This window comes from Passer montanus, unplaced genomic scaffold, assembly GCF_014805655.1.
Source record: "Passer montanus isolate IOZ18808 unplaced genomic scaffold, ASM1480565v1 scaffold63, whole genome shotgun sequence".
NCBI classification, from domain to species: Eukaryota; Metazoa; Chordata; class Aves; order Passeriformes; family Passeridae; genus Passer; species Passer montanus.
In genome coordinates this window covers 868,003-939,265 of record NW_024371371.1, presented here as the reverse complement: position 1 = coordinate 939,265, position 71,263 = coordinate 868,003, and the positions used below count along the sequence as shown (strand labels likewise).

Below are 71,263 nucleotides of genomic sequence, written 5' to 3'. Positions count from 1 at the left end.
AGGTTTTTTCTTCCACAAGAAAAATAAAATTTTTTAAAAATCATCTAATTGTTTTTGTCTAGATCGAGGATGAATGTTAGCAGACGAAATAAACCCTAAAATTGAGCATCTGTGGTGTGTGTTGTCCTTGCATTGGCCTTTGATGCAGTTTCAGTGCAATATGTCTTGCCTGTTTATTACAGAGAGATAAAGCTGCCAGTGCAGCTGATGGAGAATATTTGTTTTCTGTTACAGACTCCTGGACAAGAAACATTCAAGCAGAAACTGCAGTCTGTTGGTTCCTATTGTTACATTTGAGCCAACATTACAAAAAACCCTTAAACCTCATGGAACCTGTCATCTTTTAAAAATTACATTTGATACTGTACAGGCTTCTTAGTTTTCTTTTTCAGAGGCACTGCAATGAGGACATTTGCAGGCAATAAATAGAGGTTGTTACACCAAATATTGTGGAATAATTAACATATTTTTTTGTTTGTTTCATGCTCAGAAGTACTTTGTTGTGTGAAAACATTTCTGCAGCTACTGGGCTGAGCCATGTCCTGTTTTGCACAGTGAAAGTGAGTTAGGGGTAAGAGATAAAAGTGCCTCACAGCATCCCAAGTGAGAGCAGCAAGATATTTCTGGAGGTGTAGAGAGTGACAAAGCTGTGATTTTACCAAAGCATCTCCACAGCTCCCTCTTGGAGGGAGGGGCTGTGCAGGGGCTGCTGGAGGACTCAGGTAAGGGATGGTGTGAGAGAAAGCACAGACAGACAACTCTTAAAAAGAGCACCTTCATTACAGCACTGGACAAATGGGGAGTAACCTCCCAAAGGCATGCATAAAAAAAAGTCACAAATCCCTGATCTCTATTTATCAAAAAAAGGTTTTACATATTCAGATGGTTTCCAAGATGATTTCTACAATGCCTATCACACAAACATTAGCTCTCAGTCATATTATAATTAGCTGAATGTTCATTACAGGTGCACAATTGTCCCTTTTAATTGGGTCAGTGGGCTTCTGAGGAGGAAACAAGACTTCTTCCTCATGGCAAACTCCTGACCTGTGTCAAGCTAGCCTGCTAGTCCCAGCCCAAACCTCCTCTCACTTTTAGAAACCAGTGATATTTATGGCTCCTGCACTCCTACATGCTTCGTGTGTCACCTGTCATTCCCAACCTTGTTTCAGTTATCCACTAATTGACATCAGGTGGTGTTGATACCACCTGTTATCAATTAGCTTCCTTGTTAAGCTCCAATCACAGTGTATGAACTTTGCTGACTGCATTTCTAGCTTAACCCCTTGACTTAAGGGAACACCTGAGGTACCAATGGGGCTCAGCTGTAAGGGGAGGGGACAGACAGACAGACACCCTGTTATCAATTAGCTTCCTTGTTAAGCTCCAATCACAGTGTATGAACTTTGCTGACTGCATTTCTAGCTTAACCCCTTGACTTAAGGGAAACACCTGAGGTACCAATGGGGCTCAGCTGTGAGGGGAGGGGACAGACAGCCAGACACACAGCTTGGGTCAGCCCCTTTGGCTGAGCTGGTGCCACTGCCCAGGAGCTCTCGTGTCCTGCTGAGCTGCAGGAGGAATTTCACTGGGCTGAGCCGAGGTGCAGGCACAGCTTGTCCTGCTGGGTGGGAGCCCCCCTGCTCCTGTTGCAAGGCACTTTTTGTCTCCTCCTTGACCTCTCCAAAACCTGCAAAGATGCTCTGCCATAAGAAGTCTGGGCAGGTAAAATGTTTTAATTTGCACCTGGTGTTCCTACACCAGCTTTCAAATGGTTCTTGCTCTCCATCCTAGGAGCCTCCAGGAAAAGGATAGCAGGGAGGAAGAGGGAGATGGAGAGCTAGCAGGGGGAAGGGAGCTTCTGCTATTGCAGAAGGGCAAAGGAGCAGAATGGATGCTTAAGAAGGATTAAAAGAAGCAGAGGCATTACTGAGGGAATAACCTCCAGAGTTTTGGGATTTTTTTCTTGGTTACACTGATTACTTGGTTTCTTTATTTTTGCGTCCAAATGTTCCTGTTTCTGTTCTCTCTGGTGATTTTGCACTCTCCAGCACTGCCTCTGGGGGATGTGCTGCCTCAGGTTAGTTGGAAGTGCCCTCCTTTGCCTCCTGCAAAGGAAGGATTTCTTGTTCCCTAACAATAAACAGCCCCTGGCTGCTCTGCTGCCCCAGGTGACAGCCTGCTCCTCCTGGATGGAAAAGTTGATCCTGACTGTCTCAGAGGAAGTGGTGCTGAGATCTTGTCAGAGGCTGTTTTGTTTCGCTGGCTCACAAACTCACACAGAGCTACTTTAACTCTTTAATAACACGTTTAATAACCCTTGTCTGGAGGACAAGGAAAACCAAAATGAATCTGCTTTAGCTCTGTAATGCCAAAGCTTTCCCACACTGATCTTTGGGTCATGCAGGTTCCCTTTTTGCCTTTCTGAGGATCCATGTGTGGTTCCTTGTAATGCTGGACTTATTTGTTGTCACAGAGCAGAAAGAGGGACGTAGATCCTTGCTTGGTTAAATGTGTATCCAGAGGTGACTGCATGTTTCTGTGGATTTTGCAAAAGTGGAAAGATATTGGGACAGACCCAGGCGTTGCAGTTTGTAACACTTTGTGATGCAGTGCTTCAGTGGCACTTAGAGTAGGGAGGTAAATAAACTTATACACAGATAAAATTATGGTTTTTTGCAGTTGGAAATGTTCATGGCTGATTTGGGCACAGCTCCCCTCTTTGCTGCAGGAGGAAAGCAAGGCATGTTCATACATAAGCTCAAAAGAATATATTGTGAACTTAACAGTAGTTTGAGTTTTACCATAGCTGTTACTTCATAAACTTCAGATAAAGGGGGTGTAGCCAATGAAATATTCACTAATTGAGCTGTATTTAATAGAGCATTGCTGTGTATCTCTTAAGGCAATCAGAGGTTCAAGTGGGGAAAGCTGCTCCAGCAAGGCCCTGTCTGCTTTAATTGATCTGGGAAGTAAGTGGCTTGGAAGAGAAACCCTGCATGTCCAGATTTTGCAAGCCTCTCTGAGCCTAAAATAAGTTTCTGTTTCTTGGTCAGACCACACTGTAGCACAAGCAGGAGCTTTTGTATGTGATACTGCTTGTTAGGGCTTAGAAATTCTTTGTCCAACATGAATTTACTCATTTCTCTCTTTTGGTGATGCTTTTCTCATAAGCTTTTTTACTCCTGGGTGCTTTCATGTCCCTGCCTTACTCTGGCCCACTGCTACTCCTGCTTCACAGAAGGTTTGTCCCCAGAGATGGAGGGCATGCAGTGTCTCAGACAGGATTCTTGTGACCTGTGCACAGGGAGCTGCAGAACTGAGATGCTTTTAAATAAACATCCAGCCAACAACACGAGGGAAAAGTTGAATACCTGTCCCCTAGGAGCTGGGAATGGATGAGGGGCAGCAGTCTTTGCAAATGTTTAATGAACTCGATCATATTTATGTATTTATTTTGTCCTTCCCCACTAATATATTCTATCAGATTGGAATCCAGATGTTTGTGCAATGAATGAGTAATAGTGATAAATAATAAGCATTGAATTCAAGTGGCTTTAACAGACTCTGGTTATTACTGGATTGCATTTAAAAATTCCTTATTGACTTAAACCAAATGTTGTACTCAGTCGTGCTGTAAATGGTAAAGAAATTCCACATGGCCTAATCTGGTTAATTCAGGCTGGATACCTGATCCTCAAATGAATATGTGGTAATCACTCATCAGTTTTCTGGCACAGGCAGTGACAACACATATAAATCACACAGCCTCTGTGAGATGGTAAATAACTTTCCTGTAGAGCCCTTTCCATGGGATTGGATTATTAGTGCCAGACATTGTTTTCTGAGCAAGAGCTCACAGCCTGATTGGTGAATGCTCAGGTGTTTTGTATCCTACAGCAGCCCCCATCAGCACTGTTTGCTATTCATCACCTGTTCTTTTCTTTCCTTCCTATCAAATATTTTAATGCTAAGTGAGAATTTATAAACTGAACCCAATTAGCCACAACTTCCTGTGGGCTTTTAAATTTTACTGGGTTGGTGAGTTATCATTCTTTTTGTGTTACTGGAAATGCTAAAGCCATGCTGCTGCTGGAGTCCATTCATGGAGGCTTTGCTCCCTGACTGGAGAACCTGGCGCTTGGCAAACTGCTGCTGGCAGAGGTGTGCAGCCTTCTGACCCAGGGATCTGCTGCTTGTTGGGTTTTTGCTCGAGTGCCAAGTCATGCAAAGAATTAAGGGTGTGTAGGGTTCTGTTTTGAGGGCAGTCTGGCCTTCTGAAGCAGCTAAAATGACCAAATTCAGCTGGTTTGGAGGTGAAAACAGAGACAGGGGTCCTGCTGGAAGAGAAACATTTTGATAGGAGCAGCCTAGCTGGTGTTATCAAGGGACCCTTCATCACAACTGTTCTGCAGAGCTTTTCTAGCTTAACCCCTTGACTTAAGGGAATTCGTGTGTTTATTCTGAATTCTGTTGTTTTCTCTCCCCTGGCAAAGCTTGTCAAAGGAAAGTTTAAAACTGAAATCATGGCCCTCATGGGCAAGGCCTCATCTTCGTGTTGCCCTCAGAGGAAGACACCCCTAACCCTTTGGAAGTGTGTTTAACCTGAGGACATACCCAGGCTTTCCTTGGCAGTGTCTCAGTAATTTGGGGTCATTTTGCTGTCTGTGTGCCCCTGTCCTGGTGAGTGGTGTGGCTGTGCCAGGCAGAGAAAGGCCTGAGCATGGCTGCCCTCTCCAGGGGGACAGACCCAGGATAAACTGCCAGGACAGCACTGAGACAGGACGAGCCTCAGGGGACAAAACTCTGGCCAAGCTGGGCTTTGTGGTGTGGGTTTTTTTGGGGACAGTAGTGTCCTCCAGCAGGGCTGGCCTGCCAGCAAAGCTCTGGAGATGTGTGCATGCTGTCTGGATTTTTATATCTACATTTAAGGACTTTCCCAAGAAAATCAGACCGTACACCCACAGGGACAGTGTGGGGAGGAACAATTACAGCAATAAATAAAGATTTCTTCTGGCATGCCAACCCAACAGGCTTTACTGTCTCTTCACCAAGTGATCTGCCATTTGTTAGCAACTGCTTGTTAGGGCCTTTCTGCTCTAAGCCTGTTCTTGATTTTGTGTATATTTTACTCATCCTGACAAGAGAAAAGAACTCTATTAGTAGAGGCACTAGCAATTCACAGTGCCTGTAACATCTGTGCCAGGACTAGAATTACAAACTACATCAGCATATTTGGTTGGTTGGTTTCTCTCTGCTTGGGAATTTCATTAGCTGTCTCACATTTTTGGTTGTGAGTTATTTTTTCTCTGTTCTCCCATGGCTTCATTGTGAAAAATATTTGTTTCATCATCCTTCCTCATTCTTTGTAAAGGTGGCCTGCAGGTCTGGGCTGGCCAAAGCCCCCAGGAGCTGGCAATGAGAGGATGTGAGGCAGTTTTCTCCTTGGATGGGAAGGTGGTGTGCTCCTTCCAGCCTCCAGCATTCATTCCTTAGGTAGTCCAGAGCAGCCTTTAGTGAATTAAAAGCACTCAGATGCTCCAAAATTTGTTTTTTACTTGTCTGTGGTGTTTTCCCCTCAAGCCTTCTTCTCCTACTGATGTTCCATTTATTTTTTACCAGCACAGACACCTCATGGGATCACTTTGCCTTTAAGGTGTCTGGTGCTTTCTGCACTTCCACATATTCAGTTACATACTTTCAGTAATTAAGGCACAGTTTTCTGTGAGTGAAATGATGCTGAAATGTCTGGAAAACTGGTAGGTGAGTGTTGGAGAAAATGAGCAAAAAGGGATGAAGACAGACGAGCTGGTAGTCACCAAACTGTGTCACACTTTTTAAGGGCAGGGTGGAACCCAAAGCTCTCCTGCTGGCAGAGATGATGCTCCAGGATAAAATAAATTGAAAGATCACCTTGATTAACTGCCCATCTCTCCTCTCCCTTACTCTATCTCGAGCTCTCTGCCACCTTGATAAGCACAGGCATGTCTGACTCGTCAGGCAGCTTCCATTTAATTGTTGAGCATGAGCCAAATTATTCTTCCTGTCATATTTAAGGCCCTTCATATTGTTAAGTGGTATGTGGAGTAAAAAGAATTGCATAGAAATGTGCTTAAAACACTGACCTAGGAGGTCAGTATGCTTTTTTTTTCATTTGTGTTAGAATTCTTGTTTCCCCTCACTATAGAGCATGAGCCAAATTATTCTTCCTGTCATATTTAAGGCCCTTCATATTGCTAAGTGGTAGTGTGGAGTAAAAAGAATTGCAAAGAAATGTGCTTAAAACACTGCCTAGGAGGTCAGTGTGCTTTTTTTTTTCATTTGTGTTAGAATTCTTGTTTCCCCTTGCTACAGAGATTCATTCTCAAATTTAAAAAATAAAATTAAAAACCACAAAAATACTTTCCTTATCTGGGGTTTTGATACATAATAAATGCTGCAGGTTTTCATTCATGATGTTATTTTGAAGTGTTACAACATTTGTATCCTGGTTCATCAAATGTGCCGTGCTTGTGTCATAAGAACACAGAACACAGGGAGCCCCTGCCTCAGGCCCTGGAACGCAGATCCTGAGGAAGGAGAATTGGTTTTGCCTCCCCCTGGGCTCTGGCATCATCCATGATTTTAATGGGAAGGTCAGATAGGAGCTGCTCAGTGTCAGCATTGAAGGACCTGCAGCCTTGTCTCATTAAGAATGAATAAAAGTTGCCTCTTCTCAGATTTACATTTAATCCCCCCAAAAAGTGAATATTACTAACTTCAAAAGATTTTCCTTAAAATTTCCTCACCTATTTGGGGCATGTAAAAACACAGAATTCCTCCTTAATATTATTGTCATCTCATTTAAATGCCTGGTTACCCTATCAGGCTTTCCTCATCTACAGAGCAGGCACTGAGCCATGATTTTGAGGGGACAATGATTTGATGGCACTGAGGGGGCTCTCAAACTCCATTAGAATGTATGAATCACAAGTCAATTAGTAATTTTTCCTAATATAGTGAAGTTCTATCTTTAATCCTACAATTTCTTGTCAGATTTATTATCTCCTGATGGACTGTTCTGCCTCTTCCCTCAAAACTTTCTCATGTTATGAGGTAAAGTTTTTACAGGTGTACAAAATACTAGTTTCTTTTCTTTGAGTAAAACTTTCCAAGATTATCCTTTATTCTACACAAGATTTGAAACTACAGCTTCAGGAGATTCAACAGAGTTTCCTACTACAGAGTTTCACAGGCAATGAGACCCAGAAAATTATGAGGTCTGATTGGCACTGTAGATAGAGGATATTAGGGTCTCTTCTTCAGCCACAGAGCTGCCCCAAAAATACATTTGGGAGCTTCCACTTGGAAAAACTCCTCCACGCTAAGGGTATGTGCACAGGTTGGGCTCTCTGTGCTGTCAGGAGGATCTGGGGGAGGATGGCCTGGACTTCCTTGGGTGTTGTTGGGAGAGCTGAGCTGAAGTACTGGAAGTCATATCCAATATGACCTTTCTCTATAAGGTCTCTTAAGGCTAAATTATCCAATTGAGAAATGACACTTAAATTATTTTCACTTTTAACCCAATAACCAATGCCTTGTGTCTCACAATGTGAACTTTTTAATCCAATTGCACAAAGCCACCCAAACCCATGGAGAAGAAGGAGCAGCCTCTGCCCTAAAACCTCCATCTTAGCTTTATATATATTGCTTTATTCTCTAACCTTAAACTCTAAATTTTCCACCCTGTGACATTACACACTTCTATTCAAACTCCACACCCACAATCCCAGTTCTGTCATTCCATTTTGGAAGCCTTCTCCAGGGTCCCAGGTCAAATGCAGTGTTCTCTTGTGGGTCTGTGCCTTTCAGCACAGAAAGTCTGAAATTCTCAGCATCCTGGGCTCCCCAAGCAGATGCACTGCTTGGATAGATCCAGGGTTCTGTCTGTGGGGCTGCCCACTGCTTGCTCTGGTAGGATTGGAGGGGGATTTTCATTTCATAGATGGTCTTTCTTTAGAAGGTGGGATGTCTGAGGGAACTGGAGATCAGCTTTGAGTAGCAGCTGCTCTCCACAGAGAAATCTTTCTTCCAAGTCTGCAAACGCCTCATCTGCCTGTCCTGTGTGCACTTCAGAAACACTGACCCTCTAAAACAGCCAAAGCATTTTCTTGGTTTGCATCTCCAGACCCCATAACACTGCTGGGCAAGCTAGGCTTGAGGAATGAGCACAAGTATGGTATAAAAAGTTAATGTTGCCTCTCACTTTGCTGCCAGCAACAATTTGGCAGGAGGTTTTCTCATTTGGGCAGGGGGGAAGAGGGTTGATGGTTTGGTTTGGGGGTTTTTTAGATCCTTAGGTAACAGAGCATTTCCTATACCCTAAGGATGGAAAGCTTATAAGGCTGGTGAAGAATGTGGCTGTTTTGTTTTTTTTACATAATTGAAATCCTGAAATTGAAGGCAACAGGTACACCATAGTTGGACAATTACCCCAAATCCAGCTATCTGTTTTATAAGCATTAATTGGTGTGATTTTACTTAAGTTGGTAGAAATAAACTTGCGGACCAGGTCTTAAAAAATGCATTTGTGTTGCTTTTCTGCAAGGCAGGAGGAGACCTGAGTGACTTCAAGGAAGGTCAATGTTGTTTGTTGGGAAGGGGGTGGGATGTGACAGGGGACAGTTTGAGGGAAACAAGCTGGAATACCATGCAGAACAGGAGGAAGAGTTGAGGAAAGGGAGGAAGGAGAAGATGGGAGCCTTTAATCAAATTACACACCCGTAATTTCAGTGCTATCAATCAATTCTGGAAGCCTTTTCCACAGCCTCAGGTCAAATGCAGTGCTCTCCTGGGGGTCAGAGTCTGTCAGCACACAAAGTCTAAAATTCTCAACATCCAGAACTCCAACAGAGAAGGTCTAGAAACCAAACTGAGAAACTGGGACAGCCCCAGCAGCAAGAATTTTAATTGCAAAACTGTAGAAAAATAGATTGTTTCCACTTTTTTGTTGGAGAATTCAAGCCCATGTGCAGGTAGGGGCTGTTTTCAGTAGTCATGTTCATTCCTGGCTGCTGACTGAAGGTGAGGGGAGCCAGACCTGCGTTGCTTTTGAATTGTAAATTGAGAGATTGGCCATGAAAATTGCTCTACTACACAAACTTTGCACCTACCAGCATGTCCGGCACAGTAACCACTGCATGTTATCCTGCTGCAAGCTACCTGCTTGGTTTGAGTTTTCTATCACAGCACAGCTTCTTGCAAATGAATCCTTCCCCACTCCTTTCAAAGCTTGTGTTTTGTTGCCTCTCAGTCAAAATTATCTGCTCCTTTTAATTACCCCCTGCTCTACTGTTTGAGACTTGGCACAGCATGCAGTATTGAAGGAATTTCCAGTCCAGATTGACTCTCCTGAAAAAAATTCACACAGAAATCGGGGAAATAAGTGAATTTTCTGAAAAGCAGAGTGAGCCTCTCTTGTGGGAGAGAAAGGGAGTCAGGATTTAAGTAAGGATTAGACAGTTCCTGCTTTCAAAAGTGACAGCTGAGTAGGAACTACTCCTTCCACACACAGCGATGAGCAAGTGCTCATGTGCTCTGTGGAATATTTAATGATGGCTCACTGCCTGCTCTGCAGATCAGGTAAGCCATCATGTGGAAGGCATTTGAGAGCATTTCCACCAGCTTCACGTGAGGCTGTTCCTGCTGAAGGCTCACCAATGTCATTCAGGGCTTCTCCCTGCAAGGCTGAGGAAGTGTTAGTGCCTGCTGCTTGTTGCCAGACTTGAAAACATAGAGGCTTGTGTTCAGTCCTCAAAGCATTCTGCTCAATTGCAATGCTTAAAAATGAAAAGAGATGAGAAATTACCATGCTTCTCTGTTCAGAAGTGTGCTGGTGAGAAGGAAAGTGATCTCCTCTGGCTGGAACTCCAAGGGGTAATCTCCTTTCCAGGTCAGGGAATTTCCCACAGGAGCAGTTTGTAGAATGCTGCTCTGAGAGAGCATTGTGGTAAACTGTGTTTTCTGAGGCCAGTGAGACTTGATGCACTTTGCTGCAGGACATCGAATTTTTTTCATTTTTTTCAGGAAACATGCATGTGTTGTGGAAGACCACAGCTGACTTTTATCTTGGGCTCCTCTCAAAGAAAGAAAAAAAAAATCAGCCATGAAGGAGAATTGAAATGAAAAGACTTTTGGGTTGTAGTGAGTATTTCTTGGTTGTGAATTCTGAAGGGGCTTGGAACAGGTGTAAGAACCTTTCCCAGAGTGACATCTCATGGATACAAACACCAGAGTCCTGACAGGACTGCCAGAGGGAATCATGCACAGTTAGCTGCTGGATGTGTGCACGCATGGCTGCCTCCCTGCCCTGCAGCCCCAGAGGCAGCAAAACAGCTCCGCTCTGGGAAAAGGGGGAGGAGGAGGAAGGAAAAGAGTGTTTAAAGGTAGCTGGAGTAAGTGACCTGTCTGGAAGCCTGTCTGCCCATCCGTGAGCTGCTGAGCAGCTGTGACACTGCTCCTGTGATGCCTTTTCAGGGCTACCTAAAAACAGAGACACACAAAATTAAGGGAATAAAAAGCAGGTATATTTATTGAAGGGCCTTCAGGTACATCCAGGGCAGACAAACCCCCCAGAGGCTACACCCAAAAATGGAGCATGGGTCATGGGTTTTCACAATTTGTAAGTTTGGGCCATTTGCATAGTGGGGGTTAATGTTCCAATTACAGCTTCAGGTAATGAAGTCATTTACCCCAAGTCTGCTCCCCCAACTCACTTTTGTTTCCATCTCTGGGTGTCTGAGGCAGTGAGGTGTCCTTGATTGCCAGGCCTGGAGAGGAATTGTTGTGTCTGCCCAAAATGGGAAAGCAGCGGCTCACAGTGTGTATGGAGTTTAGAGTTATACACTAAAGAACTACTGCAGGATTACAAATATAGAAAATAGAAATTCCAAAATTCTAAGGCATCACCTGAAACACTCAGGTGCACAGAGCTATGGGAGCCTGGCCCACCAGGGAGGGATGAGAGAGCAGGTCAGAACTGAGGAGGAGACCCTAAATCCATCTCTATACCTTTGCTGTCTGAAAAACTTGGTCAGTGTGATGAGATGGTTATGGATAGAGCAGAGCACAGAGCCTGAGTGAAGCATTTGGATTTCATGGTCTGCATAGGAAGATAGAGCTCAGCTTTGGGTCAGTTCCATAAAGGGGCCTCAGATCCTGAGCACAGGGCCCTGCAGAATGAGGTGGTGCTCTCTACACCTCTCCTGGAAAAGTTTCTGTCTCTGCACACCACATGGGCATTGTCAGGTCTCACAGACCAGGGTTTAGGAAGGCTTTTTTCCTCCTCACCCATTCATGTCATCCTGAGTTCTGCTCTCCTACCCAGTCTGAGACAAGCATTTATGTTCCCTAGAATTCAGGCTCCTGACCCAAAAGCTGTTTAAATTTTCAGGGATGGTTTCACTCTGTTCAAAACCTGCCTCTCCATAGCTCTGGATGGAACAGGGCAGGTCACAGACATCCCCTCCTAGGCTGGCAAGAGCAGCTCTTTGAGCACCACCCAAGGCAGGGGATGCAGATCTCCAGCACATTCCATATTCCAGGCTAGGTTTGAAAACTTGGCTCTTAGGTTCACTTCTTCTGCCACTGGAGCCAAACCCCATATTGAGGTTGTAGCACTTGCAAGAAATTTGCCCATCTTTGATGGTGGGAAGAGGCTGGAATTATCACATCCTCTCTCTTAGCTGGAGTCTGGGGTTTTCTCTGGTGCCACAATGCCCTGATTTCCCTCAGATGCTGATGCCCACAGGAGCCTGGCCAGACATGTGGCTCTGGCCTTCCTGCACCACATTAAGAGGTAGTAGAGGTGCCAATGTGACAGAGACAAGCCACAACTGCAGCCAGTTTTCTGGGAATTTACTGTGCATCTTTTTTTCTCTACTGGTTTTGGATAGGAATACAAGAAAAGCCATTGCTTGGCTACTGCCTTTGGTATGGAAGCAGTCTGGAGCAGCAGGATTCAATTTTTATTTTTTATTTTGAAGGCTAAAAATTCAGGTTTTTCAAGATCATTTTGTGCCACCATATGGCATGCTTCAACTGCACAGGGAACAGCCTCGTGCTGAGCAACTCTGAGAATCCTGGAATCTGTGGAATTCTCAGCAGGCTGGGGTGTCAGGATAACCAGGGTGGGGTGTTTTGATGTCAGCACAGCTGCTGGTGTGGTACTGCTGGGTGGCTTTGCTGTGACACAGCTCCTTGCAGGATTGCACTTATAATTTGCACCTTCATGGGTGAGGCTGTCACTTGAAATGTGACCGGTTTAGGTTGAAAAACATAAAAACAAGATCACTGCTGAGAGTTGCAGGGATCCCAGAGGGGCAATGATTTTATTGAAGATTTATTGATCTGTGCTCAGATCAGGCTGCACTTCCTCCTGCTGCCTGCCAAGGGAGGGATGGCAGGAGTGGTATCCCTGCAGCTCAGGGAGAGGAGCTGGTATCCCTAGATCTCAGGGAGGAGTGGTATCCCTGCAGCCCAGAGAGGTTTGCCTGGAGTTTCCTGGCCTGGCCCTGCCCTAGCAGAGGGATCGCAGCCCCCAAGGCAGACAGGCTTTGTCTGGAGTGTTTTATGTGAGCACCTTCTGTTGGCTGGGCTGTAAGAGCCAGCCCAGGATGGGAAGGTCCCAGGCAGACCAGGGAGGTGTCCCTGGGCCTGCAGGGTGAGCTCCAGGCTGCCAGGGGGGATCTGGGCTGCGTTTGCTGTGTTGAACTGAACACATTCTGCATTTATTGCACACAGACTGTGGCCTGCATTAAGGACAGGCTTTACACATAATGTTCTGTCTCCAACTCTCAGCAAGCACTGGGGAGTGAAAGTGAGAATTTGTGGCCTCTGGTCAGTGTCAGAGTTGAGCTCTGTGATGAAATCTCTTCCTGTGCATGGCCTCTACACTAAACAGGCCTCCAACAATACCTGGTGACAGGGGGGTTGATGGTATCTTCGCTAGGGCAAAAGGAACTAATTTAGGACAAAAGTGATTTTTCCACTTGTTACCTGATGAGCTGTGAAGTTCTGCTTCAGCCAAGTGGTGTGAAATTATTACCTTGGAACTGCTGATTAGACTGAGCTCTGGTTTTTGCTACAGGCTCTGAGATAACAAAGAAAATGGACACCTGTTCTGGGTCTGCTCTCAGGAGATGCTTGAAAAGCTGATGCCTGGTGGTGTAGCACTCAGCTCCTTGCAGATAAGCAATAGTTATCTCAGTCAAAATTCTTTTTTTATTGCCCTTAAAGCAGGGTCAGGATCCTGGATTTCTGTTCAGTTACTTTGCTTTGCTTTTAAACTGCCCAAATAAATATTACTTCTGCACACTGATGCAGCTGTGTCATAACTTAAGTTTGAAGTTTGTTGCAGTCTCGTGCTTGGTGTCACCATTTCTCACCTCCTCACCTTAATTAACCTCTGAGTTAATTAACTCAGAGGTCAATGACAGCTTGGGAATCTTTCTGCATTTCCCATCAGAGACTTGCTGCAGATCTGGATTGTGATCATACTTTGCTGTACTGTATTCAAATGTGTTTAAATAATAGGTGGGGACTGCTAAGTAAATACTTAGAATGTGGGTATATTGCATGACACCAGAGGAATACACATAAAGGGAGTTTTTCTAGGCTGCTTATTTCCAGTTTCAATGGAAGTATGAGTTGTTAATGCAGTGACTTGGATCAGGCATCAGAAAGTTAATTTGTATTCTCACTAACAACTACAGGATTGCTTGATTTAATTCCTTGCTTTTACTTTAAAGGTAAAGTAAATGCTTCTACATTGCATCTAATTTTATGCACTGTTCAACAGCTGTGAAAAATTAGCTCAGTCCCATCTCTGCCCTTCCACTACAGAGAGGCTTTTTTGTTTGTTTGTTCCCTTTTTCTTTTTAAGTTCACGTTCTCCCACTTTTTTGTACACAGTGATGATGTGGCCTTAGAATCAGCATGTTTGGGAAGCTGGGCTGGCAGAAACAACCCCACAAAAAAAAAAAGTTGCAAATATTTATTCTCATCAGAGCAGCTTGCTGAACCTATTTGCTTTCCAGGTGTGGAATTAATGCAGTGGGTGAAAGAAACAGGGCTGGGATGAGCTCTCCCTGGGACTATACTTGGAGTAGATGCAGCTCAGACTGTACCTGTGTTACTCCATTGAGCAGTTTACTCACAGTGAGATGTTCAGAAGGCATTGATTTATGTTTTACTACTTTGCTAATAACAGTAAAAAGCATTAGTACAGTGCAGGGTTGGTAGTTTTTTGGAGGTTTTTTTGGCTTTAAAATCCAAATTTCACCTTCTAAAGCTGGAATGTCTCTATTTTGTGTTCCTGTTATATAATGAGCTTCTCTTTTGGTTCTGGACACATAAATATGGTCACTTGTTGCTTTTACCTGAATGAAAATGGTGTTCCCTATACTGGTTTTACCTATAGAAAATGCTATAAAATGCTTTTACCTGAATGGAAATGGTGTTCCCCATGTTGGTTTTACCTTTTCCTACACAAACGCTGAGTAGTCCTGAGCTGCTCAGGAGCTCACTCTGGGCTGTTCTGGGCTGGTTCTTTTTCCCCCAGGCACCACAAGGAAGCTGCAGGGTGCTGTGTGGGGTAAGGCCCTGAAGGAATTCCAGAGAACCTCTCCTGCCCCATGAAACTCCATCTCAAGGGCAGGAGGAGATGCACGCTGGTGGATTTTATGGCTGCTGTGGGTGTGCATTATTTTGTGACAAACAGTTGAAAATGTCCTTGGATGTTGATCCAAAAGGCTGTTTGAAGGACAGAGGAGGAGTTTTGTATGGAACTGTCTAGTCAGGGTTCTGGTGCCCCAGTTCATGCCTCCCGGCAGCTGTCTGGGCTGAAACCAAGTGACTACTTCCATGTCTGCTTTTTCTCCAGAATTTAGCCCAAAATGTTGATGTTTTATAGGTTTGAACTGGACTGTGTGTACAGGTCTCAGCCACCATTCAGAAAAAGGCCCAAGTATAATAAATTCAAGATGCTCACAGGGCCATAGTTACAAACAAAATTCAGTTGGTGTGACTGTGGATATATTATTTATTGCTATGCATTATTAATGACCCTGTAACACTCCAGTGACAGCAAATCAGAGCCAAAAGGGAATAAAAAAGGACATAAATAGTTGAAATAAATAATGTATCTGCTTTCAGGTCATGAGTCCATCATTTCAGCAGTACTGGGGGCTTTTTGGTTCGTTTTTCTCTCTTTGTAGTTCAGTACTGCTTGTTTTTATTTGATCACTTACCTTCTGCTACTAGATTAGTTAGAGAAGGCTGTGTGCTGCTTTTGTAATTAGATGATGAATTAATTCTTTCCTTTCCTTCTGGCTGTGTTTTGGATTTCGATTATCGGAGTAGCCTGGCTACTGATTTCAGTAATTCTTCAATTATTTACCTGTGACACACAAGCTGGCAGCATGCAGAGCCCTTTTTTTGGTTTTTTTGAGTGTCTGGCACCTCTGAACTCTTGCTGGACAAAGCTTAGGAGACGGCTTGAGGAACCACTCCCCTCTTCTTGGTGGGCACACCTGGGTGAGCACAGGTGAGCCATGAATTCTGTGCCTTGGAAAGACATTTTGAGTTGCAGATTCCTGCAGCACTCCAGGTTTGACTCCTTGTCCCCTCCCTCGCCACCCTGAGGAGCTGCAGGTCCAAACAGAGGGAGCTTTGGGTCTGAGTCTGAATTGGATGATCATGACATGAAAAGGCTGTGGCTCAGAGTCATCTCCATATTGGGCTCAAACATGAAGAAAGAAAAGGATGTAAAACAAGTATTTCTTCTAAGTCCTGATTTTCTGTGGCTGCTGTAGGGTCGTGACTGGGGTTTTGTTGCGTAAAGCAATTAATTTCTTCCCCCAAGTGTGTGCCATTGCTGGCAGCAGATGAATTTCTCGGACTGGCTCTGGTGCAGGTGCACAGGTCAGTGCTGTGGGTACTGCTCTGAGCAGCTGCTGATTTACAGGAGCAGCTTCTCTCCTGCTCTCTGCTGCACAGACATGAAAGCTTTGCAGCCCTTTGTGAATGAATGAGTGAAAAAAGGAGCTGGACAGCACTGAGGTGGTTGCAAGGCTGGGTCCCTGTAGTAAGAGCTTTTTAATACCTCATTCCTTGATAAAATTCCTGGCCTTTGCTGAAGAGCTTTTAAAATCAACTTCCAGATGTTAAAATATTCAGTTTATGCTTGATGGGGCTGACTGTTGTCAGATCACATTTCTGCTTTTAGAATTCAGTTCTTGCTTTGATCAGCAGCACAGAGTGATCAGGTACATTTATTATTCCGCAGATATGAGCTGGCAAGAGATTTTTCATGCATCAGCTCTGATGGAGGGAAAACAGGCAAGGCAGGAACTATGACAATGAGGGAGAGGATTGCATCTTGCTCCCCAGTGGATTTGTCCAGAAGTAAGCAGAAAGGCTTGGAAACTCAGGCAAAAGTGGAAACTCAGTGCTTCAAAGTGTAGACAGAGCATATCTTCAGCTCTCTGATGGTAACAGGTAATTTTGTGACTCAATCACTGCATACTCTCAGCTCCTCTGCAAACACAGAAGAAGGGGAACACACATTCACAACTCTCTCTGTATATCCAGTGCTCAGCATTTAAAGAAATCAAATGTATTGGTATCAGTGAACAGAATAAAAGTCTGAAAAGCACACATTTGATTTTAAACCTTATGTTAGTTCTTAGGTGTTCATGTTACGCAGGCAGAACGGTTTCGCTGGGTGGGATGTGAGACAAGAGCTTCTCTTGGAAACAGGATTTTCCTGTAAGAAGGTCAGTCTGACTCCTTTCTGCCAGAAGAGGAGGAAGCAGGAAGATGATTCTTGAACTATTCAGGTGTTTCTGAATTACCTTCTACAAGATTTTTTGCCAGCTCTTGTTGAAGAACTTGTGATAGTTGTGATGCAAGGCAGTGGACCAAATAAACCTCAACATAGTGCAAAGGGCTCCTTGTTGGCTCATGATTTGCACTAGAAACTTGGTAGTAACTGAAATACCAGTTTCAATTCATTTTATTATTAATAAACAGTAAAAAAAAAACTTCAACCAATCATCAAAGCAGCAAAACAAAGAAAAACCCAGCCACAATAGGTCCAGAATTCAATCTGTTTGGCTGCTCCTTTTCCTGGAAGCACTGAGACCTTGCCAAGGTAACTATATTTAAATTTAATTGAAAATACTTAGAATGCAATAGCAGCAACTCTAGTGAGTGATCAGCACTCTACAGAGATGGTGCTCATTGCTTGTCTTAATGTCAGTGCAGCAGTGAGGCATGTTTGTGGTTTTTTAATTTTTTTTTTCATGGAAGGCCACAGAAGACCACATGGGAAAAAATTCCCACTTTCAAAATTGCTGGGAATTGCGGGAAGGGGTCTGCAGGCACTTGTGGATTTCAAAGCAGTGCAAGTGCTCCATCTACAGCTCAGAGCATCTCCTGAGATCATTGTGCACTACACTCAGAATCCTTTTCTTTAGACTCTTAATTAAGATTAATTAATCTTAATTTACCACACTGCTAAAATCTCTGTCAGTGAGCTCACCGTGTGCCTCTGAGTAGCCAGCTTCCCACAGAAACTTGTCACCTACTAGAAAATCAATTTTTTTCTTTTTTGAAGAAACTGGCTGGTTTATTCAGTCAGAAAGGGGTGGTGGCAAAGAGAAAAAAAAAAAAAGCTGTAAATTTGAAGTCAGATGTTGATGTGAGGGGAAATGTTGACGTGATGCTCCAAAATAATGTTATATATGTAAGCTGAGGAGTGCAAATGGATGATGATCTGCAACACTAACTGTGGGGAGGTTTGAGCAGCAGGGTGGGAGAATGAAAACCCAACTCATTTCACGGGACCTGGATCCATTCGGAAATGAAATTCTGCAAAAGTGGCTCTGCTATCAAGATACTGGCCTTGGGGACTCGGGTGGGACCTTTCACACCAGTAGTCAGTGATGTTGGCACAAATACCCACAAGACTCAAGATGCCAAGAGCAGCCACTACTTTATTTTTGAGGCATTTTTGAAAGACCCCAGAGAGACGGGGTGTGAAAACACAGCAATGTGTCCTTACAGAGATCTGAATGGAGCAGCAACAACAACTTTTCCCAGAAAATCCCACCAGCGTGGCTCCGCCCAGGGTCAGAGGCACATTCCTGGACCAGAAGCAGGAATAATTCATTCAGCAGGGATAACTGCTGAGGTTCCACATTGTGCAGGATGCCTCCCAGGCAGCAACTGGGCATTTTGACAAGCACCTCCTGCAAACTAACATCAGGAACCTGGGCTGATAAGTTTTGTTTCCAAGGGAAAACACTGGCATTGTTGTTCAGGGGCCTGTGGCCCTGAGTGGCCACACTGCTGAGGTTCCACACTGTGCAGGATGTTTCCCAGACCCAAGCTTCTGCCAGCAATTACATTTGTTTCCTGAGGCTCTCAGCTCCTCAGGACAGGAAAAATCCTAGCAGAGGCTTTTTCACTAAAATATCATGGCAACAGTGAGTTTTGTTTCCCAGGGAAAAGGCTGGCACTGGTGTTCTGGGGCCTGTGGCCCATGGTGGCCGGCTGCCTGATGAGGTTCTGCACAGAGCTAAATGATGCCCAGACCCAAGCTGCCACCAGTGCCAACTCAGGCTGCTTTGAGAGACAAACACCTTCTGATCCACCCAGGGTCAGAGGCACATTCCTGGACCAGAAGCAGGAATAATTCATTCAGCAGGGATAACTGCTGAGGTTCCACACTGTGCAGGATGCCTCCCAGACCCAAGGTGCCACCACCAGCAACTGTGACTGCAACTGGGCACTTTGACAAGTACCTCCTGCAAACTGACACCAGGAACCTGGGCTGATAAGTTTTGTTTCCAAGGGAAAACACTGGCATTGTTGTTCAGGGGCCTGTGGCCCTGAGTGGCCACACTGCTGAGGTTCCACACTGTGCAGGATGCCTCCCAGACCCAAGGTGCCCCCACCAGCAACTGTGACTGCAACTGGGCACTTTGACAAGTACCTCCTGCAAACTGGCATCAGGAACCTGGGCTGATAAGTTTTGTTTCCAAGGGAAAACACTGGCATTGTTGTTCAGGGGCCTGTGGCCCTGAGTGGCCACACTGCTGAGGTTCCACACTGTGCAGGATGTTTCCCAGACCCAAGCTTCTGCCAGCAACAACTCAGGCTGCTTTGAGAGAGCCAAGTACCTCCTGCAAACTGGCATCAGGAACCTGGGCTGGTGAGTTTTGTTCCCAAGGGAAAAGGCTGGCACTGGTGTTCTGGGGCCTGTGGCCCATGGTGGCCGGCTGCCTGATGAGGTTCTGCACAGAGCTAAATGATGCCCAGACCCAAGCTGCCACCAGTGCCAACTCAGGCTGCTTTGAGAGACAAACACCTTCTGAAAACTGACACCAGGAACCTGGGCTGGTGAGTTTTGTTCCCCAGGGAAAAGGCTGGCACTGGTGTTCTGGGGCCTGGGAGGCTGGCTGCTGGCTGAGGTTCTGCACAGAGCAAAATGATGCCCAGACTTGAGCTGCCACCAGTGCCAACTCAGGATGCTTTGAGAGAGCCAAACTGGCAAACTCCTGCAAACTGGCATCAGGAAGCTGGGCTGGTGAGCTTTCCTTTCCATGGAAAAGGCCAGAGTTGATGTTCAGGGGCCTGTGGCCCTGAGTGGCGGCTGCCTGCTGAGGTTCCACATGGCACAGGATGCCTCCCAGACCCAAGCTGTCACCAGCACCAACTTGGACTGACTTGACATTGTCAAGTGCCTCCCTCTAATGACATCAGGAACCTGGGCTGATGAGTTTTGTTTTCCAGGGAAAAGGGCCGGCATTTGTTTTCAGGTGCCCCGTGCCCCATGGTGGCCGGCTGCCCGCTAAAATTCCAAACGGCACAAGATGCCTCCCAGACCCAAGCTGCCACCAGCACCAAATCAGGCCAATTTGAGAGAGCCAAACACCTCCTGCAAACTGGAATTAGGCAACTGGGCTGGAGAGTTTTTGTTTCCATGGAAAAGGCTGGCATTGGTGTGCAGGGGCCTGAGGCCCTGAGTGGTGGCTGCCTGCTGAGGTTCCTCAGGGCGCAGGATGCCTCCCACACCCAAGCTGCCACCACTGGAAACTCAACTTGTTTGACAGTGCCAAGTGCCTCCCACGAACTGACATCAGGAACCTGGGTTGGTGAGGTTTTTTTCACAGTGAAAAGGGACAATATTTGTGTTCAGGGGCCTGTGCCCCAGGGTGGCCGGCTGCCTGCTGAAATTCTGAATGTCTCAGGATGCCTCCCAGACCCAAAGTGCCACCATCAGCAACTGTGGCTGGTTTGACAGTGCCAAGTGCCTCCTGCAAACTGACATCAGGAACCTGGCCTGGTGAGTTTTGTTTCCCTGTGAAAATGCCAACTTTGTTGATTAGGTGCTCATGGTCCTTAGTCGCCTTGGGGGCTGCCAGCAGCCACTAATAATAGTAGTAATAATAATAAGCATCATCATCAGAATAATAATAATAAAATTTTATGTAAATAAATATATTCATTGTGTATATATATATAATGAGTATATTTATTGTAAATAAATATACTCATAATAAATAATAAAATATTAATAACAAAATAAGGCATTATTTCTACAGGAGGAAAAAATATACACAATCCTGAACATATTTTAAATACTGTTCAGTTTGAGGACATGCAGCAAAACATTTGGGAAAATGTCCCTTACTTGTTAAGCTTTATTAGTTGAAGATGGAAAAATTGTTTTTTAAAAAAGCAGGATATATACCAGGAATCTATGTGCTATGTGTATAACTCTTTAAAATATCACCTCTACTGGTATACCTTCCGTCAGTCTTGTGCAGTAGATTGGAGTAGCTGGTATTTTAAGATTTTTCTAAAGGGACAACTCAAATGCTGGTATTTAGAAAGTCTGCTGATATAGCTGGAGGAGTCACTGACCCAATGCAGCTGGCTTTCGATAAACTATGGAAAATAAGGCACGTGTTCAGAGAAGCTCAGCAAGGAGCTCCCTGTCCAAACATGGATTTGAAACCAGAGGGAAGCTTGTGGGAGATCAGGGGTGCCTTGAGAGCCAAAATTACTCTTGAGGGTTTTTTATGGGACATCATGCTTGTCAATGCAGTGTGACTTTGAGGAATTACAGGTTTGGGATAATAGCAACACTGAGTGTAGGCATAAACAGCTCACAAAATCCTTGTTGCTTGTACCTTGATATATGTTACTGTAATATGTAAAAATGTTATATGTAAAATAATAATATATTACTATTAAATAATGTTACTGTATTGCTGGGCACGTGTTAAAAGAATTAAAACCCAGTTAGCAAAGTTTTAGTAGTAATAATTAGTGGGAATCCCTACCAAAAATGTGTTTGAGATTCTTTCCCCCTGTGCTATTTGGTGCTTTCCTGGAGGTCTGGAAGCAATTGTGGGGGCAGCTGCTGAGCAGCAGTGAATCACACACAAAATCCTGAGGCCTCTTTCTGCAGGGCAACCACAGAAAGCTTTTGGTAATTTGGCACGTTTGAAAGTGCATATTTAGGAATATGAAACACAAAAACTTCAAGGAAACAGAGGCTGAATTCCTGAGCCAACAAGGAGTTTTGGGGACTGTTGTGGACAAAGCAGTTCATAATGAATTCTCAGTGGGTTGGGTGGAAGGATTCCTGTGGTGCTTGATGGTATAAAAGTTGCCTTTTATAAGGGTGGATGAGGGATATACAGAAATACACATGCACATAAACGTGTTTTCTTGATGTAGGGTTGATGAAAATTAATGTATCCAGTTCTGGTGTCAAGTATTCATTTTATTTATTTAAAAATCCCAAAAAATTAAAAAACACTCAACCAAGCAAAGGAGAGAATATCAAAAGAACAGTCTAAAGGCTAAGGGAAATACTTTGATGTCTGGAAGTATCTACTGCATATTTATTGTAGTAAATAAACACCTAGATGGAGGGAAAAGGTTGGAGAATAAGAATCCAAGACCAGCTCTTCCAGCAGAGGAAGGAGATCTATATGTGGTGGAAACTTCCCCCAGAAAACGGGAAGAAAAAAAGAAAATACACCTTTAGTGCAGAAAATTAATTTTAAGGAAACAAAGCAGGTTGTCTGTTCCATTGTATCTTTTAGGAGGAAGCCAAAAGCTGAGTACAGGTGGAATGGTGAGAAATCCAGCAGCCTTGGTGAGAGCACTGAGCTGTGGCACTGCTGAGAGGTCACAGCGTGTCCTGGTCCTTCCCTCTCATCTCTGTGAGCTGGAAAAGGTCAATCATTTCTTGGCTTTCCCAGTGGTGTTGCCAGGGAGTGCTTCACACACCCCACACCCTGCAGGCTCATCAGATCCTCAGCAAATCCACATCCCCAGGCACAGCCCTGTGGCCAGGCAGGTTCTGAGTCTCCAGGTGTATTTGTGCTCAGGTGTAGCAACACTAGTGACAGGGGGAGAATTCTGATCATGTTTCCTTGCCCAGGAGCAGGAGAGGACCCTGCTGTAGCATCATCAGGTGCATTGCAGAGTTCTTTGTTCCAGCTCCTCACACAGAACAAACACTGCTCTCATTCCTCACCAAGCTCCATGCTGGCTAATAAGGAACAAATTCAATGTATTCCAAGAATAAGGCAATCTTTCTCTGCAGTGGTCTTAATAAAGTCTAGGCAGCAATAAACCCTGGCAGTCAGAAGTGATTTTCCCAGCGTCCCAGTTAGGGAATAGGGAATGCTGCTCAGTTACCTGAGTTCCAAGGAGCAGCCAGCATAGATGCTGCAGTCAGAAAGGGACTGGGGGAGAGGTCTTTATCTTCAAGGTGGTGAAGATCCACATGTTGACTCCAAAGAGATGATTTTTATTTTATTTTTATTTTTATTTGTTTATTTATATAGAATCCATAAGCAGTACTCATAGTTGGATAAATACATGTCTTGGTTTGAAAAGCCAGGTGTCTGCTAAGGAAAGCAGGAGCCTCCCTTGAAATGAAAAATGTAAATCCCCTCCCTCTGTCTGGGAATGCAGTGGGCAAAGGCTGCTGTGCTGTTCCAGGCTCAGATTGGATCCAGGTAGGAATGCTTGGCTCCTGCCCTGGGCGGAGCATCTCCCCATGGGATGCTGGAATTTGATCAGCCCTGCAGGGACACTCAGTGGCCATGGACAGCAGAGATCTCCTGGAGGGAGGATTGGCTGTGGGAGAGAGAAAGAAAACTGCCCCATGAACAGCAGAGGACTGCCCAGCTCTGACAGATGGCAATAAAATACACCCATTTCCACCCTAAAACCTTATAGTTATGTGGCAAAGAGGAGATGGGTAAATGGAGAGGAATTTCTTTGTGGGTAGCTTTGAATGTTGGGATTTTTACTCTGTCACTGCTAGCCAAGGTGGAATCATGAAGCGTAAATCCAGTGTCAGAATTAGTATTTTGTGGTGACTTGCAAGGCTGCTCTGGGGGAGTGGCAGGCTTGGGGAAGGTCAGTTCCTGGAGGAACCTTGTGCTTTGTGTCCCATTGGCCACTGCTGAATTAGGGATGGCAGGCTGGAGAGGTTTGATTGCAGAGGGTACAGGTTTAACTCCTTCCCTGTGTGCAGAGGCTGCAGATCAGGCTGCACTTGTTGGACACAGCACAGATGTGTGCCAGAGGCACCGTGCAGCTCTGGAGAGCAGTTCCAGGATTGCTGAGGGCTGCTTCTGGACCCTCACTGAGGGTCTGCCCCTCGATCTGGGCACCTTCACCAAGCAGTGGTGGGAGGGCTGATCTGGCAAGCTGAGCACAGCCTGCAGAGAACTTCCACCCAGATGGATCAAGGGGTTTCCCTTGTGCTGCAGACTGCAGCTGTTTTCTGGGGATGGGGTTAAATCCAGTGGCCTGGGCCCTCCAGGCAGTGCTGGCTGGTTCTTAGCACAGCACAGAGCTGGCTGCAGGCAAGGAGTGCTTGGGGATGGGGCAGGAAGGGCTGCTGCACCCAGAGCCCAGCTGGGAGTGCTGTGTGCTGAACTCGGGGACATTTCTGTGTGCACAGGAACTGCCAGGTGTGCCTGGTTTGGGCCAAAGCAGCAATTTGGGAGCAGGATCCCTTCAGGATTAGCACAATGGGCATGGGACAATGACACGGGTTATCCCTGTCCCTCTGTCAAGCCCTGGGGATAAGGACAGCACAACTGGTGATGTCTGACTCTGAAGTGCATTTTAGTGACTTCTCATCTTGTTAATCAGTGCAAAAATTTATTTTCTTTATATCCCCATACAGCTAAATGAAAGAAATCTTAAAGTCTCATTTCTTTGTTATTTGCTTTTTAGTAAGGCAGTGAAATTTTCCTTTTAAAGTAAAATGCATGGAAATGGGCAGCAAGAGCAGCTCGTGGCCAGGTGATTTGTTCACCTGTACACAAAGTGCTGCCTGCCCTCATATGGCTTTGTATCTTCCCCAGAAAAAGCCTAAATGGTACACAGCAAACTAGAAAGGAACGGGACAGTCTACCCCTCAAAGCAACCTGTTGTATTCAGATAAATACAATTTTTAAAAATTTTATTTAAAAAAAGGATTCAAAACTACTTTTTGCATCCCCACTCCCCCACCAGAATTTTTTTCTCATTTATGCAGTTCTTTTGGGGTGGAGAGTGATCAGTTCTTCAGAATTAAGTATGTACAGTTACATGCTTCAATAGGTACTTCAAAAAGCAAAAAGGGAGGAGTGGAAAATCCTGGTGAGGTCATAGACATATGATGTGTATTTACTCCTTCTGGCTGCTTCCTTTTCCCCTTTTAGTTGCCTCCTAGGATTTGGTCTCATTTTCCAAACCTGAGCAAGTTCAGTCAAGTACAGGTCTCTGTAGCATTCAGCTGGGCTTCCTGTGTCAAGCTGTCCATTTTATAGCTCTTTGATTAATAAAGATGCTCTGGAAAAGAGGCTTTGAGAGTCCCACAGGAGTTTGGAATTCATTCCCAACTGTGAAAGAACTTCAGACACACCTCTGTACTTGGAAGTATTTCAGGAGGATCACTTTCCCAGTGCTTACTGTGAAGTATCAGTGTAAAACCAAATCAAATGAAGAAATGACAAAAAGCTGACATAGAAACATTCTCTTAAAGTAGCAGTAGGTAGAGTTCCAAAAAAAAGGCAGATTTATATAAAATATTCCTATTGTTTGACAGAAGCTTAGGGGTTACTCAAATACCATGATTAACAAGACTGGCTGGGAGGAGGAACTCTTTCCTCCTTTTCCCTTCTAGCTTTCCAACAGCATCCCAACACCTGCATGCAAGAAGTGCAAAATGTATTCCAAGGAACAAACACTGTTAACACCTCAGTTACCTGCCCCAAAGCAATTGACAGGAGAGACGTGGGTAAAGAACAGCAGAGGTTTTATTATGTTGGGTCTTGTTCAGGGAATCTCACTGTGATCTCACTGCCATTCAGTAAAGAGAACTCCCCACACCTTGGGGCACTTGCCACACAGTTATGGAATATTCTTGAACAGATTACAGAAAATTTGGGTAAAACAAGGTCATAATTTAAAGATGTTCTGATTCCTAAGACTGTTACTGGGTATTTACTGCTTTGTACATGTCCTTTTCATTTTCTTTATAACCCCATATAGCTAAAGGAAAGAGAAATCTTAAAGTTTCATTTATTTGCTATTTGCTTTTTAGTAAGGCAGTGAAATCTTCCTTTTTAGGTAAAAGTACAGGGCATTTCTCAAGCGTGAACTCCTCACCAAAAGTTCAAGTTACTTGTAGCCAGAGATGGGAACAATATCATCACTTTGCCCCAGAGGTGACTGTTCTAGTCTGAGGGATGCAAAACTCCACAGTGACCTCTGCAATCCCCATTTTCTGATTATCATCACTCTTACTTGTCACAGGACCAGGCCATCAGTGATATGATCAACAGCAGCTCTGTTTCATTAAGCACCTCACTCCAAGATGCTTTCTACATGGGGGTCACAAACTATTTGTCTTTCAAGGCCCATTGAGCATCTGAGAGCAAACACATGCACAGATCCAAAAGAAGTGATTATTCTCTTTTTGATTGTCATTTTTGGCTGGAAATAAACAGCAGCTTCTCAGGAAAAATGGAAGAGTTCACATTCAGAATGATCAATACCATGTGCATTTTGTACTGTACTTGAGAACACCTCACAAGTACTGCAAAGGTAAAGAATCTCAGAGTATGTTTCTGGTTTCTTTCTGTATCAATTGTGAGTTAGATGACTTTTATTTCTTCATGTATCTGCTAACTGGAGACAACAAAAATATCCTCCATAGCCAGCTAGATCTTATAATTAAAAAAAAATAGGATGCAATGTGGGTGTTCCAGTACATACATTAACTATCACAATGAAGGAGCATATTTAAAAAAAAAAAAAACAATTGTAACTGTTTAATTTAATTTAGAAGTTCAACAAAGCATGTAAATGTGCTGAATTTAAGAGGTGGCTTTCTTCTCAGTCTTGTGGGTCCTAACATAATTGGGGGGAGGGGGGGAAGAAGCCAAATATGGTTCTAGATAGGAAAAAGCCTTGTTTCACAGAAAGCTGCTCCTGTTCTGAGGGCTTGAGCACATTCTTGCTCCATCCATCTCTAGAAGGAATAAGTGGTGTACAGCTGCTCACCACTTCTTCCTGTGCCACTCCATGTGCTCCAGCAAGGTTGAAGTGATTTGTAGCTGAACACAGAAAGGACAACCTTAGCTGTGCTGTCTTAGCTGTTTAAAAGAGGCCAATTGACATCACATGTAATTAATTTGTTGGCAGGCATATTGTTTTTTACACTAGAAAAAAGTCCTGCTACTGTAAGTCTGCCTATCCTAAAGTGGAGCAGTTTTGATGGGAAGCATAAGGCACCGCATCTGTAATTTCCAGAGACACCAGACAGAACATCTGAATTTAAAACCCCACAAAGTGGGAAATACCTAAGCTGATAAACTGTGAGTTGCTCTTAATGTGCTTTTTTTTTAAGAGTTTAGGCCCTTCTATCAGCTGGCTGGAGAAGAGCTGCTTTTTCTCTTAAGTCACACTATTGAACAATTTAAACACCATTGATGTCTTCTTTCAGATTCCTCCAAAACATGATAGGATTTATACCACAGCAATTCCAGAAGAATATTTCAATATTCTTATACTGAGATATGATTCTTGGGTTGAAGGTCTTACAGGACAAAACATTTACCTGTATGAAAACACGGGAGGCACAAAAACCAAAGAAGTTTGGATTTCTCAAGCTGCATAGGTGACTATATTTTGTACTAGAAATCTCCTTTTAGTTCTTACATTTCAACTCTTCAGCTCCTCACTGTTATAGGGAACAGACTATTAACCCCAGAAACTGGGGGAAACTGGGTTTGAGGGTTTTCTTTAAATGGTATATTCATAGTACAGAACTATGGCAGCAGCATCTTTCAAAATGAAGACATGAATATGAGTGATAAAACTAGCCCAGGGTAATTGATCCTTGCAAGAAGAGATCTCCTTGTCTATGCACAGAATGAAAGCAAATGCAAGTGAAATATCCAGAAACCCCAAAATCAAATTACATTTGTAATGTGTGCAAGGAAAAAGGATGATCAAAGTGGGAACTAAGGCTTAAGACCTAAGAACTCTGAAGTTTTTATTGATGTGACAACATCTCTGTTTGAAGAAAAATAAAGTTAATGAAATTTACATGATGATAAACTTCCAAGCTTCCACAGATTTCTCACAGACAAAAAAACATTCATGAATCAGTGAACCACAGCAAGAGTAAGGCCCTGCCAGTTTTGCAGACTGATTTACACTTGGAGGAGGAGGAAGGGAGGGCACTTTCATTCAAGTCATAGAGGCTAGGATGAACTCAGCTGCCAAATTCTGTGTTCTGCTCACTTTGTGAGCTTAGGCATTTACATTTGGATGGGCATTTAAATTGATTGTGGTAGCTTTACATTAAGCCAAACCATCAAGAGTTGGGCAATAAATGAAGAAAGAGAATAGAAAATCAAAATAATGCTGATTTTGTTACAAAACCAAGGGCAGACTGAACAAATCCAAGAAGTATTTTCAATTGTTTGAAAACCTGAAGATGAAACAGTGCTCCAAATTCAAGGTATAATTTCGAGCTTTATAATGTTACCTGGAAAAATTATGTCCATCAGATGAGGTTAGGATGTATGTCTGCAATTCCCAGACTCTCAAGTTAGATCTGAGGCTAAACTGGAGCTTCATCAGTGGTGGAGGCAGCAACAGCTGAAGGAACAGGCTGTGGCTCTTCTGGTGGATTGTGAAGTTTTGTTTCTGAAACACTAAATTCCATCCCAGGGTCTTTCATCTCCACCACAGGTGCAAAACACCAGTAATGCTAATTCCAGCAATCCAGATCCTATTTCATATGCAGAAATTAACCCAAAGGCAAGTAATAGAAATGCATACATCATCCCATTCAATTATTCAGCAGTTTTGCAGACACACTGGGAAAAAAACTAGCTTTCAATATAAAAATTGTCTATGAAAGAGTCTGACTTGAATTTGTCTCCATGGATCATAATTCCACATGTGCTGCTGGATCTGTAGAAGAAGAGAGAAAAATGAGCACTCAGTTTGAGCTGCCTCAGTTGGCAGATTGGTTTGAGAATCAGTAAAGCCTCCCAAGACTTGTTCTTTACAAGGTACCAGTGCCTGAAGAACAATTCTCACCCACAGTGTGTACCAGAACTTCTTTAAGGGTTAAGATAAGGCCAAGCTCATAAAATTGCAGGAAAAGTGAGGGTCTTTCACAGAACTGGAACAAATCTGTTCTCTGGCTTTCAGAATTAGGTTAAATTACACCAGACTTGCTCAGCAAGTTCCTTCCATCCCATGACACTCCCTGATGATTTAGTTCAGCCCTGTGCATGGTACAAGCTCACAGTGAGGCAGGACACAGCACAAGACCAACAGGCACAGAAAAATTCATACAGAAAGAAAAATTACCATGTGTGTGTTGTCCTGGCATCTCAGCTGGTGTTCCCATTTCTTTTTCCTTCTGGAAATTACTCTGGAGCAGTTTGATTTCTTGATCATAGTCCTGCCATTCTGGAACTATCCTCATGGCTGCCTGCAGCTTGGGCTCTTTGGTCATTGGGTTGTTACACTGCAAACAGAACAGACTGGCTACAAAAGGTTTCTGCACTCAACAGAGGTGTGCTCCCCTCTGCAGGGATCAATCTGCTGGTGGGGAACAACACCTGCCTGTGCTTCAGCCAGAGAACAGTGCAAAGTCTTTTTCCAAATTCATAACAATGCCACTGCTCCAGGTAAGAGAAACACAGAAGCTAATGGTAAAAACTCCAGTGCTGAAAATGTGCTGAGGGAGGGAAGTGCCTCTAGAACTCATTGCTGTATTTTAATGTGCTGTAGGAATGAGGGAATCATCCTGCACTCACCAGATCAATGGTTTTTGCTCTCTTCTTCGAGGAATCATCACACCATGTTTCACACCACAGCCACTCCTGGGGGAGGGACTTAATTGGTACTTGGTGGATCATGTTGTTTGGCAAATCCTGTTGTGCAGAGTAAGAGTTAGTAGCTGTTTCCACAGGGTGCAGGATGGGAGGAGCTACCCCCCTCCCAAACCAACAGTATTGTGAAGGTTAACTTCTGTAAGTTTTCTTTTTTCCCAATGCAAATATAACGTGATGAATCAACACCTCATCCCATTCCAAACAAAGACCTCTGGGAAAAATCCCAAGTCCCAGCCTGACACCACGCCCAGTAAAACAAAACAAACACAATAAAGCACACCTGATCAAGGTTGGACAGACTGTTTGGATCCTGACTCAGACCCTGGTACTGTCCTCTGAGTCGATCTCCAGCTGCTATCTTCCTGAACTTCTTCAGATCCACAACGTACAGAGCACTGGAGATGGTGCAATTAGTAATGACTGTAATTAGTAATTTCATTGGGGGTAATTCTGCAGCCCCACTAGACCCCTGAGACACAATACCCTACAGCAATCTCAGGGTGGCAGCACATCTATGATCTATTACAAGGCAGGAAAGCAGTTCTAACAAAGTCATGGCATATACAAAAAAGAATTTTCAATAAATCTGTCTTAGCTTTGCTGCCATGCAGTCCCTGTTCCAACATTTCTTATTAACAAAGGAAGATGTCTGTTAGTTACCACTTCAGTTCTTCATCTCTAAAAACTGCAACATACTGAAAATAATTTCAGTGTCCCTAGTGCTTCCACAGCCCACAGAACTTTAAAGAGGCAACAGGAAGCAACAAGTGGTTTTCATGCAGGGCTGCATACCTCAGCTAGTTTTATGCCAAGTCTAAGTAGCAACAAAAACTTCACCCCTCTACTTTGAGGAAAAAAAACCAGAATTCTTCATACCTGATGTGGTATTTTCTTCCAGCTAAATGACTTGCCCAGTATCCTGATTTCCAGAACCTGTAGCCATCCATTTCCCTTCGGCTGTCACAGAATGGAGTGTATCCATAAGGAGCACCATCCAGATTAAAATCCCTCAATTCCTTTAGATCTGTGCGCACAATCTGAAGGGAAAGGACATTTTATTTTCATTTCTAGGAGCCTGCCCTTCTGTGGTTGTTTGCAAATGCTGTACAGGATTTAATTCAAACTGAGCAACAGATAAAGGAAGAATTACCTATTATACATGGCAATCTTTGCATTATATATATGTAGTACAAAAATACAGCACAAAAAGTGTTGCCTCCTCTGCCCTTAGATTAGAGCAAATAAAATAGAGCTTCAAATAACCTGATGGGGGGTGGTTTGACAGCTGAAGTACAAAACTGTTTCTTAATAAGCAGCAAGAATTCTCGCTATACATAAACTGTGATTCTTGGTACCCCTTCCTCTCCAGTGTTTGCAGACCCTTTGGGGATGAAAGCTTTTTAATGCCTTTTTGACACAGATGTGGCACTAGCACTACTTTAAAAATACCACTCTAATGGGAAAAAAAAAGCCTTCATATCTCTCACAAGCAGAGAAACAAAGTGTCTAAAATGACATCTGGGGAGCTGGAAATCTCTCCTACTGATCCTTAACTTCAGTTTGACCTGGCATGGCTTCACACTGTACACGTGCCAAACCCCCAGGTAGTTTACACTCACTTGTTGATAATCTGTACTTCTCATTCCATATGTACTTCTGAGAGTAGTTTTGCCAGCTCTCACTCTGCACATCTCCTGCCCTTTCCACCCAGGAGTTGAGGAGTGGGCACACCCAAAGCCTCCCATGGCCTTGTGCACAAGGGATTTGCCTTCTCCTCCTCTGAAAGCCACTCAGATGTGGCCAGGTTAAAAGCAGAGGCCTGGGAGGGCAGAGTGGTTGGAGACTTAGGAAAATACTGTCTGTGGTAAGTGATCTGCAGGCTGGGAGAACAGACTGAGCTGCAAAAATGGAAGGGTGAGAATCTATTTGGCAAGCTAGCTGGAATCACAGTGAGTGACTGAGGGACCAGATAACAGTAAAAGACAGGCCAACAAAACCAATCTTGTGGAAACAGGCACAAAACCCAGCCCTCAGTGAAGCATGCCATAATTACAGAATCAACCTCCAGTCATGCCTGTGAAGGGCTCAAACTTGCAGCCCTTCCAACAATATGGAAATTGTATTCTAGAACTTATTAATTAAAAAAAAAAAAGGAAAAAAAGAAAAGATCAAATAACTCCAGCCCCTGTGTTACCTGATCAGCATCCACAAAGAGGATTTTATCAACAGCTAATGGGAAGAGCACATCTAGAAAGAGGATCTTGTAACCCCAGATGATTCGCTGCTTCTCTGTTTGTTGGTGCAGCCAGCGTGGCCATTTATACTGGACCAGCTCATACTGGAAATTGTACTTCTTGGCCATGTATGGGATGAACTCCTGCAGAGGGAGGGGAAAAAAGCAGCTTATCTCAGTTCTTTGTTCCTCTGCAGGAAAAAGAAAAGCACATTACAAGAGACAGACTTCAGTCGAAAGCACAGAACATCCAAAAATGAAATACCACAAAGAAAATTAGTTTCATTTTTAATTCACACAAAACACTGAACAATCAATACAAATTGTAGAGGCAACTAAATATTTCAGCATTTTTGTCCACACAGTTCCTTATGAGCCATTTCATAGTGATCCACAGATGAGAATGCATTACTCAAATCATAAAAATTCACAGATGGGACAATTATTTAGGGCTGTACAAAGCAGTGTAAGTAGAAGCACATAAAATGAGAGAAGAGCATTGGGCATTGAGCATTTTTTTACTAGAAAAACTTGGCCCACTGTCACATCAGCTGACATTCCCATCTGTGAGGCTTTCTCCAGCTTTGGGTGAATTCAGGTTTAGCCAAGTGATGCTGGTGCAGCCCTGGGAAAGGGGGGGGAAGCAGCTTGTGGCACCTTTCCCCCACCACCAAATAAATTTTTAATTAGTAACAAACCTTGAATGTAGGTGATAGGTAGTTCTTCAGAAACCAAAACTTTAAAGGAGTCTTAGTGTGTTTCAGCACAGACAACATCATTATGCTATCAAAAGAAAAAAAAGTAAAGCAGTTACAGGAACAAGTGGCACCCATGAAGATGAGCTGTGTAATAGATTACAAATTATTGGGCTACATGATTAAATTATTTGCAGTTATGTGTCAGGTAACTGAACTTCATGCATAAAGTGGGTAGCTTCAGCCTGTTGTAAATTGCTTAATTTTATCAGCAAAATTACTAAACCCCCAACATCTCTATATTTTAACTAGGCAGAGAATATGCAACCTGTTGGCTTTTACAGTCCTTTCAGAACAAGGGAGGCTCAGATTCTTTCCAAAGCAACTGTGACTTATTCTGGAACTTCTTAACAATACACTGGTTATATTGTAGCAAAAAAAAATTAGGACAGCAACACACCAGCTATTAAACTAAGTCTATTTTTTAACTCATGAATGCTATGCAGACAAAAGTTCCTAAGGCACAGGAGATGCAGATTCTAGTGGACTTCTGAAGCATTGAAAAAGTGAGGTTTTTATACTCTTGCAGATGGTAGCCTTTTTCCTTGTGCAAGGCCACTACCATTGGCACACTGGGATTATAAATTCTCAACTAACCGTAGGAATCTCTCATAGAGGTGTCCTGAAGCCACAGAGAATATATTTAGTACATCATCTTTATCCTGTTTCACATCTTCATTCTTTTGTCCTCCTGTGAATCCCCTGAAAGGAAAAACATGGTTCTGTGAAGAACAAGCTGGGAAGGGCCAGCTCTATAGGAAAGGCTGCAAATACAGAAAATTACTCCATTTTTGCTTTCATACAGTTGGTCTGTGGGTTTGGGTGTCATTCCCTGCTGCCCAGGGCATCTTCCCCTAGGCAGAGTCTGTGCACATGGACAGGGAAAGTCCAGGAGCTCAGACATGAACACCTTTGATTGAGAGAGCACTGGCTGAGGTGCAGCTCTTGGGAAGGAGCAATATTCGCAGGATCCTGAGTAGCAGGGGGGGTAAGGGAAGGTAAAAGCAGGTGCAAAGCAGGAGCCCAGATCTCTAGAAACAGAGGAGTCCAATGAATGACAGCCCTGAATTCAAGCAGAATTAATAGACAGCTGTGGAATTTCACAGACATCATGGTATTGCCAAATAGTTTCCGTTTCAAGAAACTTGTAGGTTACCATTGAATTAGTTTTACCATTTCAGAGATTCCCAAAATCCAGATTCATTCTCATTGGTGCCATCACTTAGCAGATCTTCATTCATCATATCAAACTTTTTCTGCACCTGTGAAGCAAGACGTGGCTTTAGTGAGTTGGAACCACATATTGAGTAGATATTGTCAGCAGTGTTATCCTGACACTGGTTCTGTTGTTACCTACTTGAATTACACCCCCTGAGCTGACAGGTAACCTAAGCTCTCTGGGAAAACAGCTCAGTAATGAGTGACTTTTTCCAAACAGATTCCAAAGGAGCTTTTAGACACAAAAGGCATGTTAGTCTGGATGGTTAAAATGCTTTTCTAAGAGATGTTTAGTGAGCAGCCTTGACGATGGAGACTGGCAAAGAAAAACCTTCAAAGAAACCAACACCACCCCCCCTACCCCTCAAAAACCAAAAATAAAATCAGCACACCAACTCCACCAGTCTCTAAATGGTATAATTTGCCATGAGACTCCAAAGCAGATACACAGTGAATGGGGAGAACATCCCAAAAGCATCCAGCACAAGTAAATGGTGTCAGGTGTGAACTGGCTCTTACAGCCATCACTTATCTACCAGTCATTCTCCTTGAACTTCTCAGCTATGGCATTACCTCACAGGAAACCCTAAGAGACAGCAGATTAGTAATCTACCATTTTTTTCTTTTTTTCAAATGTATTCTCACCTAGCCTGTGTCAGAGTGATACAAAATGTATTGCTAAATGAATACAATTTATCTGTGACAGATAAAATGCTGGTTCAGTGGACATACTGAATGTTTAATACTAGACGCACATAGGGCATACAAAACTGCTTTTTCCTGAAGTTACAAGCAGTCAGGAAAATGTCAGTGTTATTTCAGTTCAGGAACAGGGTCTCTCCTGTATTAAAACCCAAATCAAGGCTACAGATGATGCTCTCTACTGCTGATACTGTAAGGTGAACCTTGTGCAGACTGCTCATGGGAAGGGAGTTTCAGGCCTTAATCCAAGTTTCTCCCCACTGCTGGTCAAACAGACTTCTTTAAGGGCACCTCTGGTTTATAAACTCACCTTCACTTTAATAATTTTGCTCCTGAAGTTATTGAGAACAACAATAACTTCATTAGCTTCAGGCGGAGAGTCTGTGCCATCGTGGCTGAAAATAGAGCAAGATACTGATTTTTACTACAAAGCAAAAATATGTTCTTTATTTCTTCTGGCCATTTTCATACATGTATTAAGCCTCAGCACTGCAAAACAGGTTTGAGACATGGCAAAGAAACAAATACATTTATTTGAACACACTTAATGGGATTTTAAATTAATTAATTTCACCCTGCATAACTTATGTTCAGTAGGAAATGTAATTTGCTATTTAATTTGCTGTTCAGGTCACCACACTTTGGCAAGGGAACCACTAGATTCACATATTACAATGCCTACCTACTTCAGAAGTTTTACAAGAAAAAGGCTGAAGTATTTCTTATCCTGACCTACCTGTAGATCCTGTAAATATCTTCAGATCTGCCTTTTCTCAGTCTTAGAGTCCATGCACCAGGATTGGCTTTTAACTGGAAGTAGCCCTGTAAAGTGAAAAGAATATGTGGCAGTTTCCAGAAAATGCAAATGCAGAAAAATTAGCTTTAAAGTTAAGCATTTTGACTCACTGTTTTATATCTAGAATGTTATTTGCCAGCCCATTGATTAAGGGCTTTATACCCAGAGAACAGGAGAAAAGCCCCAGAAATTATTCCGTTCAAAATTGTTGCGTTTCCCCTCAGAGACAGAAGCTTGAAAAAGTCTGGCATTATTTGTTAGATCAAAGTCTTCACTGTCCTGATGGGAACAGTGCAAACCCAAAGTCTTATCCTGAAAAAGACAGCCTTCATGAAGAAGTGAGGGAATTTCAAAACACTAATTTATAATTGTACAAGAAAATCTAAAGGAATTCTGAAGCTCTACAGAGTGGCAATTCACCTACAGCAGAAGCAGTAACATAATTTACATGTTACAAGATATCTCTCCTAAAGAACTTAAAAAATTACAATATGAAATTCAAATATTGTGCTCAAGTCTTTTTAAGCTTTAGAGTCCAGATCTGAATAGTTTCCTCAGTGACTTAGATTATTACACCTATAGAAGATACATGCAACTGTAGAGAGTTTCAGTGTCCCATTCAGTTTTATACTGTGGCTTCAAATACTTGCAGTTCCTATGTGAGCCAGGCTGCTTTAAAAAGAAAATTTAAAAATATTTTTGAAAATTTTGGTATAGCTAATTAGAAAAAGGACATTTCTGAGTTTTACTCCCCAGCATGAACACACCATGTGATCACATGTAAAATAAGGGACATCTTTCTTTCTACAGTAAGAAATACTACATCACTGTAGGATATACTCTGGCTAAGAAAAGGCACAAACTGAAAATGAGTAAGAATTCTAAAATAAATGTGTAGCACCAGGAAACAAGGAATATTTTTTCCTTGGTTTTATTTTAATTCATTTAAATAAATGTAATAACTTTAAAAAACTTAAAGATTAAAAAAAAAACCAACACAAGAGGTAATTTACTTCAGTTTTTCACTAACGTTACAGATCAAGAAAACATTCCAGTGGCAAACTTCCTCTGCCACAATTTCAGTCCATCACCTCTCTCCTGGCCCAGTGTGGACACTGAGGACAGACACATCCCTTATGCAGTGACATTACAAAAGCAGCTGCAGGGAACAATCAAACACTTGGATTTCCAGCACTTTCCTCAACTCAAATAAGCAAATCCCATTCTTTCACACATCCTTTATTTTCTACAGTGCCAACTATTCTTTCTGACTCTCTCCATTTATGCCATGGATCTCCTGAAGAAATGGGTTCCAAAAATGAGAGAGCCTGAGGCTCACAGCACCAGAGTGAGTGGCCTAAGGAGGACCCTGTCCCAGGAAAACAACTGAGCTCCCTTGAGAATACTGGCAGCATTTAAAGATATTCCAGAGTATCTCAGAAGGAAAAGGAGTGCATCTTGAAAGAGGTGAGAGAGAGTGTGAGGCTTCAGACATCAGTGTGAGGAATGATGGAGTTCTGGTGCATTTGCAAGCTGTGGAGTGCAAGTTACACCCCAAACCCAGAGCCCCATGCCAGGAAATACCTGGGGTGGAGCAGGGGCTGTGCTGGAACACTCACCAGGTTGGCCATGACGATGGTGTCCACGATGACAGGGCTGCTGGAGGTGCCCAGGGTAAACTGGAGCCCCCGAGGTGGCTGCCCTGTTGTAATGTCATAGCAGTGGCCCTCCAGCAGCAGGTACTCCAGCTCATACTCTGCAGCTACAACACTCTCCACCTGAAAGGAGCAGACACTGCTGACTGCAGCACGAGCTCTAAAGTGCCAGCTTTTAGTCAGTCAGTCACTCTCTAGAATAGCAATAGTAATTTAAATAAAACAATTTTACCAGAGTAATTTTATTGTTAGACAAATACCTAGAAAACCTCAAAAAGCTCAGCTCCTGCAAGTGACAAAACTCACACAAATATAAGAATGGCCCAGACCAAAAGAATTTGAATCTCAACATATGCTAGGATAATAAAAAGGAAGGATTGTTGTTCTATTCCTCAATTTATTTTTTTAACATTTATTGGAGAATGGAGTTGGTATCTCATAAAAAGTATATTATGGGATTCAGAATTTTGACTGTAAATCTGTTTAAAGCTAGTCTCACCTAGTATCAGCCACCTGAAATAAACATTTTGTTGTGCTCTGCATTACTCTTACAGTGCACTAGGGTAGTGTCAGGAAACACCCATCCCTTTTTTTTTCTACACTGAACAAAGGTGCCAAGGAAAGAGAAGAGGAAAAAAAAGAAAAACCCACAACCCCAAAAGACTTGGGTCCCTACCAGGCCAAATTCAGATGTAGCCTGAGGACAGTACATAAGCAGAATGTTAGTCTAATGCCAAAAAGCATCTCCTGTCACTGCACATCCAAAATGACAGTTTAATTGCTACAGCACCAACAGACTGCACAGTGGGAACTGGAAATGGTGCACCTCCAAAAGTAAAGCTGCTGTTTATTTGGAAGCTCAGGAATGCACTTGGAATGCCTGAAGCATTTAAGCCTCCTCTTGCACAGGCTTTCAGTTAATCAGTGGGGCAGACATGGAAATCAGAGGTTTGAAATGTAGTATTAATGCTTCATTTATGCCTTTACAGTTACGTTAAGAGATGAAAAACAAGAAACTCCTACACCAAAACATACTACCCCAAAACTAAAACCATAAAACACACACCTAATTTCCTGGATTTCTGAATAACTAGTACAGGATCAGCAATACCAGATACACCACAATACCATATCATATTCCCAGACAGTATCAGAGAGATGCAGAAGTAAGAGGGGACTGATAATACAGTGATCAGTGAGAGGGGGACCCACATTTGTGATGCCCACAAGACTGCAAAGACTTTTCCAGAAGCCTCTTTGTAAAGGCTTTGACAGTCATGTACATACACGTGTAATACCTTTACAATAAGGTAAATAAATAAAGGATTTTCCCTATTTCTCCCTCTGTATGTGGGGCAGCACTGCCCAGATCCACAGTCCAACAGTCTGAGTCAAGGTCTGCTCAAGCAGCAGCAACTCCTGAACCTACAGCAGCTGAGTGGATTTCTGCTGCATGGTTTTACTGCTGCATGGACACTGCACATCCTTCTGTGGACCACAGGAGTGTTTGCCAGTTAACACGAACTGTGACAATAAACAGGCAGCTGAAACCAGCTTGGTGGCTTCTAGGAGCAAGGGAAAGGACCTGCTCCAAGCCTATGGTGTCTGAACCTCTGGGTCAGGCAGCTTTGAGTAATTGAAAACAGCAATCTTGTTGGGGAGCTTATGCTTCCCCTTCTCCTAGAAATCATTTAGAGGTCTGTAAATGCAGTAATATCCACAGCTCTATGTCTATTGGCATTCTAAAATTCTGCATTTCTTTCTTATATAAACACAAGCCCTGGAAAAGCAGCACCATTTAAATGCAGTAGGAACACGATGATTTCTCTTACCTCCTCCAAGAAGATATTGTCAAGGTCATAGGGGGTTCTAACGGACTCCACCATCCAACTCTCAGGAGTGTTTAAATTCAGAGTGAACAGGGGAGACTGGGGCATATCTAAAAACTTGGCAATTGGTCCTGGAGCAAAGTTATTCTCTGCAGTGAAAGAAATCTCTGGCTCCAGAACATAGCGGTAAAAGCTGAAATTTCAGAGACAAAATGTTAGAACACCCATCTGCCAAAATTTGCTAATATTTCACTCTCATTGCATTTGCAGATGCCATCAGCTTTTCCTGACCTCTAATGTCTCCAAGCCCTTGTCCAAAGCAATGCAGGTTATGTTAACCTTAGGACACGTCAGAATTTCTATCTTGAAGGACCAAAACAGACTGTGCAAGACTCAACCATTAAGACTAGTGAGGTATTTAATTTTGTTTAAATACCAAAAAAAACCCCCAAAAAGCTAAAAGCGCCCAACTTGTAAAAGAACAGAATTCCTTCATGCCATCCCACCAATTCCCAGATTCTCTGTGGAAAACAATGCCATTATATAAATGAGCTCAAAGCAGTTACTGAGATTTCCTATGGGACAGCTGACCATGCTTCTGTGCTTGCACATTCCAACAGGTTTCTCTCTCTCTCTGCCCACCCTATATCATGGAACTGCTTACCTTTTCAGTGGCATGTCAGAAAGCTTAGACTGGCAGTTCATAAACACTCTCAGGTTCATATTTATCAACTGGTTCAAAACCTAAAGTAATAAGAAAGAGACATCCCTTAAAATGCTAATGAGGAGAGCTGACCACTGTTTTACAGACAGGACCTCAGGGTGGATGTTATTTGCTCATTCCCAATCCTCCTCCTTGTGCTTTGCTTTACCACCCCTCCCCCCTTTTTAATTGCTGATTTTAAGCACAGTTACCTGCTCCTCATATTTCAGGATTCTTTCTGATGTGCTGAGACCTTCCTCAAGAACAGAGTTACTGCAAACTAAGCTGTTAAACAGCGAAACTAAAAGCTCTCTGGACAATACCCAAGTATGATCTTGTTAGTGTGCAGTGCAGCTTAATCAGTATTTCCACTGATAAATGCATTGTGAAACTCAGACACACTATTAGACAGCCACTGGTCACCACACAGTCAAAGAGGAAGCAAACATTCCAAAATGATGGAATTTGAAGTTCTCACAACCCTGCCTACGTACCAAAAGCAATGGAGCAAGTCTTTGAGCATCTCTGGTCACGGGATCAACAACAGCCACAACATCAAAGTATGTCTCCCCCTCTTTTGGTCTCAGTTTAACTGCACTAAACAGAAGAAAATACAATTTTAAAGTACCAAACATGTGGACAAACACTTGAAATGCATTATAACCCACTGCTATCCATCTCACCCTGAACTGAAATTACTTCCTAAATGCTTTGCACCTTCAGAAACTAAATAGAGAAAAAAATAGGCATTTACATATATAAACATGTATAAAATTAATTTCTGGAATCTTTCTGAAAACTGTTGGGGACTTTCCTACTGCTACTTAGATTTTTTTTTAATTAAATGCAACCCAGAACAATGGGGAAGTTAAGAGACACAGAAAAGCCTTGTTCAGCAATTCTATACCTGTATCGTTCTTCAAAAAACTGATATTCAATCCTTGCCTCTCCCTTTGGCTGAGCAGAAAGAAGAGCATCCACTTTCATTACCAAGTCACTTGCCCTGAAAAGAAGGAAAAGAAAAAGGATTTCAGATATATATAAAAAAAAGGCTGTAGTTATCACATTTCTGTTTGCAGCAGCAAACAGAAGGCAAAGAGAATCCAGATACCCAAACACTCCTACTACCTCTCTACATGGGCTCTGAAGAGTTAAACATATTTAAGGGCTAATCCACCAGTAATTTAAACTGGTTGCAGCCTTATTACTGAGTATGCCAAAGGATTTAATTCCAACAAATATAGAACAGCTGTATTTTAGGGGTCAACCATGTTACAGGAACTGCATTCCTGATCCTCACCAACCACTCAGAGCTGAAAGCCATTCAGATCAAATCCTTGTTTCACTGCTCTTCCCATTTTACATTGCAACTCTGAGCACTAAGTGGAGAAACTTTTGAGAGGGGTCCTATCATAAAAGATAATTACTTTTGGGCATTGCTACTTTTTCAGTATTTCCATAATTTTCAGTCTAGTATTTTAAGAACATATTCAATCTTTGAGGGGTAAAATCTCTTGAAAGTTCAATGAAAATAGATTTGTACATCACACCTTTGCCAAGAAGCAAAACTGTAACCTACAGGTCTGTCAGCTTTTCTTGAATTAACTGAGATTTCTAGTGACAGCTGTTTACTTACAGATCTTCTTCAAATCCCAGCTGCTGAATCTGAGATTTGATTTTCTGTCCCGATGTCTTTAGTATTATATTTTCAAGGAGATGAAAATCATCCTGATTGAACATCTCTCCATCCTCTAATGGGCCAATAATCTATCAAAAAACAGCAGAATCAGCATTATTAGGTAAAGGCTACACTGAAACAAAATTCAAAGATGTGTTAAATAAATACTCCAGCCCAGTCTCAGTGGAAGCCAACTGTTTAGGCTGGAATTAATATCATTGGCAGCAGAGTTTAACAGGTAAATCCAGGTATTTAGAGCCAAGAGCCCTAGACTAAGGCATAAATTACACACTTAAAATTTTCACTGGGTCAGGCACTTAAAATTATACATGAAGTACCACATCTGGAAGGGACAGCAGAATACCAGGCCAATTCTAATAGTTCAGCAAGGCTCCAGCAAATCTCCCTCCTGTAGCCTTCAGAAGCCTAAAAGCTACCTAGACAAGTCTTGTTATTCTGCTAATGAGAAAAAATAGAACAGAACAACTCAACACCTGAGATTGTTAACCCATTGAAATATCCAGCAACCACTGGGACCTGAATGGGTTTGTTCCTAAGTAGAAACAGATAACAGAAGAACACCCAGTGCTGTACACAGCTGTGTTTCATCATTTGCAGTGAAATACTATTGTAACATCACTTACCTCATTTCAGTTAAACTGTAATAAAAACAGATGGTAGAAGAGACCAAGGCACCTTGGTCAGGGCAAAATGCAGCAGCATTTTACTCAGTAAACTAAAGCAGCATAATCTTGCAAATTTATCATCCCCTTCTACCCCTGGACTCAATTCACTACCAGCATGAAAGGAACTTTGTTATTGAGAGACCTGAATTTGTATCAAATGCCAGCAACTAACAGTACACAGTAAGAAGAAAAGGTCACACAGGTGTGAATAAACCAAACTGGAAGCAATCCTAAAGACTGCTGAGACCTAAAACAGGCTGGCACTCCTGTGCCTGATCCCCACCCAGACTGTGCTGCTCCAATCTGCTTCTCTCTCACACATGGAAAGTCTCTTTCACTGTCTGTTGATCATCTCACCCGTCCATTGCTGATCACAGCCCTCTGCCCCTTCTTCAGCTTCAGAACATCTCTGCAGTAAATAGCATGGGACAGAATAAAATCCACCTTGGGAGAGTCAAAGGCTTCTTTGAAAATTTTGGTATCCATACCCTAAAAGAAAAGAATACTTGACACTGGAATAGGAAGTAAACTAGATCTCTGCACACTTTTTAAAAGCAACCTTTTTGTTTCCATTCAAGAACATCTTGCATCAAAGCACCCTCCCCATGAAAACACAATAGGAAGTAAACTAGATCTCTGCACACTTTTTAAAAGCAACCTTTTTGTTTCCATTCAAGAACATCTTGCTAGAATTGATGCCTGACCCCCTTTTCTTTGTGGTCTTAAACCTAGTTCTTGCTTGTCACCATCAAACACTATCCCAACTTCTGCTGTGAAGAGCCACAGCTACAGTTCCAATCTTCCTGCCTAACTTTTTTTTAAATCTACTTTGAGAAATGCACTTGTATTTTTTTCCCTATCTTTTAAAAAAAACATTATTCTCCTAACCACCCAAGAAACAGCTGACTCACTTAAATGGATCCCCGCACCCATGTTCCTTTTGCCTTTTCCAAGTTACATAGCTCTGATGGGTATGAGGATTTACTTCATATTCAGATGGATTGTTCTATTTAGGTAAGCCCTTCAGAGATTTTAAAAAACCAAACTAGCAAACCCATCAGTGTTCCTTTTCTCTGTTACTGCCCTTTCTGCATATGAATATACTACACAAAAAAATGAATTTGAGGAACAAGCAAAGCACCCTCCCCATGAAAACAACCACAGACATGCCTACCCCAACAGCAAATTCCAAGATGTCAGCTCCGGCCTCCAGTGCCTTCACAGTTTCTTCTTTTGCCATCTTGGTGATGAAGTTCTTGGCATTATTTGAGGTTTGTGTCTGCAAAGCTGCCCATATGGCTTTAGCTACAATGGTGTTCTGGCTGTTGGGTTCTTCACTAGGATTATTAATCATGCTGATTCGAATGTTATTGCTGGATTTCTGTGTTTAACAAAACAGGTAATGGGAAAGTTTCACATTTCAGATATAATAAATGTATAATAAACATTATAGCACAAGCTTTGCATTTCTTAACTAGAATACCAGATTACAAATTGGGTAAGAAACAGCACAAGATTAAAATGATGAATTAACTAATTTAACATCAAGCATTTAGCTTATGTATAGGCACCACTGTGTCAGCAATCTTCCAGATAACCCTGTGGTACCTAAGAAATCCAGGACCATGGCCCAGTCTGGCAAACCACAGCTATAAGCTGTGCTTTTTTATGTTTCAGTTATCCTCCCAGAACCAATGGGACAGAGCATAGAGCAATGCTTATGTTTATCTCCAAATTGAAACACAGACATTTCAGTTTAACACACAGGTTTAAAATAACATTTCTTGTATTCTGTCCCAGCTTAAGGTCAGCAATGTTCCAGTCCCTACAAAAGAGATGAGGCTGGAAATTAAAGACCCTGCAGGGAGAACCAGGGTCATACCACAGGAAGATGCACAACTTGTGTTTTACAAGCCTCTTACCAAGGGCTTTGCTAGCACTGCTAACCACTGCAATGAACATGTTACCTACCTGATGTTTAATGGCATCATACAACAATTGCCTCCCTGAAGGTTTATCAAAATCACCAACAATCCACAAAGTAACTGGTCTAACAAAGGAATCATCTGCAATTATAAAAAAAAAAAGATAAATTTGAGGATGAAAGGAAGAAAAGCTCCATTTTTTCCTCATTTGGAGGTAAACTATGACATACATGCAAAGACTTCAAAAAAGTAAAATTCCATAGAAAAGCAATGGGTGAGCCTAAGCTATGAAGCCTGGCAAGACAAAATTAAAAGCATTGGTATATTAGTCTTTATTAGGTCATTCAGAAAACCCATGTGGGACAGCATGCATTGCTCTAAGATAGATTCTTTTAGTATTTTTGTTTGTTTGCTACCTTTTTAATTACAAATCACAAAGAAACACATAAATAACTTGGAGATTCCAACTGGGGTTGGAATCCAGCAGACATATCACATCTTTGTACTGAAGCTGTTAATTTACAAAATCAGTTTTGCATAATGACAAAAGTGCTGGAGCAAACATGCATTCCAACAGCTTCCTTCACTGCCTGCTGGTTCTAAGGCCAGTGTCATAAAGGAACCAGAAAATTCCAAGAACAATATAAAAAATGCCAAAGCATGAGTTACCATAGATCTCCTTGGAAGACATTCCTGGTCAAAGAGCAGAAAGGAAAGGGGAAAAGGAGAGACACATTAATAACTTGATGGTAATCCCAATGTGTATCAAGAAGCTACAGCACTGTACTGGACAAAACTGAATCACTACAGTGCAGATCCACAGCAACAAGTTTGTGCTAATTTTATTTCAATAAGCTTTGACTTTTTCTTCCCCTCAAACAGATGGATGCTTGATTTCCATGCTACAGCATTAGTTATACTAATATAACTCACTAATATAACACCACAGGTGAGGACATCATTCTGAAGACTGTTTACAAACACTGCTGTGCCATTGTGCTGTTATCTTCTCTCTTTAAAATGCAGCATGGCAGTGCTGTATCAGTGCTGGTGCTGAGCCAGCAACACACAGAACTCCTCTATTACTTCAGAAAATAAATGTGATACAGCATTACTGTAATCAGATAGCAGTTATTAAATATCTTAAGTGACAGAAGAGGCAGTGACCAAAATATGTCAGGCCATGGAATTGCAAATTAATGCACTTTCCAACAAGCATACCAAGGTGTGGATTTAATTAATTAACTTGTTCAATCCAAGTGACTGAACATGAATGAAGAGCAGGCATGAGACAGGAAGAGCAATGGGGACATTTCAGGTAGGGCACATGGATGGCAGTGACTGGAGACAGGACCATGGAAACCTGGGACAGTCTAGTAAAGACAGGAGACAGGAACAGGAGGATTTGGGTCAAATGACAGCAGTTTGTTTCTGGAATCTAACCAAAATGGATAAAGGAAACACCTGATGGTGTCTGGTTAGACCTGGTTAGGCTCTGTGTTATGTTTATCCATGCATTTCCTACACCTGAGAGGCAAGTTTGAACACTTTCATGTGCAACTGTAACAACACTGCCATTGGAAAAGCAGTGAGAAAAGCACTGGAGCAATAAAAACAGCGCTGACCACATTAGGTGGTGTCTTATATAATGAGCAGTTAGACTTTTCTTCTGAATCCATGTAACTTCTAGCAATTTTGAATTATGAGACAGAGAACTAAAACCTCTTTTATATTTTTCTAGTCACTTGCTTACACTGCTGCATTTCTGGGGGTCACTTGCAGTGCAGCAAGAGCAGTTTGGGTGAGACTTCATTATTCAGTAAGAGGTTGGACTGGGTTTAAAGAGAGGAACATTCTTGTCCCATGCAGATGTCATGTCTTATTAAAAAAAAAAGAAATTTTTAACAGACTGTGCCACTACCCATGGGTCTGGCAAGGCTCAGTGAGCGTGTGAAGATGTGCACATATGCTTGGAAACACACACAGAAGCAGATTTGGATTCAGAATCCACCACAGATGTTACCTTTCTTTGTTAAGTAGGTCATGCTGTTTGCAACAGCAGCTGTCTTATCTTTAGACTCCAATGTGGTAAATCGAGCAAAGTCATCCACAAAATGGTTATCTGAGGAAGAGAACAAGCAGTAAATGCCAAGGCAACTATTCCATGTAAAATGAAATTAAAATCACTACTATTACCAGAACATTAAGAGCACATTCCATTTTGCTCCTTGTGATACTGCTTGTGTCTCATTTTCACTGTTACTATACAGGCTGAGAAATGAATTTTGCTGTCTCACAACTTACATTACATATTGGATAGGGAGAAGTCAGTTGAAAGAATTTCCCAAGTCTCACTTAGTGGACACTAGTGTATATAAATAACATACATTGAAAAATCCACTTTGGCACTATTTTTCAAGCAACTCAAAAAAGGCAGGAGTCATGTCATTGTACTGAAGTCACTATATTGGGTGTTCATTTAGCAAGGGCACATTTTGCTAAAGCTGAACTAATTCCAGAGATGTCTGTCAATCCTGCTCAAAAGAAGGTCAGAACTAAGAAACAAACTGCTGCTTTATGCATTATATAATTTCTCAGCTTCATGAGTCATATTCCCCTTAAGGTCTGTACAAAAACAAAACAAATTCCCCTTTTGAAAATCAGTAGACATTTAATGTTGCACATAACATCTGCCTGCACCAGGGCTGGGTTATCACTTCAGATTAATGCTTTGCCACCTGAGCTTCCCACTGGAACAGCAAGTCTTTCACTCAGACATTTCAGATTTAACACAATTAAAAGCATCCCTTACTCATTCCTGTCAGATCTAGGTACTCTCTGTCAGACCTTAGGATTCTTGAGTTAATTCTTGGAACAACATTAGGCTGGTTCATGATATACTCAACCACATCTTGGTCATTAGATAGTTCACCCTGAAGGAAAGAGGAAAGAAGCATTATTTGTTACTTCACATATAAAATTGCCTTACATAACTTTAAAAAAAAAAGGGCAAAAAGCAATTCTGAAAGCTAAGTTGTCTTGTATAATATGTAGCCAGCACTTGTGAATCAGCTTTTCCAAATCTAGTTTCTCTCAAGCCCCAGAGGAGCTCAGCACCCACCAGGTACACGGCACGCTGGAAGATGCTCGTGGTTTCCAGGATTTTGTGCATTGTCACAGTTTCCAGGTCATCAGGATCCAGCTGATCCTTTTGGAAAGGCATCCCATTGAAGAGGACAACAGGGAGAGGGCCTACACCAGTTTGCTCATAGTAAGCTCTTGCTGCCTAAAAACAGGAACAGAAGCAGCTTTAGCACGTCAGCCCCTTGCCACAAAGGTCCTCACAAGCTGTGCAATATCCACAAGTCTAAACACACCAGGAGATCCTCCCTACCACTTCTGTTAGACACACACAATGTATCTTTGAAACTCTCAGAGTTTCAAAGCAAAAAAATTACTTCACAATACAGAAGTGCAAAATACTCCTTTTGTAAATGAATTCCAACGAGCACTTTCTGGTAGTGGCAAAAGATACACAACAGAAAACATCACTTTGCCTGTGGAAGCAAATGAAATGCAAGCAGTGATAGCTGCAATGTAAGACAGGGTAGGGATTTTTTTTTATTAAGAATGTGTCTCTTAAACCTGTAAGAAAACAGCTACTTGTGAGGCAGGGAGTTATTTTGTCAAGACAAATTTCCCTGTTTCTTGTAACCTCTGAAAAGTGCACCAGCATTGACAGATACCCTGTTAGAAGTTAAAGTTAGGTTAGGTTCTCCTGATTAGAGGTTCTTGTTGAGGCCTCTCCTCTCATACAAAAATGTCTGTCTTACTTTTATGCATTTTCATTTCCTTAAAATGTTTTTCTCTTCACTATCCTGCATTGGAAGACTCATATGCATACAAGCATAATAGACAAGTCTATTTTCTGTAACCCTGACTGCATTCCTTACATTTACAGATGTAGGCAGCATTGAGTGTGTTAAAAACTATTGGTGACAGTATTTTCATTTGTTTTAGAACAACAAAATATAAGAAACATCCCCCTATAAAACCTCAAATAAAATCTGCTTTATCTCACATATAACATGGTTCAATAATGATTTGCCCTCCTAATTTTCTCCAGACAGAAAAAGTATCAGACCTAAAAAACACTTCAAGAATTATTTGCAGAAATTTGTTGGATGTCTTGCTATAGAAAAGGCATTTTGAACTCATAATCATGGCTTTATCTCACTAAGTATTCAAATACTGATTCAGAAGCCCCACAATGATCCCTCCCAACATTAAGGCTGTTGTTTTTCCATTAACCATTCCATCACCTTGATTTTTTTGCAGACCCTTTTAAACTCTGCAGAAGTCTGCATTCCATAATGAAAGCATGAATTATGAGTCACAAGAAAGCTGTCTTATTTCTTTACATATAGATTTTTTTTATTTAAAAAATATATATTTTTAAAAAAATATATATTCCATTATATGTATTATGTATATTATATAAAGCTTGTGCTGAAGATAAACAGTAAAGTATTACTAGAAATCCCCCAAGGTGGTAACAAACTAGTTCCCTGGTTAGTAATAGAACTGGATCAAGAAATTGTATGTAATGACATTTTCAGAACTATTGCAGCAAAAGAAGTGAGGGGAAAAAAGCTCTATTTGATGAATTCTTACCTTCCTGTTTTGATCATAGGCAGAATCAATGCCCAGCACGCTGTTGATTTCCACGTAAGGATACTGTTTCTCAAGAACACTAACAACATGTTCCACTTTCAGCTGGTCTCCTGTTTTCACTTTGTTATAGATCTGAAAGGGAAATACAAGTTTACAGCTGCAACTGTAAAGCCTCTGTCCTTATCAAAGGTAAAATGACCTGTCGCCTGTATTACAGTAGTTATAATAAGGCATTAACAGCCAGACTGCAAAACTCACATTCATATTTAGCAGTTGCAACAGCTCCTAAGCACTTGCAGCCATTATAAGTATCTTGTTATACCTTGTAGTCATTCCAGTGAGACTGGAAGAAGGTAAATATATATTTCTTTAAATAATATCTTGCATCTTTAATTAGAAAATATATTTGAGGAGGGAAAAGAGTTCTCTGGGGGAAAAAGCCTCAAATAAAGCGTATCCAAGGAGCTACCTTCCCTTCAGAACTTGGGATATGTTTATGAACAATACAACCTCACAGGTAAAGCAGGAAACTCTTTCCCTCTTGAAGGCACAAGATTTTACTTCAAGCTACAAATACACACCCAAAATAAAAATAATAAAAGTAACTGTCTAAGTAACCAGCAATTTAATGTCACAGTATGCCCCAGCTTGTCATTTGTACAAGTATCAAACCACAGGTGAAATTCATTTACCAACACCTGTATTGTCCTTTGATGTGGCAAAGGCACACAGCTGGAACAGTTCAAATCAAATTATAACATTGAATGGGGCAGTTCAGAACCCAGAGAGAGAATGAGCAAAGGGACAGGATCAGAAAAACGTGCAAAAGTGTTAAGTGTCACCATGAGGCCTCTGTCACAATGAAAACTAGTCTCACTTATTAAAGTTGGGTTAGAGAAGCACATTACAAGGACACATATGTTCTGTGGTCCCAGTATTTGGAGATACTCTGCATACTACCCCAGCCAAAGAACAATTCCTTCCATGAGCTACACTTTAGCCCATTAACATAATCTTATATATAGAGAAAATATTAAAACATTGATTTCCCTTTTAAATCAATACTTACAGACATGACGGTCTGAAAAGCATAATTATTGTCCATTTCTTGTGCCACATAATTGTATGTCCTCAGGAGGGCAACACCAGGATCCTGAAGTCCATCAACATCCTCTGAGTCATTAACCACAAAGACCAGTCCTATCCTGCAACCACACAAATCCCCAGGTCACATTTCTATAAAGAATCAACTCTTCACAGCTGCTGGCTGTGATCATCATCTTAAACACAGGCTTCTTCTAGAATAGCCTGGGAAGATGTTGAGCAGAGCAGCCAGGAATCAAATTTAGGACATGTAATGAGTCCATCAGAATCTTGCTTTTCACCTCTCTCCCATCCAAAACTTGAAATTTTTTTTGACTGTTAAAAAACAGAACTCTTTTTTGCTAGTAGAGAAAGTTACACTCAAAAAATATACACATACCTCAAACACAAGGAATGTAACATTTCTGCAGTGTCTTAGCAATGAGAACTTTACAACTGCAAAAGTCACGTGAATAAAAGTGGTGTAAAAAAACCCCAAACATTAAAACACAGCAATTACCTCAGAGGGATGTGGTTACTGAAGAACATTTCTGCCACATTCAGTAATTCTGCTGTGGTCTCATGAGTAGGATCTACTATCAGCACCTGTATACAAACAGCAAATGAAAAGTTTTCATGCCCTGGAGAGCCAATGCTGCCAAGATATTCTCTTCTGTCCCAACCCAGAGAGAACTGGGCCATTCAGACTGCATGTAGGGCCCTTCATTCATGCAACTGCTGTCTTAGAATTTAAAATTTTATATGTTCAAAGTATTGAATTCCAGAGAAAAAGGTAACACGTCCAAGCTCCCACAGCTTCAGATGGTTCAAATCCCTGTTTTCCCCTAATGAGAGTTCTTGTTTTGCATAGGGCCACTTTGCCACATGACAAGAGTTACAGTGCACAATTTGCAAACTCTTTATCAGATCTAAGTAATTTATCTACAGACTAAAAGGACTTCCAGGACTAAGCTGAGGGCTGTTGATCATTTGTTCAAGTCTTGGTGTATGAATGCTTTCTAACTGACACAACTGAAGTTGGTCTTAACTCTGCTAAGAAGACAATGGTTAACAGACTTGACAGATTTCCTTAACCAACTTCAGGTATTATCATGAAGTTGAAACACACCAAATTGTTATTTATCAGATTATGATTTTGTCCATTGACAAAATGTCCAGGCATTTAATAGATGCCACAGAATCATGCTTAGGATTCTCTGAATCTCAGCCATAACTTACTAATGCTACGAGAACAAAACCTTTTAGAAAAGCAGCCTCTCTCTCAAGCTATTTAAGTGACAGGGAATCCAGTGCACATTGTGAGGTAAGCTGGAAAAGCTGATGTTCCTGCTCTTGACAAAACAAAATGCGTATTTCATCCAGTCAGATTATTACTTACAAAATTATGGAAGTTTTTTCTGATTTGCCTGATCACACCAGGAAATGTGGGCCGCAGCAGCTCCTGCACGCTGGAAGGCCAGGAATTGTACCGACTGTCAACTTCCAGATTGTTGATCCACTAAGGAAAATAAAGGCATTTAAATGATTGACTACCCTCCTGCTCTGGTCTGAGACTAAAATATTTTCAAATCAGACACTACATTTATGAAATAAAGCTTTTAAAAAGTGCTAACTATAACTTCATTATCCTTTTTACTTCACTGCAGTTTCAGAGCTGATTGTGAGACAAGGACAAAAGCTCCCCTGACAGCTTAAGAATGCACTGCCCAACAGCAAATCAAGTATTTCTATCAAAACCCATACTCACTGAAATGGCAGGGCTTCTGATGTCCACAGCATAGTCAGAATCTGATGGCTGGATGTTCAGCTTCAGGACATTGTGTAAGGAAATTCCCTCAATTCCCAAGCTGTGCAGGCCCTCCATAACGCGGGCTTCATTGCGGAGCACGTCAATCAAGCTGCAAGGAAAAGCAAAATGGAGTTGAATTCATTTTATGTTTAAGTTGAAAATAACTTACTCTTACCCTAAGTTAACAGATGAAAGGTACCAACAGGCCTGTTGTGCCAGAAATTAGTTCTTATTTATCACCTGTTTCTTACTGTCCTAAAAAACTTAAATCTATTCAATTAGTATTGTGTAACTAGGAAAAGAAACATTAAATCAGGATAACTAATCTGTTATATATATATGCACACATTTATTTAAGTTGAAAATAACTTACTCTTACCCTAAGTTAACAGATGAAAGGTATCAACAAGCCTGTTGTGTCCAGGCATTAGCTCTTACTTATCACCTATTTCTTACTGTCCTAAGAAACTTGAATCTATTCAATTAATATTGTATAAGTAGGAAAAGCAACATTAAATCAGGATAACTAATCCATTATATATATATATACACTTATGTATTATTGAAACACATCTTGACAAAGGTATAGGGTGGTTTCCAAATGAAAAATTTACAGTGGTTTATCCTTTGAGAATCAGTCTGCTGTCTTCAGAATAAATCTGTATGCTGACAGCTGAGAAAACAAAATCTTGCTAGTCACAGCACAGGTCAAAAGAACAGCACAAAGGTGACTTCTCATTCCAATCTTCAGAGTATTCCACTTTCCACATTAGATTTGTTTTGTTGGAAAGGCACTTTGAATAAGACAAGGAACCATGATTTTCTTTTTACAGTACTTAACAATTAAACCTAGTCTAGATTATGAAGAAGGTTCAAAACTTTATCAGTCATGCATAAGAAAGATGCAAGTTTCTAAACAGGATGAAATTATTGTTAAAAATAAAACATTCCTACCTAAATATATCCTGAGTGTCTAGGTCAATAAGTAGTCCATTGATGAATAGGGCAGAATCTCCTGGTTGCAATCCTAATGTTCCCTTGAAATACTGAAAAGAATTAGAAAGCCATTAGAAGAGTGCTCTGCACAGAAAACAATATTACAGAGTTTAATGTTGGTTTTTTTCCAATAGGTCTTGTCTTGCAATACCAGTTACAAATTTCTATTTAGAGGCATGATGAACACTGAAGGAGAAACATTGTGTTTGGATATTTTGCAACACAACCATCATGAAGACTGTGAGCAAAGCAAACAGAGGAATAGCAGAAGTACCCATGAAGTACCAAGAACAGGAAAGTAGCTTCTGATCAGAAAAAATTTACATTTTTTATTAAATTAATAAGGCTCCCAAAAAAAAAAGCTGAGTGTTACATTGTATCTTTCTGTGGATAATTACATTGTAAACAAATGTAACAGTAGCAGTGAACCTAACTATCAAATAACACCCACACAAGTGAGTAGTGCAAAGAACAGCTCTGAAGGGCACAGTTAGATACAGCCTGGTCTGGTTGTAGCAGCCCAGGTATCCTCTGAATAAAAATGAATCCACAAAATCATGGGTTTACTTGGGGACCAGAACCTGGTCTAACACACAACAGAAAGGCCACCAGGTACCTTTAGCTTGGACTTGCATCCTGTACTTCATCCCTTCCAGAACCACATGGGACAAGAATGTCAAGCCCATCCCTTCACCTCTGATTTCATCACTATTGAACAACAAGGCATTTCTCTCTCAGAACAGGAACCTCAGGGGACTTGTAGCTCTGCATTTACTACTAGACTCACCAAATATCATGTATTAGATTTCTAAACAATGTGTGTGTGTACTTAACATGCACTGTCTTTTTTCTAATCATACCAATAAGACTGAAATGTGTGAACAGAGCAATGTAGCTCAAACAGCAAAGGCTGCTGTTTGACTTTTTTTCATTACTATCTTAAACTTTTGTTTTGCACTCTATCCAAACCACACTACCTGGCATATTTTAGTTGCACAAATTTCTGTACAAAATCCCCAGGTGGCTGTTGGTTTTTTCAGTGCTTTGCTAATGCCAGGACACAGCTGAGCTGTCTGAAAAACTTCTGCAGACACAGACCCTACTCAGTGACCTCCAGAGGCCCTTCGTGACCTGGGGAGTTTTATGATTCTGTTTCAAAGCACATCTAGACTTAGCTGGTAAATTTTATCCGTTCACTAAGCACCAACATTGAAAACATTTCCTCCACACAGAACGAAACATTCTAAAGCCACAGCAGGTTTTGAATTTCTTCTGTGACTTCCTAGTGATCACTGATGTACACAGATATCTAAACATTATCTCAAACTGTATAAGGAGAACTAATTTTCTTCTGCATTGATAAAACTGTAGGAAGATGCTTAATATAGCTGGCTTTTCAAGCAATAAATTTCTAACCAGAGCAGTATTTTCATATTTGACCAAAGAAGTCTAATTATGTTCCTTATCCATGTTTGAAAATCCACCACTTCTTCACTTCCCAGATGCATACTACAAAACTGTGTGTGAAAATACTGGGTCATTATCTTGAGCAACATGCAAACCTAAGTGCAAAGGCACTGTGTTACTTTTTGGACACATTACCTTTTGGTTCTCTTCAATTTCTGCTCTGAGTTCCGAAGAAACAACTGTTTTTGTTATGGCTCTACAAAAATAAAAACATCATGCTATGAATCTTCTTTCTTTTTATCTGCTGGATAGATATCTACTTATCCTATCTTTTGTACGTTACATATGAAAATAATTAACTTTCTAGTATAAAGAGGTGCAGCAAGAAGCAGTTGCACTTGGTGACATCATAAATAGTAGGATGCAGCATTTTTTTAAACTGTATAATCCAGCAGCATAGAAATGTTAACCACATGCCAACTCTCAGTGTCTAATTTCACATTAACCATAATAAAAGTGTGCAGCTGCCAAAAATGTAAAGATGGAGGCTGACAACAGAAAACAGGGGATTTCACTGCTCATGGTGGGCTCCCATTCCTTTCCTTACTTTGGATCCATCATCAGAGGGGTGAGCAGAGCCCACAGATCAGCCTGAAAACACAGTGAGATGCAATGCCTGCCTTAAGAAGCCCTAAATAACAACTTAACATCAGGTAATGGGAAATAAAACCAGAAATCAGTGTATTTTTGCATTCATCTCAGGTGTATCTCCCACCTACTCAAAAAGGTTCTGTGATATCATCTCCACAGTCCAGACAATGAAATTTATCAAGGGAAATATATCTCTAGGCTGGCTGGCCATGCTAGGTCATACTGAGTTTTTTGAAACTGATTTGAATTTGTTAAAGACAGTCACTGACAAAGTGCAAAAACCAGTGGAATTGCACACCAGCCCTGACATGAGACTGACTGGGTTGTTTGGCAATGTAGACCCCAGAAGAAGAGTGGGACCCTGTGAACAAATAAATGTTAAGATCATTAAACAGAAAACCCAGCCATTAAATTCTCGATGACTTTATGTAATAGCTTTAGATGCATTTCACAATAAAACAGCATGGGCAATTCTGGCAAACTTTCTACCAGGCCACATCAGCTGCCATCCAAGAAAAACACCATAAAATCCTCTTTGTAACAGTAGGCTGAAGAACTTCCCAGCATAAACATCCCCCAGTGTTTGCTTCCAGCTAAATGCAAGTCAGAATTAACCCAACCAATGCTGCTTGTCTCAGGTCCTGCTCAGGAAAAGGAGAGTAATAAAATTTTCTAGGAGTAAAAATGAAAGTTACCTGGCCTTTGTAGGAAAGTTCTGACTAAGATCTTTCATGACCATCAGGGCATCCACAGGGGGAGCAGTCAAAATGCGAGCAGCAGTTTGAAAACTCAGATCTTAGAAGTGAAAAACAGAGGTCAACAACTCAAAACTGAAAACAAGGCAATGCAGAGACATCTTAACTTTATCTTGCAACTTTTTTTGCATGTTACCTAAGGAAATTCACTTTCTATGAGCACCTATAGATACTTTTAAACTCATCTTCTTTGTATTCAACTTCTGTGTGTTGCCTTGAAGTAAGTAACCCTCTCCAAGTGAAGCAATGTGTGCTCCCTACAGGTTGTTTCAGTTTCTCCTTTTCTTTGGCTGAGCTGGAAGGATCTGCCCTTCCACTGATATAGGTAGATTCCCTGTGGCTACAACATATATTCAGCCTTTTGAATTAGTCTTTTTGAGAGGATGAAAAGGTTTTTCACAGGTTTTTATAGATGTTTTAAGGGAATGAGGCCAAAGCAGCATGTAATTGACTTTGAAATAGTTTTCCTGTGGTCTTGAGAAATCTCGAGATTTCATATCAGAAGTGTGATCATGGAAAGAAACTTTGCATTCCTTTCTTTTCTGCACTCAGCAGCCCATACAAGCAGTCAGTTTAAGAGCAAGTAGCTTACTGTACTTCACAATACAGAAAACAATCTTCATGTCAGAAGTCCCATGAAACAATGCCAAAAGCTATTTCAACAGGAAAAGGTACTTTAAAAACCAAGTATTTTCCAAGTGAGACTGAGTGCAGGAATTTACAGCCAAACTCTGTCAGCTGTACACAACCACTAACAACCTCAATAGTGTAAAACACCAGAAAACATATTTACATTGACATATTTACATTTACATTGTTTCAGACCATAACTGAAAGCCTTTATCCAGATTACCTTGGAGCTGCCATACTTTCAAAGGTGCCATTTCATTGGTACTTTCCACGAGGTGTTTTCTGAGCTCTTTCAGCTCTTCTGACAAGTCAGGATACAGCTGCCTAAAAGGATACAAGGGTCAAACAACTCCTGTAGTTTCCTATCAGAAAGTCTGCTGCTAATTTAAAGAAATTAAAAAGTATGCTGCTACCACACACAGGAAACTCAGACATGTAAAAAGTAGTAATAAAGCAAAAGATCAGCATTTCTGCAACAAGTTTTTTGATATGACGAAGTCCAAATGGGTTTTACCTTAGTTTTCCAAACAGAAATCCTTGCACTTCATCAATAGGGTCATTTTCATCTATGACTGTAGCATTCACATCTGTGCCTATAAACACACAGAGAACACCACTAGCACCAAGCTATTCCCAAACAGAAAAGCAGGAAAATCTGGGGTTTGTGTGTGTATGTGCACACGTAAAGAAAAAGTACACACAAAGATTACACTATCAAAATAATTTTGGCAGATGCATGGGAGTTTGTAGAAGAGAGATCAGTGCTCCATAAAAGCAGGAAAACAAAAAAAAGTGCAGAATTCTGAGAATTCTGTCTTTCCCTCCCCCCGTACCAAAAAAACAAAAAAAACAAAAAAAAAAAACACCACGAGGAACAGGGAACACAGTCTGCTCTGAGGATGGCTGCAGAGTAGCTGGTAAAAAATTATTTGCATTAGTAGTGCCATTACTAAGATCTACTCCAGGATTTCAGAAATGTGGAAGTGCCATGGCAAAGATCTGTTCAAAGATCTGTTTCATAAGGAACAAGCTCCCAAAAGGGATTTCAGAGGTAAGGAAAGAAAAATATCTGCAATTCAGACACTCATAGCAAAACAAGTATAAAATTACCTTGGCAAAATTAAAATGATCACATTAAAATACTTAAAATAAAAATTCACCTTTCACCTGGGTATCATCCTTGGCCTTATATTCTGTACTTTTAATAGCCAGTTCTACACCATAGCCAGAGAGGTAGACCTTCTCCTTGCTGGGATTCTGTAAGGAAAAGCCAACAGTGTGATATTGTCATCTTTGTTTGATCCAAAAAAGAAAAACTACCTCTTCCCAAAGCTGAGAAATCTCAGTCTGGGATTTCAGACATAATGGTAGAGAGAAATAAACACTGTGAGTGACTCTGCAGAAACGTACTCTAATAATTTTATTTCCTACTGGTTTTCGACACGCTTCTTGAAGTTCACCAAGCAAGAATTATGTCTATGAACCAAAAAACCATCAAAATCCACAAAGTAAAGAGGAACACAAAGCAGTGTTTTCAGGATTCAGTGTGTGAGCAAAGCCGAGGGAGACAGAGTCCTGTTATCAAATCAGACAGAGGGTGGAAAGGACTTCAGCTCAAAGTTCAAAAATGAAACATTCACTGAAAAGCTACCACAAAGAATGACTAGGAATAAAATAATGACAAAAGACAGGTGCATAATTAGTTCTGCCTTTAATGAGAGAAATATGACCACTTCCTAAAAATATTTTGAAGTATATTGGAGTCACATAACAGTACCAAAATCTAAAGTGCAATACACTGAATTTTGAATGTAAGTACTCCTCCCAACACTACTTCCTTTTACAAAAGGAGTGTATGCAATGTATGACTTTATTTTATTAAAAGTACAAATAATATTAGAAATTAATCAGCTAATGCCTTTTTTTCCCCACATTCAAGCCTGACTGCTACACTGCAGGTTTTGGCAATACTTAGTAATATTCAAGTATCAAATCAAAGAACTCTAGTTCTTCATACCTTTTGAAATGTAATTTTAAATACTAATCCAGTGGCTATGCACAATTTAGTGGAGGAAGATGGACACCAGGATAAACTGCACTAGAAATGGTAAGTGGTTCTGTAAAAAAATTACTGCAGAAACAATGTCTTGCTTTTGAAAATGCTACCTAAATGTTAATCCTTGCTTTTTATATTAAGTAACTAAAGTAACTAAGTGGCCTGACTGTGAAAGATCTGACTACTTCCCATGCTCTCATATGGGTAGAGAAACACTTTTTTTTACACTAAAGTCTCTAATTAATCTGGAATTTAAATCTGGATTTGTGAAATCAAACAATCTTACTTAAAATCTTACTATTAAAAAATCTTACCCTCTTATAGGAGATTTAAAATATTCTGTATTCCTCAGCTACATGGAATAAAAAAATAAAACTTTGAGTATTCCAAGTAAATTAACAATGAGAGTAGGCAAAAGTCAATTTAAAGGGAACAAATCTGGGTCAGATTTCTTTTTGAAAACCAAGGCCAGTTACTCAATTTCAAATACCTCTGTTAGAATGCACAAATATACTCACAGCAATGTAGTGTCTGAGCACATAAGTGATTTCTCCTGCCTCAGCCTTGGAAACAAGCCTCCTGTGGTGCCTGTAGAACTCCTCTGAGCCAATCTCTGCATAAAGGATGACCACAGGACTTTCAGGGTTTGCTGCTGGGTACTTGTGGTCCCCCTTGAACAGAAATGGCTTTGGCCTAAGAGGGAACAGTGAAGAGTCACAGTGTGAGCCACAGCATTTCCTCACTCAATGCAAAATGCACTTTTTTTTCTGTTTATTCATTTTTCACTGAATACATATGTTGAGCTATTCCCACATATTATATCAAGGCTGGCAGCACCTGGTGCACGTTGACAAAAGCTTTGTGAAAAATGAACATATGAAAAGAAACAAGTGACTAAGAGCTATTTGGAGTCTAATATGATCCTAATTTTAAAAATAAACTACTTCCCTTAGAATTCCAATTAACTTTCTCTCCTGATGGTGATTCATAAATTCTGTATGGAAAATTTAAAAGGCTGATATAGAACAGATGTGCCAAGGGCACAAATTCATTTGAACCTGGTCCTTGGCTTAGTATGCAAACAAAAAAGTGAATGAAAAGTCTATTTTCAGCTTCTTTGTTTACATTTAGTCTAAAGTGCAATAAATACTTAAAGTACTCCCAGTAAGTCAGAAGAACAGCATGTGAGCTGTAGATGCCATATGCCTGCACATTGACAAAAAACTCTGTATTCTTAAAAGAACCAAATAACCAAGATACAAAAATTGTATTGAAAACAAAAATGTTTTAATATTATGAAAACAATCTGAAATGTAAGGATTTGGTTGGTTTTGGTTTGTTACTTGTTTGGTTTTTAAAATAAGTATTATATTTTATACCTTCTTTTTGTTATTAGCAGTTACAATCAAGTTTTATTCTTGTAGAGAAATCTAAATTTTAAATATATTGTGTGGTAATGGTTTTCTTTGTCAATGCTGAGAAAACTATACAGAGAATGAAATACTGTGCTTGCTTTCACCCACTCATAAAACAATTTGTTACATTAACTCTCATTTGAATATGCAGCACAGCTCCTCCTATTTTCCCTACCTACTGAAGGTTTTACACACCCCTGAGAATTCCTACTGCCCTTCAACAGTTTCCAGCTACTTCCAGAATTTGTTTTCAAATTTTCCTGTGCACATTCCTCTTCCTAGCAGAATCATCAAAGAGCAAGTGATAAGAAAACCATCATTGCAATCTGAATTAACACCAAATAAGAGACTGCCACTCCAGTGCCAACAATGGACAGCAGAAATCAGCACTGAAGAACACAGAAACAAAAAGTTTATTGCAACCTCTTCACAGCAATAAGTCTAAAGTTAGGTTTAATTTTAAGAGCTAATCCAGTAACAGGAAATTAAACAAATACCTGTCTGAAGCTGCCTGTAAAAGTTTTCCAAGAGAGTCAAATTCACATGTTTTCTCCCCATGCACAACAAAAAACAGGGTACAGCCCTCTGGTGGAGATTCATCAGCTGCTATCTGTATAAAACATTTATAATAATGTAGGTTGAAGGTTTGCCCTTAGAACAAGTGAAAATTGTAACAGTGTAGCTGTGCAGCAAACTATTATTTCCTACATTCCAAACTTGTACTTCTTCTACGTTCATGACACAATTTAAATGCAAGGTGAAATGGCAAGATGGAGAGTTAAGCCTTTGCTTATTTTTCAGTCTGTTACTATTAACTGTAAGGTTAGTTGCAGATACAGAAAGCAAGGGGTTTTGGTTGAGGTTTTTTGGGGGTTTTTTTGTCTTAGACATAACAAAAATCTGTATTTGTTAAATATCAAACGAGAAAATGAATCCACATGAACAAGGAAGACCTTATACAGTATTACTTAAATAAAGCACATCCTCATGTGAGACAACTTCCAAATAATTTAAAATATTAAAAAAAGAACAGAGAACACAATGAACTTTTATTTATGAGTTCTAATCACTCTCTCTCTCTCTATAGATATATATACACACACACACACATAGATATATATATATGGATTACTATCTATAAGTTCATCTGAGCAGCAGGAACAGCAGCAGCATCCCAAGTACAAATGGAGCCACAGAGATGGTCCTCACAAAAATCTTTGCACCAATTCTTACTGCAGCAGGCATGAAGATATGCAGACATATCAAAATGCCAATTCTTTAGTCTAACTCTAGACAAAAATTCAGCACCTCATGAAATTTGTATACACATCCACTCTGTAGCTCAGGGGGACAGAGCAGTTAATCAGTTCAGGTTTTTTATATCTCAAATGTTTCCTTCCACAGGTCCCTCCTTCCTGAGCCTTGGTAAAATGCTCTGCACATCACCTGAGCATTTCCTGTACTGACCTGTTGAAAAGCTTGAACTGCTGCAGAGTAGGAGCGTAAAGACAAGGAAAATTTCAACAAATTCTGCTGCAAAGGTGACAGACTCTGGCAGGCCACTTTCAGCATTTCCTGGTAAGAAGAATAATCACTACCTGCAAAATCAAAGTACAAGCAGTTATCTTTCTATCCCATAATCTCATTGAAGAGAGGCTTCTCATCCTGGTGTGATTTACACCAACAGAAACCTATTACAGGATTTCTGAGTATGCACATGACCATTCCTCCTCCAATTTCATTACAGCCAATTCTACAGATGGATGAGAGTGAACTTCAACAGAGACCCAGGAGAGTACACTTCAATACATTCTTGAGGATGTAAACATGGGCAGGGGAGGAGGGAAACAGTTTAGAGTTCCCATATTATTTCATCTGAGAAATAGTAACACACAGAAAAGGCATTTAAAATATTTCATACTTCATGCTGAAAAAGAATCTGGCAAGCAAAATGTTTCAGACTCATCCACTACAGCTTTTGTCAAATGGATATTCAAAAGCCTTGAGCACATTATAGCAAAAAATATTACTGAAATAAGTACTTTATGAAAGTCAAATGAGGATTAACATAATGGAAGACAGAATACTGTGCTATGTTTTTCAACTAGCAGTCAGCATTGAGAAAAACTATAAAAACTTACCATCATGCTCAGCTGTCTTAATATTCTCACTGGCTTCAACAAAATTCCAGAATTTTTCTTGACCTTCTTCTGATAAAAATTCACTAAGTAAGATGAGAAGAGTTAGATCTACAAATTTTCTCTCAAGTTACAAATCTGATACCCTGTAATGCTTTACAGAAAGTTAGCACCTACCACCTATATCAGCAAACTGTGCTACTAGAAAAAGCACTGCAAAAAAGCTAAAACCAAACAAACCCAAACAAATAATCACTGCAGACCAGCACAAACACACAGTACAGCAAGCAGCTTGTAAGGCACCTCCTGATCCTTCAAATGCCACTAACAGGCAGCAGTGTCCATCCTGGCAGCTCTCCCCCTAATGCATTTCTTTGCAATCTCTCTTTTATGAGAAACACACATTTTTGTTCATTTTGCTGAAACAAATTGCAATTATGAGCTTTGGTGGAGATTTTCTGTTTGCTTGTTCTTGAACAAGCAAAAGGAGAAGTCACAGCTTCAAACCACGTTACAATTTCCATCTATAAAGCATACAAGGCTAGATAATGAAATTCATCCTCTGAACATTGCCAGGCACAAACACTGTATCATGGCCACACATGTAACAGACTTGCTATGCTAAAGGATGCTACAACAGAATTTTGGAGCCTGCTCAGTGCCACAGTAACTTGTGTGATCCAATCCAAGTGTTGCTGGAACCCCTGGGTAACAAATTGCAGTGCTGGGCTCAGTGCAGTGACCAGCAGGAGTGATTGGACACTGCAGTGCTGCATCATGCTGCAGTTCATCCCAGGTGAGCTACCCTGCCCTACCCAAAGCCTCTGACTACAATGGATCAAGTCTTTGGCACTTTATTTTGCTTATTTGCTTAGTGTTTCTCATTCCCTTACGTTGAATTTCTCCCTAGCAGTGTCACATTGTCTCAGGGTACTTAAATCCTGGCATTAACACCTGTGCTTTGCATTTTACTGCTTAAGGAACTTTCACTCTTCAGCTTCTCCAGAGAAGGCTACAAAAAAGTAATTTCACCTAGGACACGCCTGTCCTCTGAATGAAAGCCATGCTGATGTGAATGAAACCCAGCAATGCTCAACTATTTTCATGTGGAACAACTGCAGTAAAACAGACAAAATTCCACATTTGGCAATACTCTTAAGTGATACAAAATTAAGCACACACTAACTTGAAATTCTAAAAGTCCTACTGACATCTCCAAACTAAAACATTACAAAATTAAACAATGAGGGATTTCAAAATCACTAAGCAGACTAGCACTGAAAAGACAGCATTTTGTTTTCTTTTCATACAACACCTTAAAAATAAAGTCTGTAATACCATAGCAGAAATGTTCCCAGGGCGACTTGCACAATATTTAACAAAGCAATTGACTTTAATCAATGCAAAACTCACATGAACAAAGTTAAACTCAAGCTTTACTGAGCTAAATATACACGAGCAGCAGATGTGTACCAAAACCTACAACACTGAAGTAAAATACCTTCAGCTACAGAATCTTACAAGACCGTGCTGAATTCCTCTAATGCTTTGAGTAAAACTTCATAAGGCAAAAAATACCAACTATGTAATTGTTTATGGTCATTAATGTTTGTTCTAATGCAAAATGAGAGAATTTATCACACAAAACAACCACTGTCTCCTCCAAAATCCTCCTCCCATCTCCCCATGCTCAGCAGGGATCACATTCCCACATTACTGCTGTTGTCAGTGACCAGCAACCAAAGTGCCACATAACAAAGAGAACACTTTACTTTATCCTCTAAGCATATTCTGATTTGACAATGAAAAGAAATCACAATGCACTTACCTTGTTTCAAGGAGTAAAGGAGTTGAAGACCACTTTGTAGTTAGAGATGTTGTCACAGCCTTAGAATCTGCTTTTACAAGTGAAGAGCTGAACCAGACTCCAAGAACTGCAATAAGTATTCCCATTTTATAGGAGACTGAAAATGATGAAGGAAAATAGTAAGTCTTGCATTGTCTCTTCTTATAAATACAGGATCTTAAATATATTGAGACGTATGTTAAGATTTTAAACTGCATTTAATGCAATACATTAGTGAGATGATCACACTCTCACCTGGGCTTACAAAATCACAAACTTGAAGAGAGGCAAGGAATTTACAAACTTACTCCTGAGATGTAATTAAACCTAAATCAATTCCAGCTTCCTCTGTGTTTATGCTTTCTGTTCCAGGACACCAACACCACAAACTTCTTGCTTTGAGAGGTATTACAAACTGCACATATTTTATATTGGGGGGCAAATAACCCACATTTTATAGGAAGTAAAATCACACTTTGTGTTAGGAAAGATCCAGCAGCTATGGACTAATCCAGGCAAGGGTGAGGTTCCCCAGTCAGTCCTTTAGGATTTTTGGGGAATGAAGAAACAAGTATTTCCTGGCTGCACTAAGCACCACCAAATTTAAAGCTGAAAAATTAATGAAGTCATGCAAACAGACTCAAATTAAAAAACCAACTACGAGAAGTGACCAAAAAACCCAAATTATTCCATTTCTTTATTGTCCTTCATTTTGTGTATTCTCAAGCCTTTGTATTCTCTGGCCTACACCCCAAAAGAAAGCCAAGAAGGAATTTCCTTGCCCACAACTCTTCAGCTTATGGAAGACCTGAATTCTTCTGTTGGTTTTCCATTACATTCTCCAAAGACTCAAGCTGGTTTTGCCCCTCTCTAATATAGTATATTTATATTTATTACACACCCAATATGCACTCAAGTACTCTTTCATTTCTTTATCTTTTTTTCCTGGATAACTCATTTTCCATGTCCCCCTGCACCTGAAAAAATGTCCTGCTGCAATTCTACATGTATCACACCCAACAACCTGCGAGGATCTAACTTTTGTCTCTTTTTTATTACAATCTCAACATAAAGAATAGGGTTATATATCTGTAGCTTTAAGCTACCTGTACATATACATAGACAAACAAACCAAATCCTGCTCTCTTTAGAAGTTTACACCCCTCCAGCCAAATGTTTCCCAACAATAACTCAGACATTGTTGTTTCTCTGGGAATAAAACCAGAAATTCCTGCTGTGATCTCCAAAGAGCAGCTTGGTCAGCTGCACAGGACATTTGCTTTATGCCACACCTGGGAAGCAGACAGATGGCATCACAGAGTGGGCACAGCCATCACGCCCTGTGTGCAGAGGGGGAAGCTCAGCCAATATTTGTGGAGTGAAATACTGGCTGCTGCCAAGTGCAAGGAAAAACCACAGTTCACAGCTCCTCCCAGAGATGGGTCCTTCTTATTCTCTGCAAATCACACACTGGAGTTTGGAATAGGTAAATGAATATACCCAACAGCACTCTCATGGCTAAAGCTCCTGTGCTGCTCTCTTGTGCCTGCCTTCCTGCTCTGGGAAAGACTGAATTAAAAGCCTTTTTCTGTATGAAATAGGGAAAAAAAATGACACATCTGACATTGGACACAGTTTAGCCAACTGAAAACCTGCACATTAGAAATCTACAATTCCTCAATAACAGCCATAAAACAAAGGAATGACCAGTATCTCAAGTTAAAATACACCACAGAAACAGGCAAGAGGCACAGGAATGAACAAAAGTGACACAAGAAGCTCCAGCTCTGTGCCAGGTAACAAAGCAAAACCCAATGTGAATTACAACACCGCAAAGCAGTGTAAATATTTTTCCTCCTTATTTTTCTTCCAATTCCTCCGTCTAAAACACTCCTGGAAACCTGCACATGCAGCCTCGGGGGAAGGAATAAATCATATCAGAATCACACAGCCAGTGCCCTCTGCCGCAACAGCACTCTCATGGCTAAAGCTCCTGTGCTGCTCTCTTGTGCCTGCCTTCCTGCTCTGGGAAAGACTGAATTAAAAGCCTTTTTCTGTATGAAATAGGGAAAAAAATGACACATCTGACATTGGACACAGTTTAGCCAACTGAAAACCTGCACATTAGAAATCTACAATTCCTCAATAACAGCCATAAAACAAAGGAATGACCAGTATCTCAAGTTAAAATACACCACAGAAACAGGCAAGAGGCACAGGAATGAACAAAAGTGACACAAGGAGCTCCAGCTCTGTGCCAGGTAACAAAGCAAAACCCAATGTGAATTACAACACCGCAAAGCAGCGTAAATATTTTTCCTCCTTATTTTTCTTCCAATTCCTCCGTCTAAAACACTCCTGGAAACCTGCACATGCAGCCTCGGGGGAAGGAATAAATCACATCAGAATCACACAGACAGCCAGTGCCCTCTGCCATGCCCTGCGGGGTCAGTCTGGTGGCAAGCGGGTGAAGGGCACGGGAAAGCGGGAGCGAGGGGCGAGTCCTGCTGCAGGCACAGCGCTGAGGCACCGGCACGGGGATCGCCGGTACCGGCGGGCACGGATGGCGCCGGGGGGCACGTCCCGTAAGGGCTCCGCTGCCGTGCTGCGACCCAGCCCGCGGCCAGAAACCAGCCGCTGCAGCGCTGGGCAGCCAGGGCTCAAAGCGCACCTCAAACCCGGCCCGGCACGGCGTGAATGCTGCGGGGCGAGAAACCCGAGCGCAGCCTCCGCCGCTCCCCGGTCCCGCTGTCCGACCGACCCCGCGGGGCGCGGAGGCCGCTCGAGGGACCCCGCCGGACACACGGACACAGACACGGACAGACAGACAGACAGGGGACATTGGGGACATGGGGATGGACAGACAGGGGGACAGACAGACAGGGGGACAGGGACAGACAGACAGGGGGACAGACAGGGGGAAAGTAATGGGGACACACAGACACGGACACAGACACGGACACGGACACGGACACGGACACGGTTCGCCCGCAGCCCGGGCCCACAGCAGCGGCTGCTCCCGGGCTGCTGTGCCCTCTCGGTGTGACGAGGCAGCGCCCGAAGCGAAGGCGGAACCTGTCGATTTTGTGCCATTAGCTGTTCCCTGAGCGGTCGCCAGCCTGTGCTGCTGGAAGGACACCCTGTGCAAACAGCTGCTCGTTTATGCACGGTGCAGAGACCGGGGCGGGAGGAAGTGTAAGCAGCATAGGGCAGATTAAAACCAGCCGTTCTTTATTTGTGTTCTCTGCACCTTGTACACGTTCCCATCAGAACTGCCTTGTCCGTGCGGAAGGAGCGCGCTCCGCTCGGCTCCGTGCGCTCCGTGCCCCGCTGCCCCGGCCGCCCCTCTGAGCCCTCCGAGACACGGAGCTGCGGCAGCGGCACTGGGTCTCAGGCGGGATGTGGAGAGCCAGAGGGAAGCTGTAAGGCCAGCCGGGCAGAGGGGAAGGGAATGTGTCAGGAGGGAGATGAACCGCGGGACAGGCGTGGCTGGTGCGGGGCCTGGAGGGTGACACCCGCCGCCACAAACTGCTGCTCCGGGCACAAACACAAACACTGCTCTGCTCCTGATCACAGCACAAACGCTAAGGTGTGCGAGACAGACCTAGGGATTACTTACACGTGATCTAAAGGTTTCCTTCCTAGTTTCGTTTTAAAACATTATTAAAACTCTGAAAGTGGCAGGTGTCTGGCTGAGTTCATCTCTGAGTGTCAAAACATGAGAATATCACGAAGAACGTGTCAGTGACCAAAAGCAAGGCAGCCCTGCACTGGTGGTCTCTCAGGGCTGTGATGTGCGTCATCTCCGAGGTTTGTGGGTTTTATTATCCTTTTTCCCCCTGTATCCCAGTTATAGGGGATCCCCCATCCCTTCCCAGGATGAGGTTTGGGGACTTTGGGGAATGCCCGGGGTGCCTTGGGGGGTTTGGGGTGCTAAGCCTCAGGGATCCCCAGAGCCCCCGCCATGTCCCTGTGTCCCTTCCCAGGGTTGGTTGAACACTCTGGGCAGCCCTCAGGGAGTTTTGGGGGACCGCCCGCATTATGGCGGGTTGGGGATGTTTTTTGGGCGCTGGCTCCCTCTGTGCCCTCCCCAGGGACACCCAACGCCTTCCCGCTGTGTCCTCTTGTCACTTCCCAGGCTGCGTGATGAGGACTTTGAGGGGGGGTGTGAGGGGGGTTTGGCCGGGTGTGGAGAGCAACAACGGGCTGCGGAGCTGGGGGTGGCGGCCGGAGCGGCCCGTGGGGGCTGTGGCCGGTCCGTGGGGGCGGTGGCGGGCCCGTGAGGGCGGTATTGGGCCCGTGAGGGCGGTATTGAGTCTGTGAGGGCGGCGGCTGGCCCGTGAGGGTGGCGGCCAGCCCGAGGGGGCTGTGGCCGGCCCGTGAGGGCGGTATTGGGTCCGTGAGGGCGGTATTGGGTCCGTGAGGGCGGCGGCGGGCCGTCCCGCCCACCCCGCGTCTCCTCGGAGACCCGGCGGCGCGCGGCCAATGGCGCGCTCGGGCACAGCACCGCCCCTCCCGCGCCTCGCGAGATCTGTGCCCGCCACAACCACAGCGCGGACTACATCTCCCGGCGGCCCCGCGGGGCGGGCTCGGCGGCCAATGAGGCGCGGCGGTCTGGGGTAGGCGGGGCTGGCCGGGGCCAATCGGGTGCTGGCAGCCGCAGCGGCGGAAGCGGCGCTCGGCAGCAGCGGCGACGCGGGGCGACCGGCCTCAGGGACCGGCGCACGGCACCGCCCCGGGCACAGGTACGGCCGCGGCCGGCGCACGGCATCGCCCCGATCTGCGGGCTGAGGGTGGCTCCGAGGAAGGGCTGCGCGTAGGGGGCGGCGGCCGCCGCTTCACAGCGCGACTGCGGCAGGCGGGGAGCGAGCCTCCGGCCGGTGGAAGCGGCGCGCAGGGCGTGTCACGAAGAGGCGGCATTTGGACAGAGCGGCGCGGCCTGGCCCGAGGCGGCGGGGCCGCCGCGCTGCCGGGCACATCCGGGCCCTGCGGCGGCTAACACAACACAACATAACAGGACATAACGGCCCGCAGGTGACATGAGCTCGCAGCAGTTCCCCCGTTCGGGCGCGCCTCCCGCCCCGCTGGGACCAGCGCCGCCGCCCATCCCCAGCAGCGGCTCGGCCGGGATTGTCGCCCCCGCCGCCACAGGTAAGCGCCGTGCCGGCCCCGCGGGACGCGATCCCGGGCGGGCCCGGCTGGAGCTGCCGCGGCTCCGCGCTTGGCTCGGGACAGCGGCGGCGGAACCGGGACCGTGCCCGCCCCGCTCAGCTCGGCCCTCTGTGTCCGTAGCAGAAGGGAAATGGGAGCATCTCATGGAGCTGGAAATGGGGTGGGAGCTCTGGTCCCAGCTCCTGCTGTCCCCGACAGGTTTTCAGAAGTGACTGGGGGAGCAGCTGCATCTTCAGGAGGTTTCATACCTGCCTTCTGCTTAATGTTCAGATATATATTGCATTATGTGTACAGTTTTTCGTGCTGTTTGGTCTGGGATTTAATGGCAGTTACTTAGATAATTAAATACTTTTCACTTGAAAGAAAAAGTTAGTCAGTCTGTGTTTAAAGAAGGTGTTTAGTTGGACTTCTCAGAGTTAACCCCGGGTTGCCCCAGCATTGCCCAGCCCATCAGTTCTGAGGGGGACAGACAGAAGCAGTGCCAGGATTCCCAGTTTTCTCCATCACTGAAATAGGTTTAATTGTAAGACTAAACTTCTTTAATGTCAATATTTCCCATGTCTCATCTCTGGCCTAGTGGGTGACCAAAGCAAGCTTTGTGACAATCCTGACCTTTTTCTCTGTTTTCCCCAGTGAGTGACGAATCCAGCCGTGAGGCAGAGGTCGCTCCCAGGGAGCACATGGGCCCCAGTGGCTCCATCCAGCCCCGGGAGGAGAAGCAGGAGCCCGTGGTGGTCCGGCCATACCCGCAGGTGCAGATGCTGACACAGCACCACCCTGTGCAGTCTGGTGCCCCAGTGACAGTGACAGCACCACCAGCACATTTGACTCCAGCTGTGCCACTTTCCTTTTCAGATGGACTTATGAAGGTAATGAGAGGATTCATTGGGGGGAAAAATACAATCTGTATGAGTCAGTGTTGATAAAAAGTAAATTAGGCCAAAACCTTCCCTGCTTTTGTTTCTAAAGCTCTCCCTGCCTGCTTCTGCTAACTGTGCAGTGCCTTGTGGGTTTGGCTGTTCCAGATGATACACTGAGGACTTGCTAGTGTTTCAGCATTATTTTGTTTATTTTTGAGGAGAACAGTGATTTCAGTCAGTTTCTGAAGTCTTCCATTTTCTTTGCAGAATATAAAGTTAACTGTTTACTATCTAGTGTCTGTAGGGCAGTACTAGAGCCCTGAGAGATTCCACTGATGACCATGCCAGAACCTGCATATTTCCAGGACAATGGAAATATGCCCTTTCTTTGTTTGGAATAACCAAATGTTCACTATCTTTCCTCTCCAAATATTTAGCCATACTTACATAAACTTTCTCCTCAGGCTTTGACCCCACGGAATGATTGCTGTTTCCACACTGGGCTCTCATTTGAAGTTGCCAATGTTTCTGTCTCTCCTTTTCTTGCAGCCTCCCCTGAAGCCCACCATGCCCAGCCGGCCCATTGCTCCTGCTCCACCCTCCACTCTCTCAGCTCCCACAAAGGTCCCTGGGCAAGTGACTGTGACCATGGAAAGCAGCATACCACAGGCTCCAACAATCCCTGTGGCAACCATCAGTGGGCAGCAGGTCTGGTTTTTGGTGGCTTTTCTGTTCCATCTCACTGCATGCTCAGATCAGTACAAGTACAGCTGAGGTGGGCTTTTGCAGCAGCAGGGAATGTAAAGAGAGCAGCTTTCCCCATTCAGTGCTGCTGGTTTGGATCAGTTCTGCCTGCACCATTAAACTTCAGGCTTGGTTATCACCATCTCTTTACAAAGCTGCTGATTTGTTGGGATCATCCAGCTGGATGGCACAGCCAGGCTGTGATGGCAGGGCCATACCCTAAAGCTGGGTCTTTCCTTAAAAGCTCCTGCTGTGTCAGTGTCACTTGGAGAATTTCTGCTGTAGAGAAACTGCTGGGATTCATTATTGCAGTGTTCTTCAGCTTCCCTGGGAGGAGATCAGAGGAGACCAGTGAACACTTCATGGGTTTGCACTGTGTTCTTACTGAACTGGGAGTGACAAAATTTGAGGGAGTCTGTAAATAATGATTTGAATTTTTTTTTCCTCTAACTTGGCTGCAGAGCCAGCCCTGTTGGTTTGAAAATAGTTTGTCAGAACAGTCATTGCTAAACCTCTCAGGGTTTTGATATAAAGTGCCTTTAGGGGGACTTGAGTTAGTCTGGCTAAGGATGTGCAATTCCAGTGAATTTATCTTATATTAATATCCCCGGGGGACTTGAGTTAGTCTGGCTAAGGATGTGCAGCAATCCCAGTGGATTTATCTTATATTAATATCCCTGGGAGGTCTAGAATTATAAAAAAGTAGAATTTGTTCCAGTATTTGCCAGGTTTCCACCATTCTCTCAACTTTATTGGAGAGGGGGTATGAAACTATGCCTTAATGTCACCAATACTGGAAGGGACAACTCTGGCTGTTTGTGGGTGGCTGCTGGGTGACTGTCACCCAAGTACCCACCATCAAAACACACCAGTGAAACAGAGAAGTGTTTGCATCTTCCAGTGGCAGCAGGCTCTGTAACTTTATCCTGTACAAGCACCTGCCTCTTTCTCCACTCAGCTTTTAATGCATGCAGCCTTGGTACACCAAGTGTTTCTCCAAGACCTCTTTTCTGTCTCTGAGGCTGGGATGTGGTGATTCTGTGGCCACTGATGTTTGTCAACACAGCTGACTTGTTTTGTTCTTGAACTCTGCAGGGGCACCCCAGTAACCTGCATCATATCATGGCCACCAACGTGCAGATGTCCATCATCAGGAGCAGTGCTCCTGGGCCTCCCCTGCACATTGGAGCTTCTCATCTGCCCCGAGGTAAAGATCCAGCTGTGCTGTCCCTGTCTTTGCTCACAGGCCCTCAGCTGCTGCATTTAGCCCACACCTCTGAAGCTCCTCACTGCTAATGCAGCTGTTTCTTCAGATGTAAAAACTGCTGGCATGACTGAGTGAGTGACTGCT

General features: G+C 42.5%; 3 protein-coding genes across 9 annotated transcripts in view; 2 read left to right on the top strand and 1 right to left on the bottom strand.

Moving 5' to 3' along the window:
* Positions 1–106, top strand: part of HS6ST1 (heparan sulfate 6-O-sulfotransferase 1) — a 188,211-nt gene extending 188,105 nt beyond the window's left edge. Inside the window, exon 2 of the mRNA XM_039727930.1 lies at positions 1–106. This exon is cut by the window's left edge and continues 6,041 nt beyond it. The gene's annotated coding sequence lies outside the window, so the exon portion shown is untranslated.
* A 25,264-nt stretch (positions 107–25,370) lies between these two features.
* UGGT1 (UDP-glucose glycoprotein glucosyltransferase 1) lies at positions 25,371–63,251 on the bottom strand. 2 transcript variants are annotated; one of them, XM_039728053.1, is made up of 40 exons: positions 63,119–63,251; positions 61,294–61,376; positions 60,620–60,750; positions 59,650–59,762; positions 58,256–58,430; positions 56,842–56,938; positions 56,196–56,274; positions 55,905–56,005; positions 54,992–55,091; positions 53,841–53,901; positions 52,197–52,288; positions 51,201–51,351; positions 50,832–50,951; positions 49,953–50,038; positions 49,419–49,554; positions 48,350–48,481; positions 46,797–46,961; positions 46,488–46,608; positions 45,699–45,797; positions 44,345–44,368; positions 43,722–43,816; positions 42,925–43,131; positions 42,108–42,239; positions 41,023–41,153; positions 40,294–40,389; positions 39,881–39,983; positions 39,348–39,427; positions 38,687–38,876; positions 36,819–36,977; positions 35,140–35,225; positions 34,714–34,798; positions 33,657–33,745; positions 33,081–33,185; positions 32,427–32,511; positions 31,690–31,872; positions 30,372–30,532; positions 29,776–29,890; positions 29,418–29,534; positions 28,966–29,125; positions 25,371–28,560 (listed from the first exon to the last, which is right to left on the bottom strand). In XM_039728053.1, the coding sequence occupies exons 1-40, from the start codon at positions 63,241–63,243 to the stop codon at positions 28,535–28,537; spliced, it is 4,596 nt and encodes a 1,531-aa protein (XP_039583987.1). In that variant the 5' UTR covers positions 63,244–63,251; the 3' UTR covers positions 25,371–28,534. The 2 variants fall into 2 exon arrangements, with proteins under 2 accessions (XP_039583987.1, XP_039583988.1); XM_039728054.1 differs by lacking the exon at positions 44,345–44,368.
* A 4,473-nt stretch (positions 63,252–67,724) lies between these two features.
* Positions 67,725–71,263, top strand: part of SAP130 (Sin3A associated protein 130) — a 19,711-nt gene continuing 16,172 nt past the window's right edge. For 5 of the 6 annotated variants that reach the window (XM_039728061.1, XM_039728058.1, XM_039728059.1 and 2 more), the window contains exons 1-5: positions 67,725–67,881; positions 68,171–68,287; positions 68,942–69,177; positions 69,718–69,876; positions 71,008–71,119. In XM_039728061.1, coding sequence (XP_039583995.1) covers positions 68,176–68,287; positions 68,942–69,177; positions 69,718–69,876; positions 71,008–71,119 — 619 coding nt within the window. In that variant the 5' untranslated portion in view covers positions 67,725–67,881; positions 68,171–68,175. Of the gene's footprint in view, positions 67,882–68,153; positions 68,288–68,941; positions 69,178–69,717; positions 69,877–71,007; positions 71,120–71,263 lie in introns of all 6 variants that reach the window. The other variant, XM_039728056.1, reaches the window with a different exon arrangement.

Excerpts from the sequence above, each read along its gene's own strand:
- UGGT1 (XM_039728053.1), bottom strand. The coding sequence starts at position 63,243 with ATGGGAATACTTATTGCAGTTCTTGGAGTCTGGTTCAGCTCTTCACTT. Across the intron at positions 60,751-61,293 it reads TAAGACAGCTGAGCATGATG|GTAGTGATTATTCTTCTTAC; the intron begins GTAAGTTTTTAT and ends TTGATTTTGCAG. Across the intron at positions 56,939-58,255 it reads TGCTCAGACACTACATTGCT|AATCCCAGCAAGGAGAAGGT; the intron begins GTGAGTATATTT and ends TTTTCCTTACAG.